General features: G+C 45.0%; 3 protein-coding genes across 4 annotated transcripts; 1 reads left to right on the top strand and 2 right to left on the bottom strand.

Moving 5' to 3' along the window:
* Window positions 1-9,458: 9,458 nt before the first annotated feature.
* LOC125514666 (formin-like protein 16) lies at window positions 9,459-13,591 on the top strand. Its single transcript, XM_048680008.1, has 2 exons — window positions 9,459-11,094; window positions 12,004-13,591. Exons 1-2 carry the CDS (start codon window positions 9,854-9,856, stop codon window positions 13,463-13,465), a joined length of 2,703 nt encoding a protein of 900 aa, XP_048535965.1. The 5' UTR covers window positions 9,459-9,853; the 3' UTR covers window positions 13,466-13,591.
* A 13-nt stretch (window positions 13,592-13,604) lies between these two features.
* Window positions 13,605-25,136, bottom strand: LOC125514665 (DExH-box ATP-dependent RNA helicase DExH15 chloroplastic-like). Its single transcript, XM_048680007.1, has 16 exons — window positions 24,581-25,136; window positions 23,072-23,247; window positions 22,580-22,693; window positions 22,193-22,301; window positions 22,026-22,112; window positions 21,544-21,662; window positions 20,087-20,264; window positions 19,349-19,948; window positions 18,988-19,266; window positions 17,246-17,452; window positions 16,600-16,944; window positions 15,735-15,971; window positions 15,030-15,250; window positions 14,339-14,438; window positions 14,102-14,248; window positions 13,605-13,877 (listed from the first exon to the last, which is right to left on the bottom strand). Exons 1-16 carry the CDS (start codon window positions 25,085-25,087, stop codon window positions 13,779-13,781), a joined length of 3,525 nt encoding a protein of 1,174 aa, XP_048535964.1. The 5' UTR covers window positions 25,088-25,136; the 3' UTR covers window positions 13,605-13,778.
* A 2,274-nt stretch (window positions 25,137-27,410) lies between these two features.
* Window positions 27,411-29,034, bottom strand: LOC125514664 (glycine cleavage system H protein, mitochondrial). Of its 2 annotated transcripts, XM_048680006.1 has the most exons (4): window positions 28,744-29,033; window positions 28,184-28,272; window positions 27,939-28,109; window positions 27,411-27,827 (listed from the first exon to the last, which is right to left on the bottom strand). In XM_048680006.1, the coding sequence occupies exons 1-4, from the start codon at window positions 28,850-28,852 to the stop codon at window positions 27,702-27,704; spliced, it is 495 nt and encodes a 164-aa protein (XP_048535963.1). In that variant the 5' UTR covers window positions 28,853-29,033; the 3' UTR covers window positions 27,411-27,701. The 2 variants fall into 2 exon arrangements, with proteins under 2 accessions (XP_048535963.1, XP_048535962.1); XM_048680005.1 differs by having other exon boundaries at window positions 27,411-28,109; window positions 28,744-29,034.
* Window positions 29,035-62,257: the final 33,223 nt, after the last annotated feature.

Genomic DNA, 62,257 nt, shown 5'->3' with positions numbered 1-62,257 from the left:
ATCATGGTGTCATGCTGGTGACAACGATGATCATGGAGCCCCAAAGATGGAGATCAAAAGGAGCAAAATGATATTGGCCATATCATGTCACTATTTGATTGCATGTGATGTTTATCATGTTTTACATCTTATTTGCTTAAAACGACGGTAGCTTAAATAAGATGATCTCTCACTAAAATTTCAAGAAAGGTGTTCCCCCTAACTGTGCACCGTTGCGAAGGTTCGTTGTTTCGAAGCACCACGTGATGATCGGGTGTGATAGATTCTAACGTTCGAATACAACGGGTGTAAGCCAGATTTACCCAGCAAAAACACTTAGGTTGACTTGACGAGCCTAGCATGTACAGACATGGCCTCGGAACATGGAAGACCGAAAGGTCGAGCATGAGTCGTATAGAAGATACGATCAACATGAAGATGTTCACCGATGTTGACTAGTCCGTCTCACGTGATGATCGGACACGGCCTAGTTGACTCAGATCATGTTTCACTTAGATGACTAGAGGGATGTCTATCTGAGTGGGAGTTCATTAAATGAACTCAATTATCATGAACATAGTCTAAATTGTCTTTGCAAATATGTTGTAGATAAATAGCTCACGTTGTAGCTCCCTGTTTCAATACGTTCCTAGAGAAAGACCAAGTTGATGAGATCACCATCGCGCGCTCCATCTGCCTTCGGGATTAGTATTGAACCTAGATAAATGTTATCAGGTGTCTACGTTGAGCATGAATATGATTAGATCATGTTCATTGCAATACGGTCATTCATTTAAGTTAGAGAATAATGGTTATTCTGTTTACATGAATGATACCTTTCATGGTCATGCACCCTATGTGAATGGTTCATTGAATCTCGGTCGTGGTAATACACATGTTCACGCCAAAAGATGTAGAGTTAATAATGATAGTACCACTTTCTCGTGGCACTGCCGCTTAAGTCATATTGGTGTAAGATGCATGAAGAAACTCCATGTCGATGGATGTTTGGAGTCACTTGATTTTGAATCGCTTGACACATGCGAGCCATGCCTCATGGGCAGGATGACTAAGACCCCGTTTTCAGGTACAATGAAGCGGGCAAGTGACTTGTTGGAGATCATGCATGCTGATGCGTGTGATCCAATGAGAATTGAAGCGTGCAGTGGATATCGCTATTTTCTCATCTTCACTGACGATTTGAGTAGATATAGGTATATCTACTTAATGAAGCACAAGTCTGAAACGTTTGAAAAGTTCAAGCGATTTCAGAGTGAAGTTAAGAATCATCATAACAATAAGATCATGTTCCTACGATCTGATCAAAAGGGGATTTTCTGAGTTATGAGTTTGGCAATCACTTAAGACATTGTGGAATTGTTTCACAGTTGAAGCCACCTGGAACACCACAAGGTAATGGTGTATCCGGACGTCGTAATCGAACACTATGAGATATGGTGCGATCTATGATGTCTCTTACCAATCTACCGTTTTCATTTTGAGGTTATGCGTTAGAGACAGCTGCATTCACTTTAGATAGGACACCATCTAAGTCCGTTGAGACGATGTCGTATGAACATTGGTTTGGCAAGAAACCAAAGTTGTTCTTTCTTAATGTTTGGGGCTGCGATGCTTAAGGCTTCAGCCAGAGAAGCTCGAACCCAAAGCGGACAAACACATCTTCATAGGATACCCAAAGGTGACAGCAGGGTATACCTTCTATCTCAGATCCGAGGGCAAATTGTTTGTCACTAAGAACGGGTCCTTTCTCGAGAAGGAGTTTCTCTTGAAAGAATTGAGTGGGAGGAAGATAGAACTTGATGAGGTTGTCGAACCTTTATTTCAACCAGAGAGTGATGCAACACAGAAAGATGTTTTCTGTGGAGCCTACGTCTGTTGAATAGGAAGTTAATGATAGTGATCATGAAGCTTCGGATCAAGTTGCTATCGAACCTCGTAGGTCGACAAGGATATGTACTACTCCTAAGTGGTACGGTAATCCTGTCTTAGATATCATGTTGTTAGACAACAATGAACCTACGAGCTATGGAGAAGCGATGGTGGGCCCGTATTCCGACAAATGGTTAGAAGCCATGAAATCCGAAATAGGATCCATATATCAGAACAAAGTATGGACTTTGGTGGACTTGCCCGATGATCGGCAAGCCATTGAGATAAATGGATCTTTAAGAAGAAGACGGACGTGGGCGGTAATGTTACCGTCTATGAAGCTCGACTTGTGGGAAAGAGTCTTTTCACAAGTTCAAGGAGTTGACTACGATGAGAATTTCTCACCCGTAGCGATGCTTAAGTCCGTCGGAATCATGTTAGCATTAGCTGTATTTTTCGATTATGAAATCTTACAAATGGATGTCAAAACAAGTTTTCTTACCAGTTTTCATAAGAAAAGTTGTATGTGATACAATAAAAGGTTTTGAAGATCCTAAGGATGCTAAAAGGCATGCTGGCTCCAACGATCCTTCTATGGACTAGAGCAAGCATCTTGGAATCGGAATATATGCTTTGATGGAGTGATCAAAGCTTTTAGGTTTATACAATGTTTGCTAGAAACTTGTATTTACAAGAAAGTGAGTGGGAGCACTACAATATTTCTGATAAGTATATGTGGATGACATATTGTTGATCTGAAATAATGTAGAATTTCTGGAAAGCATAAACGGTTGTTTGAAGAGTGATTTTCAAAGGAAGACCTGGATAAAGCTGCTTACATATTGGGCATCAAGATCTATAGAAATAGATCAAGACACCTGATGATACTTTCAAAGAACGCACACCTTGACATGTTTTTGAAAGAGTTCAAAATAGATCAGTCAAAGAAGGGGTTCTCACCTGAGTTGTAAGGTGTGAAGTTGAGTAAGACTCAAAGATTGACCACGGCAGAAGAAAGAGGAAGGACGAAGGTCGTCCCCTATGCTCTTGTCATAGGCTCTATACGGTATGCCATGCTGAGTACCGCACCTGATGTGTGCCTTGACACATGTCTGGCAAGAGGGTACAAAGGTGATCTAGGAGTAGATCACCAGATAGCGGTCAAAATTATCCTTAGAGGAATAAGGAAATGTTTCTCGGTTATGGAGGTGATAAAGAGTTCGACATAAAGAGTTACGTCGATGCAAGCTTAACACCTATCCGGATAGCTCCGAGTAGAGATACCGAATACGTATAATGGAGCAACAATTTGGAATAGCTCCAAGTGGAACGTGGTAGTAGCATCTACGATATGACATAAAGTTTTGCGAAATACATAGGGATCTGAATATGGCAAGACCCGTTGACTACAACCTCTCTCACAAGCATAACATGATCAAACCCAGAACTCTTTGAGTGTTAATCACATAGTGATGTGAACTAGATCATTGAGTCTAGTAGACTCTTGGATGTTGGTCACATGGCGATGTGACCTGTGAGTGTTAATCACATGGCGATGTGAACTAGATTATTGACTCTAGTGCAAGTGGGAGACTGTTGGAAATATGCCCTAGAGGCAATAATAAATTGGTTATTATTATATTTCCTTGTTCATGATAATCGTTTATTATCCATGCTAGAATTGTATTGATAGGAAACTCAGATACATGTGTGGATACATAGACAACACCATGTCCCTAGTAAGCCTCTAGTTGACTAGCTCGTTGATCAATAGATGGTTACGGTTTCCTGACCATGGACATTGGATGTCGTTGATAACGGGATCACATCATTAGGAGAATGATGTGATGGACAAGACCCAATCCTAAGCGTAGCACAAGATCGTGTAGTTCGTTTGCTAAAGCTTTTCTAATGTCAAGTATCATTTCCTTAGACTATGAGATTGTGCAACTCCTGGATACCGTAGGAGTGCTTTGGGTGTGCCAAACGTCACAACGTAACTGGGTGGCTATAAAGGTACACTACAGGTATCTCCGAAAGTATCTGTTGGATTGGCACGAATCGAGACTGGGATTTGTCACTCCGTGTAAACGGAGAGGTATCTCTGGGCCCACTCGGTAGGACATCATCATAATGTGCACAATGTGATCAAGGAGTTGATCACGGAATGATGTGTTACGGAACGAGTAAAGAGACTTGCCGGTAACGAGATTGAACAAGGTATTGGGATACCGACGATCGAATCTCGGGCAAGTATCGTACCGCTAGACAAAGGGAATTGAATATGGGATTGATTGAATCCTCGACATCGTGGTTCATCCGATGAGATCATCGTGGAGCATGTGGGAGCCAACATGGGTATCCAGATCCCGCTGTTGGTTATTGACCGGAGAGTTGTCTCGGTCATGTCTGCATGACTCCCGAACCCGTAGGGTCTACACACTTAAGGTTTGATGACGCTAGGGTTATAGGGAATAGATATACGTGGTTACCGAATGTTGTTCGGAGTCCCGTATGAGATCCCGGACGTCACGAGGAGTTCCAGAATGGTCCGGAGGTAAAGATTTATATATGGGAAGTCCTGTTTTGGTCACCGGAAAAGTTTCGAGTGCTATCGGTAACGTACCGGGACCACCGGGAGGGTCCCGGGGGTCCACCAGGTGGGGCTACCTGCCCCAGAGGGTTGTGTGGGCCAAGTGTGAGAGAGGACCAGCCCCAGGTGGGCTGGTGCGCCCCCCACCAGGGCCCAAGGCGAAGAGAGAAGGGAAAAGGGGGAAACCCTAGGCTCAGATGGGCCTAAGGCCCACCTAGTGGTGCGCCCCCCTCTCTCCCCCCTTGCCCCCCCCTAGATGGGATCTAGGGCTGGCCGCCACCCGTAGGGGTGGAAATCTAGGTGGGGGCGCAGCCCCTCCCTTTCCCCTATATATAGTGGGGTTTTGGGCTGTCATACACACGAGAACATCTCCTTCTTGGCGCAGCCCTACCCCTCTCCCTCCTCGTCTCTTGCAGTGCTTGGCGAAGCCCTGCTGGAGTACCACGCTCCTCCACCACCACCACGCCGTCGTGCTGCTGCTGGATGGAGTCTTCCCCAACCTCTCCTTCTCCCCTTGCTGGATCAAGGCGTAGGAGACGTCACCGGGCTGTACGTGTGTTGAACACGGAGGTGCCGTCCGTTCGGCACTAGGATCATCGGTGATTTGGATCACGACGAGTACGACTCCATCAACCCCGTTCACTTGAACTCTTCCGCTTAGCGATCTACAAGGGTATGTAGATGCACTCTCCTTCCCCTCGTTGCTAGATTACTCCATAGATTGATCTTGGTGATGCGTAGAAAATTTTGAATTTCTGCTACGATCCCCAACATATATGACTTGTATTATAAGGCAAGTGTAGTTAGTCACCGGGTCGGACACGTTATAACATAGCCATGATGAGGGGTGGCGAACTCTATATGAGCTGCCCCGTAGCGCTAAGACAAAGGTTCGCATCCTTTGTAATCTTTAGACACCAGAGAAACATAGCCCCTGGGCTCGAGGCGTAGGGTTATTACCTCTCCGTGAGGGGCCTGGACTCATAAAATCCGAGTGTCGCACCTGCGTCGTGATACGTCTCCAACATATCTATAATTTTTTATTGTTGCATGCTATTATATTATCTGTTTTGGATGTTTTATATGCATTAATATGCTATTTTATATTATTTTTAGGACTAACTTACTAACCCAGAGCCCAGTGCCAGTTTTTTTCCCTTGTTTTCGAATTTTACAGAAAAGGAATATCAAACGGAGTCCAAACGGAATAAAACTTTCACGATGATTTTTCTTGGACCAGAATACACAAGTAGGACTTAGAGATGAAGTCAGAGGAGTCCGGAGGCGGCCACAAGCCTCAGGGGTACGCCTTAGGGGGGCGCCCTGAGGGCTTGTGGTCCCCTTGGAGCTCCTCCAACCCTAATCTTTGGCCTATAAATTCTCAAATATTCCCAAACGACCAGAAGTGTCCACCAAAATACTTTTTCACCGCCGTAACCTTCTGTACCCGTGAGATCCCATCTTGGGGCCTTTTCCGGCACCCTGACGGAGGGGGATTCGATCACGCAGGGCTTCTACATCAACTCTATTACCCTTCCAATGAAGCGTGAGCAGTTTACCAAAGACCTACGGGTCCATAGCTAGTAGCTAGACGGCTTCTTCTCTCTCTTTGATCCTCAATACAATGTTCTCCTCGATGTTCTTGGAGATCTATCTGATGTAATATTCTTTTGCGGTGTGGTTGTCGAGATCCGATGAATTGTGGATTTATGATAAGTTTATCTATGAATATTATTTGAATCTTCTCTGAATTCTTATATGCATGATTTGATATCTTTGTATTTCTCTTCGAATTATCGGTTTGGTTTGGCCAACTAGATTGGTTCTTCTTGCAATGGGAGAGGTGCTTAGTTTTGGGTTCAATTTTGCGATGATCTCACCCAGTGACAAAGTAGGGGTAGCGAGACACGTATTGTATTGTCGCCATCAAGGATAAAAAGATGGATTTTTCATCATATTGCTTGAGTTTATCCCTCTACATCATGTCATCTTACTTAAGGCGTTACTCCGTTCTTATGAACTTAATACTCTAGATGCATGTTGGATAGCGGTCGATGTGTGGAATAATAGTAGTAGATGCAGGCAGGAGTCGGTCTACTTGACACAGACATGATGCCTATATTCATAATCATTGCCTTGGATATCGTCATAAATTTACGCTTTTCTATCAATTGCTCGATAGTAATTTGTTCAACCACCGTATTATTTTCCTTCAAGACAGAAGCCTCTAGTGAAACCTATGGCCCCGGGTCTATTTTCCATCATATATTTTCAGATCTATAAAACAAAAAACAAAAAATACCTCGCTGCAATTTATTTGTTTTTACTTTGTTTTACGTTTTAGTAATATTTTATATCTATCTCTATCAGATCTCATCCTTACAAGTGACCGTGAAGGAATTGACAACCCCTTTATCGCGTTGGGTGCAAGTGTTTGATTGTTTGTGCAGGTGCATAGATTGGAGACTTGCGTGTATCTCCTACTGGATTGATACATTGGTTCTCAAAACTGAGGGAAATACTTATCTCTACTTTGCTGCACCACCCTTTCCTCTTCAAGGGAAAAATCAACACAAGCTCAAGAAGTAGCACGTCGTAGCTAGGATCAGCCCTCGTTCATACCCCTAGTACTCATTTTCAGGTTCGTTGCCTCGACAGCGGCAGCCCCCAAGATTGGATCTAGTATCAGGGCGTGTTTGCCTGGATGGATGACGTTCTCTGGGTGGTCTCTGATGTCGAAGGTCACCATTTCCTTGGACCATGCGAGCCGCTTGCTGGTCGCCTTTTTCGCCATATAGATCGCTCATCGCGCGAGCTTCTAGTTTCGGCGTGTGTCCCCCGTTGTGAATATCATGTTCACAGAGGTCTCGTGGGCAAGCTGGCGGTTTGGCGAAGCCCTAGCCTTCTCCTGTCGAGCGGTGCTCCGCTCATATTCCCATGCGATGTGGTTCGGGCCGAGGTAGGTTCCCACGGCCTTTCCTTGCTCATTGTAAACGAACTCGATCGTCCTAAAACGCATGTAGTCGATGAAGGGTGGGGGCGAGACGTCGAAGAGTCGTCCCGAACTGTCAACGACCAGCTCGAAGGAGCCGAACGTGAAGGTTTGGCCCCTCAAGAACTTGTCGACTTATTTTTGACTCTCCGCACCGGGTTAGGTCTCCGACCAACGTCACCCGTGCCTGGCGCGCTAGCTGACGGAGTGAAATGCCGTCAGATCCCTCGATAGGGTTCATGACGAGGTCGGAAGTATCAGGATGGAGTCTGCACACAGTTTACCCAAGTTCGGGCCTCCAAAAATTAATACCCTACATCCTGCTTATTCTTGTTATTCATGGTGAGGGGATACCTCGTGCAGAGGATTAACATGGTGTATGAGATTGCTACCGAGAGTTTCTGGATCTAAGATTGGATGATTTAGAGGATACCTAGATCTCCCTTTATATAGACAGGGAGGTCTAGGGTTTATAGGGTCGCCCGATGCGATCTTCGTCGCCGCCGCCCTTGCCTTGGAGAACAAACAGTGGCAAGGTCGGTTGCTTCTGCCGTCTGGGCCCTGGCCGCCGACCCATGTCCTTGTCTAGTCCGGCCAAGTCAGGTACCCCTGAGTCGTGGCCCCGTCAGTCGTCCCCGCGGCGTCGGGCGCCGAAACGGAGGCCATTTGCGCCTCCGTGGTGAGACATGAATCCAAACAGGAGGGGCGGCGTGCTTGCCGCGTGAGGCTTCAGGTGCGGCTTCAAGCGGAGGTGGTTGCCGCAGCCCTCGCGACGAAGACGGACACGACAGACCGCGACGCAGAGGAGGCTTCGGCAGCCCGCGAGGCGACATTGGAGGAATCCCTCTGTGCTTGCATAGCCGAGAAGCAGTGGGGGAGGGCGTTCAAGGAGATGGCAAAAGACCAAAGCCTGGCGATCCGCGCCATGGCCGGACTGCCCCCCCTACCCCCTCCCCCCTCCCCCCCCCCAAGGAGGAGAAAGACGAGGACGGTGACGGATCGGACAGCTCCGTCTCCATCCGTTTTGCGTCTTCGACCGCTACTGCTGCAAGGACGACACGAAGGGCAAGGCTGGCCGTGATAAACTTCTCCGGTCATCGTTTTGTTCGTAGTTTGTAAGGCATGTCAATTTTTGATAGTCCGATGACATGTGTTTAGCTACGTACGTGTTGCATGAGCTGATATGGATTCGAGCATTCAGTTTAGATGCATCCGGTGATAGAGGAGAAATTTTGTGTGGTGTCCGAAATTTGATACTTGTGTTTATAGATGGTATATAATATAACAATTTCTTTTTCCCAAATACTAGGGAAATCTTGCTGCCGAAATACGTGGTCGCCGCGCTAGCCGAAAACCTAAAGAGGCGAGGGGCAGCAGTCCGCAGATTGAGACCGCTACCATCCCCACGAGCAATGCCACCGCGCGTCACCGTCAGTCAGCGCTAGACCGCGGGCAAATGGCATGCATACGCAGCACCTACGGCGCGCCCAAAGCGCCGGAACACGGCGAAGCAAGGGCTCTCCAAAAACAGCCTCTTCCGCGTGACTCTCCTAAAACCTCCTGGGGTGATTACGGTCACGAAGCCAACGTTTCGGCCTGCAGGACAGGTTTTTGGACGTTTGGCGTCGTTGCGGCACTGGCCACTGGGCGACGACGATCCGCCAGCTCACTGCGGCTGGCGTCGTCTCGTCTGCCAGCCAAATTCCATATCGCGATCTCGGGTTTCGGGAATCCCGCCCGGCCGTCCATCAACCACGCGCGTCCAAACCAAACCCCACCCCACCCCACCACTCGCGCAGATGGTTGAGTTGAGCCAAGCACAGCACCGCAGTGCGTTCATACCGGGCACAAAGTATAGTGCATTTGGAGCGCGTGGGGGTGGTGGTCCGGTCCGCTAGCTCTGTTGGCCGGTGGCCGCGTGCGGTCAACCGTCCGGAATGAATCACGGAGCCCGCTGCGTCCGTTCCGCGTCCGAGCAAACAGCCAACGAAACAAAAGGAGGGGTAGTAGATCAGCAGCGCAGCGCATGCAGCGCAACGGCGACGGCGGCCTCACCCGACGCGGCGCCCGCGCGGTTTGTTTTTGGCTCCTCCCCTTCCCTTCCTTCCTCGCGACGCCAGGCAACGCGTCTTGGCTTCGGTTCCCGGACCCGAGCGCCCAACCATCGTGCCGCTCGGCCGGACCCAGTAAACAAACAAAACCCAACCAAACCCAACCCGAACAAGTCAAAACGCACCACCACCAAGTCCCAACCCAGCACAACAATAACGCAGCCGCCGGCAAGGCAGGCAGCACAACTGCGGCACCAGCCAGCCAGAGCAGAATATCGATTCCGCAAGTCAATCCTCACCTCCGTCCGTCGCGTTTCCATCCTCCCCTCCCCGCCCCTGGCCACGGCGATGGCTCCGTCCCCTCTCCTCCCCGTCCTCATCCTCCTCGCCGCCGTCCTCTGCCCCCTGGCCACCGGGCAGCCGCCGACGCAGCGCAACGTCCAGACCCGCTTCCCCTCCACGCGCACCCCGGCCGTCGCCGCCCCGCCTCCGCCGATCGTGCCCCCGTCGCCGTCCCCCACCAGCCCGGCCGTCCTGCCCCCGCAGTCCGCCTCCTCGTCCTCCTCCTCCTCCACGAAGCGCAGCGACATCGCCGTGGCCGTGGTGAGCACGGCGCTGAGCAGCTTCGCGCTCTGCGGCCTCGCCTTCTTCCTCTTCCTCCGCCACGGCAAGAAGAAGGAGCTGACGCACGCCACCGGCGGGAACGGTCACTCCAACCGGCCCCAGGACGCCGCCCTCGCCGGGAAGCTGCCGGAGAGGGCGCCGAAGCGGCCGCCCCGCGGCGGCATGGTGGACGAGAACGGCCTCGACGCGATATACTGGCGGGAGTTCGAGAAGGAGGGCGAGGGCGGCGGCGGCAGGGGGAGGAAGCCCGCGGGGGGCTGGCGCCCGCCGCAGCCGCCGCCCCGGCAGAGCCGCGCGGAGAGGTGGCCGGAGGCGCAGGGGTCGCCGGCTCCCTCCCCGCCGCGGCCGAGGAAGGGCAAGATAGATCAGGAACCGCTCATACCCAGGGGCTCCCTGGACTCCGCCTCCGCGGTGTTCGACGAGTCGCCGCGCCCGCCCAGCGCCAGCTCCAGCTCGTCCTTCTCCGTGGCTGCCCCCGAGGCCTACGCGCGGCCGCCGCCGCCGGCGATCGCCGTCAGCTCTATCCCCCGCCCGTCCCCGCCACCAGCCCCTGCCGCCCCACCAAGCGCATCGGCATCGCTGGCGCGCCCGCCAGGAAGAGGAAGCCCGCCACCACCACCACCACCAATGGCCACCACGTCGCCACCACCAGCGCCTAAGGGTCCACCTCCTCCACCAGCACCCAAAGGCCCGCCGCCGCCACCAGCACCCAGAGGCCCGCCTCCGCCACCGCCGCCCGGAGGAAAGAAGGGAGGGCCGCCACCGCCCCCGCCCCCCGGTGGAAAGAAGGGAGGGCCTCCTCCGCCGCCTGCCTGGGCGTCGTCCTCGAGGCCACCGGCGGCCCCGGGCGGGCCATCCGGCGCAGACGACCTGGCGAAGCTGAAGCCGCTGCATTGGGACAAGGTCAACGTGGCGGCCACCGACCACTCCATGGTGTGGGACAAGCTCACCGGCGGCTCATTCAAGTAAGCAGCTCCTGAATTAAACGCCCCCGCTTCTCATTTCAGTTCACCATTGCCGTAGCCCGTATACAGACGTTTAATTCTCTCTGTGCTTCTCGTGCATTACTACTGGGTACAGTACCGGTCATTACTGATTGCATAGGAATGTAGTGCTAGCTACAGCACGAACAGTGAGTCATGCATGGATGGAACCCTGAACCTTGACGAAAGCAGGACCATCAGGCAGGCATGAACCGAGAAAATCCCACTAGCATTACGTTCTCTGAAACATCGCTCGATTAGCACCCTAGCTGAGTTACTTGCAGCATAATGGTAGCTGTAGTGTGCAGAAACTGAAGATGACGCGCGTAGTGAGAACTGAAAAGGCCCTGAATGCGCAAAAAAGGGGCCCTTTTCGCTGGCATGGCAGCCATGATCGTCGGCGGATTCTCCGATGGGATCAGGAACCCAGGATGTCGTGGAACGGGTATACGAGTTGGCGCGGCGTGCTTTTCGTTGAACGAGCATGAAATTCAATTCACATTTGCTTTGCTATCTACCTTGACAGAATCAACCGTATACTTATGATTTTGTGCTATTGTTTAGCTTGTTTGATCGCGTAAAGAATCTGGATGGGGACGGGTCGCTGTAGCCCCAGTTCCAAAGCAATGATGGGAGGATTTAGGAGCAGGATGTGGACGCCTTGAACCCGGTCAAGATGTCACCCACTTTTCTCCGTCAGCTTGCGCTGGACATTATTAGCTCTGCCACGTCACCCATCCAGTCATAAGAGAATCATACCTAGTGACCGATTGGATACATGATTGGAAACTATACTAAGCTAGTGTTCAGAAACTGGGGTTTTTTGTTTTCCAGCTTTGTGTGATCGATTCAGAACGTTCTAACGGTGTTGTTACTCTGACGTGTTTGCAGCTTGGATGAAGGCACCATCGAGGCGCTGTTCGGCACCGCGGCGGTGAACCGCAAGACGAAATCCGCGGACGCCAAGGACGCGTCGAGCGGCCTCGGGCGCTCGACCTCGGAAGAGCAGATATTCCTGATTGAGCCACGCAAGTCGCACAACATCTCCATCATCCTCCGGTCCCTCACCGTGGGGCGGGACGAGATCATCGACGCGCTGCGTGATGGCAACAACACCGAGCTCGGCACGGACGTCCTCGAGAAGCTGTCCCGGCTCAGCATCTCCAAGGAGGAAGAGGCCACCATCCTGAAGTTCTCTGGGAACCCCGACAGGCTTGCCCCCGCAGTGGCCTTCCTTCTCCGGCTCCTGCTCGACGTGCCCAACCCGTTTGCCCGTGTCAATGCACTGCTATTCAAGGTAAACTACGGTTCTGAGATTGCTGTGCTCAAGCAATCGCTCCAGACCTTGGAGATGGCGAGCCAGGAATTGAGGACAAAGGGGCTGTTCTTTAAACTCCTCGAGGCGGTGCTCAAGGCGGGCAACCGGATGAATGCCGGCACGGCGCGGGGGAACGCGCAGGCCTTCAACCTCACAGCACTGCGCAAGCTCAATGACGTGAAGAGCACTGATGGAGGCACCACGCTGCTCCACTTTGTCATCGAGGAGGTTGTGCGCGCAGAGGGGAAACGCCTTGCTGTCAACCGCAACTACAGCGTCCGCCGCTCTGGTAGCCTCTCCAAGAGCAGCATTGTTGGCGGAATTTCAGCAGCTGGCTCCGCTGGCCAGGGGCCATCACGCGAGGACAGGCAGAACGAGTACTTGAACCTAGGATTGCCCATTGTTGGAGGTCTCAGCAGTGAGTTCGCCAATGTGAAGAAGGCTGCGACTGTGGACTACGATGTGACTGCCAATGAATGCGCAATCTTAGGCAACCGACTCGTGGGCATCAAGAAGCTCCTGGAGACCTGCGGGGACGATGGATTCTCAAGAGGGTTGAGAGGCTTTGTCAATGCTGCGGAGCAAGAGCTGAAGGCACTGAGTGGAGTGCAGGAGAAGGTCCTTGATCTGGTTCAGCGGACAACGGAGTACTACCATGCAGGTGCTACCAAGGACAGGAATGCTCATCCCCTCCAGTTGTTCGTCATTGTGAGGGACTTCCTGGGGATGGTGGACCAGGCATGTGTGGACATCAAGAGAAGACTGCAGCAGCAAAAGAAGCCAACACCCCCATCATCACAGCAAACAACAGCGGCGGCCTCGACGGCCGCTAAGGGGCCAGCTGAAGCCGCTAAGGGGGCAGCTGATGGTGCTAAGGCGGTGGCTGGTGGTGCGGCGGCAGCACCACCGGCTCACAAACCGCCACCAGAAGAAGCAGATAGCAAAAGGAAGAGGGTCATGCCAAGATTCCCAAACTTGCCAGCGCACTTTATGAAGGACGGCGCAGACTCAGATTCAAGCAGTGATGAGGAATAGAATGTATGGAGAGGTGTAAATGGAGATTGTTTGCATTGGCTTGAATTGGTTGTTTTGGAGGTTTAGGTTAGCTGCAGACTGTACATAAGGAAATTGTTTATGTTGGTTCTTTTCTCCAGTTCTTTACATGAGATCCATGTCGGCAACAGTAGATACAATTACATATATCCAGAAATTGAATTTGATGTGCAGATATCAACAAACCATAAAAAAAATGATATTTTAGCTAACTGGTAACCATTTGTCCATGGTACAACAAAGAATTGCCTACCTACAACAAATGACCAATGCGGTACTTACAATTTACAGGCTTTCAGCCAGCAAGCTCACTTAGCGGTACTCGATCCATGACGCTGCAAGCAATTTGTGCATTTTTCTGGAGAACCGGATCTATATCTGGCAATTTTGGAATCTGGAATATAACACAGCGAGTATTATGCAATGTAATGCAGATCATAGTATAGTATAATCGAGCTTAAGGACTGTAAGGTTGCCCAGAAAAGTAAAAAAGGAACAGTATTAACATATCATCGAACTTAAGGAACAAAACAAATCAAGTACATATTACCATGAAAATTGACAACAAAATTAACAACACGTTGGAGATATACAGAATCTGCACACCCAATAACATACCTGAGCTAGTAAATCCATCGTTCGTCTCAGCAGACGGGCTAAATCTCCATCATCCATTGCAGAGTCCATCATTATCTCCCTCCATGTCAACCCTGACGCCCAGGCTTCAACCATTCCAGCAAACTGGGTATCTATTTCGCAAGGTATCTGTACGCCAAGAAGCAAGTGGATGAGAAAAGTAACAAGGGCAACTATTGATTTAAAGACACAGGAGAATAGGAACATCATGTGCCAAACCTTTACGCCATGTTTCTCTTGGAGATCGAGGAGTGAGTTTCTCTGCTCTTCTAAATAGTTTATGACACCAACAACAACTGAAGATGGTTCATACACAAAACTGCAAAATTTTAAACAATCACCATGGTGCCTAAGAAAACACATGAGGAAGTATTTTTATTCAAAAACGTTGACAATTTTTGGGCTGGAGATTGAATACACTGGAGTTCTCACTTTAAGTAAATGATAACAGAAACTATTACTGGCTGCACCTTCTATGGTATCACTTTAAGTAAATGATAACACAAAATATTACTGGCTGCACCTTCTATGGTATGAACATATTTGTCACTCAATAGGCCACGGCAATATATGGTGACAACTGATTGGATAAACATTTTTTATTGATGATGAAGCATATTGATCAACCATTGGAGAGTTCAGTTCATGTACTCGTGTAAATATTAACTGCATCAATACAAAGCTTATTTGGGGCAGCAAATATGCTGGTCCGCAATTTAGCACAGCACGTGGGATTGATGGTCCAATTGATTTATATTATATGCCAGTGTATTTCCACAGATTCGGGCCACAACATGAAGGATAGGGACAGCTGTACAGGTATAAACATGACATAACAGGAGGCTTTACAAGCCAATAGCCATAGCAAGTTGTAAGCATGAGAAATAGGTGCCGTTGTTGAAATGTGTACCTGCTATTCTTCCAAGGACGAAGTTTGATCCCTTCTGACACTAAGCTTCCACACACTGCTGCCAGTTGAGATGGCTTCAGATCCAAAAGGACCTTGTTCCTAAGAACCATAGCAAGCCAGAGTTCGTTTTCCCCTCGTATGGCTGCGGCCGTTTCACCCAAAGGATAGATTACTTGGGTGTTGATATCTAACACTCTAGCCTCTTGTATGACTTTGCTAATCTGGTAAACATCCATTGAGAGAATCAAAAATTAATGTCTGAGAAACTACTTACCGAGGACAAGCATAAGGCTGTAACTTAGTATTGTGCAATCATACTGGTTATCCACAAGATCCTGAATGCTTTCACCAAATCATGGCATTTTATAGAGAAACAGCATATATTTTCAACAAAATATTACACATGAGATGGTTCAGAGGGAGTGTTTAATTAGTGTAGTGGAAGAATGAAAGGTGGTCAAGGAGCACTGGCTGGGGCTGAATGGGGGCACGATAGGAAGCAACAGGACATGCTACAATGACTTCAATATATTTTCGGTCTCATGTGGTTCAGTTACGTAGTTAATTAATGCATGAAGTGGAAGTAACTAACTCAATGTACTCTATACATATAATGATACGATACAAAAAGTACCAGAGTGCTTTCAACAACTATATAGTTCAATTAGATAGGTTCATCAAACATATAAAAGCATACATGGTTACCTGCAAAAATTCTTTCCAACCAGTTGGTTCAATTTGCATTATGCGTCTAGTCAAACGACGGGATCTAGCTTCCAAACGCTCAATCTTTTCTTTTGTAAAGTTTCTCATGTCGATGATCTTTTGAAATTCTCTAAAACCCTTAGTACTTCTGATTGTTTTCTTCAATTGTGAAACCTTCCTCCTCTGTTGCTTGTGAGATTCTACAGCGGCCTGATGTTCCTGGGAGAATCGTTCCACCTGTGAAGAAAGAGTAACAAAAAAAAGTTCAATGCTAACAGAAATGCAAGTTGCAAGTTCAATGCCAAAACGTCAACAGAACTGCAAGTTGCTAGTTCAACGCCAAAACGTCAACAGAACTGCATGCTAAAACGTCAACAGAACTGCAAGTTGCAAATGATAATGCATAACTTCATACCAGACATGATTTGAATAGCATTAAATGATAATATATGAAATGAGGATGTGCATGTTACGTTGGTTATCTATTAACATTAGAAGGAACTGTCAGTACTCAGTAGCAGTGTATTACTGGTCTGACGACATGATTGACCAACCTATTAGAAGACACAAATGAAAAGAACTGGCAGTACTACGGTATATTACTCCTAGAGTCATATGGTCCGACCACTATGATTAAACAACCTATTACAAGACACAGATGGGAGAAATGAACACTTAGTGAATCTTGTGAGAAATCAATATCTTTTAAAGATAGTACTCCCTCCAATCCAAAATAAGTGTCGCAGTTTTGAACTGGGGTTAGTTCAAAACTGCGACACTTATTATGGATCGGAGGTAGTAACAGATAACTCTAATTTACAATAAAAGCACGAAATATTGGGAAAGCCAAGGAGTAAGTGCAAACCTTGTCGTCTTCTGAGAGGCTATTAAGCACAGGAACATTTAGACTCCACGACCATGTGTCTAGGGATCCGTCCATGCATAACAAAAAACCATGTTCTGATTTTGCGATTTTATCCCAGATCATGTCTTCACGCAAAAGGAGCTGCTTCAGGGTTTCTCTAGGGAGTGGCCCACCCTCCACTGAAGGAACAGCAGGTAGACCTGTCTGGTAAACAGTTTTTATCCATTTTTCTGTGAATAGATACCATGAATTATCTGAACTCAAAGCAACATAGTATGATGGGCAAAGAAGTTGTCCCTCGTTATCAAATTCCTGCTTGCCTGGACCAATAGAATCATCTTCCAGCTGCAATAGTTATTTTCATAAGAACACACGAGGAGGACACTAGGACAGAAATCACAAAGACAAAGTGGTAGAGAAAAACTTCAATAATTCATATCTTGGGGCATGTCTAACAAAAATGTAGATATACAAACAGCAAAGGATGTAAACTACTGCGGTTCAGAACTTTCATTTTTGCAGTATCCGATAATTAATGCTTGTCATTTGACAAGAACGTGCACAACAAGAGACGTAAACAATCCCAAAGTGAAACCATGAAGCTTTTCCCTCTACAACTCTCATGCAATGAAACTTACTCACTCACCATGCTGGCAATCTTTTGATCATCAAACGAGCTGAGGCTTCCAATAAAAACAGCAGGAATCGTGTGGTGAACTGAATCTTTATCTTTATACTGCAAGCACATGAAAGGGAGGTGACCACTTTCAAACTCTTCTAATTGAGTTTTCCATGCAGCCATTCTCTCTAGTTCCATCCTCTTTTTCAGTTCATTTCGTATCTTCTTCTCTTCCTGAGGAACAAGTGCATAGAACATATAAGGTCTAATAATACATCATAAGCAGTACCTCGGTCAACAAGTTATGAAAAAAAAACTTTAATTATGTAATACCTTCTACTCGAATTCTTGGAAGTGTCCATGAGTTAAAAGAGACTGGGTTTTGAAGTTGATGGATCATTTTAGGTTTTAAATTTTAACATTTATAGGCAAAGCCATATGTCAATATTAGCATGCTAGGTAAATTCAAGTGCCCACATGGTGGGGGTTTTCTAGAGCACGAAGGATGGCTTCACATGTTTGCATTAAGATAGAAAGGGTTTCAGTGTGTCGTTTTGGTTTGTTGTAAACAAAACAAAAAATACTCCTCAATTGCCAATGAGATGAATTGCCCGGCAAAAGATCACCAACCTAATCCTAAACTAAGCCCTGAAAGAAATAGAAGTTGATAGAGACACTGAAACAAGAGGACTGCTCAAAACAAAAGGGGGCACACGTATACCTTAAGGAGAAAATTCCTTATTTGACACTATCTTAAAATCTGCTTCCTTATTTGACACTGGAAAAGTTTTTCTTCCCTATTTGACACAAGTTCTAAATTTTATTCCCTATATGACATTTCCGTCCATTTTGAGCCTAAATGACACCTGAAAAGACTCTTTTGCCCCTCATGTGGTATGTGTGTGGGGGGCAATAGCGCACACACGCAGCATCAGTGCGAGGGCAGGAGAACACACGCAGCAACACATACACATGCACCAACACACACGCACGCGCACACACACGCAACAACATGCACGCGCACGTGCACACACACACGCAACAACACGCACGCGCACGTGCACACACACACACACGCAGCAACACACATGCACGCGCACACACACGCAGCAACACACACGCACGCAGCACACACACACATACACACACACGCAGCAGCAGCACACACGCAGGCAGCACATAGGCACGCAACAGCACACACACACGCGCACGTACACACGCAGTAGCAAACACACACTGCAGCACACATGCACACACACATGCAGCGGCAGCACACATGTGCGTGAGCACCCACACACGCAACAGCACACACGCGCGCACACACACATACCGCACTAATTTAGGACTAGTGTCAAATAGGGAAGAAAAACGTTTCCAGTGTCAAATAAGGAACCAGATTTTAAGACAGTGTCAAATAAGGAATTTTCTCTTACTTAAGACCGTCTTGATTTTAACGTGTTTCCTAATATGTCGTAAACTGCGAAGGCATATAATTATTTTTGTAAACATGAAATGAAGTAATGATACAAAGAAGAGCTACATGCACTATATCCAATTCTTAAAGAACCATGGTAGTGTGTCAGCCCAAAAAATCGATGGAGATCATGTTTATCTGTCATTAATAGAAAAAAGGCAGCCCGGTGTCATTAATACATTGACACAAATAATTGAGCATTTATAAGTGGAACTGTAAGAATTTCAGATACGTTAGATGGATTTCCATGTTACTGAATTACTATACATAAACCAGATCAAGCAATGAACATTACCTTTAACTTGTTTTGTAGAAGAGAAATCTCAGCATAGTCTTCCTCGGATAATTCCTTCCTGCATTTCCTGTCAATGAATTCATCTGTAATTTCTGAAGAGAGGTGTTGTATTTCTTTCTGAATTCTCTCAAGCTCTTCTTTAGCAGCAACCATTACATTGCTCCCAACATAATTCCCAAAGCTTTGCTCCACTAACTTCCGAGCTTCTTCCAATGTTCTTCCAGAACGTTTAGCCTTAACATCACCTGATTCTTTCTGCTTATGAGTAACTTTCGAACCCTGAACGGCACATTCCAATCCATCAGATAAGGAATACGAGAAAACAAGAAAATATGCAGATACATTACAGCAAGATACATACAGCAAGGAGATTCAAAACCATCCCGTATGATGCGGTAAATTGTGAAACAAGTGGCTCAAGTCCAGCGAAGATAACATCACAACATTCTTCAGGCCCTTCATTAGTAGTCTGAACAAGAACAGAATGCCCAACTGTGTCGATCCCTCTCCTTCCAGCACGACCTGCCATCTGGAATAGGTTATTTGGGGTTAAGAGCTGGCGTCCGGCATCAATTCTTTTGCTGAGAGAAGAAATCACAGCTGTCCTAGCAGGCATGTTGATCCCAGCAGCAAGGGTTTCTGTTGCAAAGACTACTTTAACAAGGCCACGTTGAAACAGTTCTTCAATAAAGGACTTCCACAGTGGCAAGCAACCAGCATGATGAGCAGCAACTCCTCGCAAGAGTCCTTTCACAGCGTTTTCCCGGACAGCATCAGGATATTGCATCCTGAACCTCCTAAGTTCCAGTTCAACTTCACTAGCCTCACAATCATGCAGAAGTCTACAATCCTCAATATATTCAACGGCTGCATCACATCCTCTTCTACTAAAGATAAACCAAATAGCGGGAAGCATGTCGTTTTCCCAAAGCTGTGACAATGTCTCACGTATTAGTGGAACCTGCATAGTGATGTAATCAAGAAATGACACCCATTAGTCATAGCACACTTTAATCTGACATGGTCTCACAAAAAAAACATGAGCAGCTTAAAGTCATTATGCGAAAATGCATGTCATAAAAGTGAGTCTAGTCCATGCCTGGGAACGGCGCATATTGGTGACCTCGTGCTTGGACAATTGAACCTGTTTTGATATGTCCAATGGGCTTCTATTACCTTGCTCATTTTTATTTGTTCTAACCTTCCTCTTTCCTTTCACGTAATAGAATTCACTTTTTGGAGAAGATATGTTCTGGACGTGAGACATTCTCAACTTCCTGTATGGGTAGAACAAAAATGAAAAATACATGACTTAGCTTTGGTACAAACATAAATAATGTGCATGAGGCAATACTGGAATGCGCAAGAGATATCCTAGAATGTTTCTTAAAATGCCATCCAGTGTCATATAAACCACAAAGGTAGCATAACCAGCTAATGGTATGGATGTCAAAGAATTATCAGTTTTCATAAGGAATGAATAAGTATACAACATAAGCAACCAGATGGACTTTGAAGAAATCATGTATGCCCTTGATACTTCCAATAAAACAAAACTCGACCAACAGGCTCTAGCACCGGCGGCATGTTTAATAACAGGTTAGGCCTCGAACGAGGGTAGGCTGGGAGCTCGCCCGCCTCTAGCCCACCGAACGGCGTTCGGTTTTCATACTACCAGTAATAACAAAATATGAAATAAGATTGGTCATGACTATCAAAGCAAACTTTGTCAGAATCAGCATCCAAGACAGTGGTAAGTAAGCAAATACTTGTTTTCTTTATTTGCAGGCATTTGACCCTTCACACAAAAGGGTATAAAGTATATGATAGAAATTAGATAAACAGCCAAGTACATTTCCAGGAACACTTCTGATAATCTAAAAAATATTAACCCGCATGGACATAGCTAATGGTATAAGCAAGGCAGACCTAAGTAGGCCCTACTAGGTTCAGATAAACCCTCTTATTTAGCAGCTGAACATACTGTACTTAGAGCACACCTGTTTCCATTTAAGCTGCCTTAAGGTGCAGCTATGTCATCGCCAGATGATCATGGGGTTAATATGTTTTGGGCTTCATGACTAAATGATTACTACTCCCTCTGTCCCAGAATATAAGAACGTTTTTGACACTATGCTAGTGTTAAAAACGTTCTTATATTTTGGGACGGAGGGAGTAATAGACATTAAAGTGCCCTTTATACGTCTTGTACCGGACTAATCTTGGTAACCGTTTAGTAAACTGCCGACTTGACTACTGGACAATTGGTAATCACGCGTGCACGCGCACGCACGCACCTAGAGAGAGGTATAGAGGAGTTAAATTTTCAGTGAAGAATATATGGTTAACTTTTTGGCAGATATGATGCAACTATTTAGATCAATCAATGGAAGTTGCCCACATTCTGATGGGATGGTCCAATTTATCAAAGGGGGTGAACATGGTTAAAACAAACAAACGAGCTGGTTGCATATCGTTATTAAGAGTACTTCTTTATATGCATGTTGATTTGGAAAGTAAGCCAGTTTATGGTGCCAACAAGAACAAGGTGACAACCTATTCATTTTCTTTCCCTTTCCATCAAGAAGTGGTAGAAGTGCAAATTTCTTCGAGAAGTGCCAAGTTAGTGGAACGGGGCGTTTGCTCGATGTCACCAGCTCCGTTTTCCCATGGATCTACAAAAAGACAGGCATAAGAACTGATTTCGCAAGTACAAAATCATGTGGTGCCAGAGCAGAAATAAAGGAAAACTACAATGTGTGGGCAGCATTTGCACAAGCATGAGAATGCTAATGATCACAGTAAACCAAAAATATATACCCGCATGTGCTTGTGCATGTATTTTCTTTCAACGAACTGTGCAAGTATTTCTGGTGCTTCATATACAATCATTACAATAGGAAGTGGAAAAACTATTACACCTATGATGCTACTGCAAAATGGGGAGCGAGGACAATACGATTAATCCACTAATCATGTACCATCAATGCAATAGAAAATCAATACAGCAAAATATGAGAAGTGAAAGCTACAGTTACCTGACCAATCCAGCCAGCTAATTCATCAGGATTTGCAACAGTGGCAGACAAGCATATAAGCTGGACTTCCTTTGGACAATATATCACCTAAGATGTGGCGAAAATAGTAAGTCAAATGACCAATATAAACTCATGAAGACGAACAAGAGAGTAATAAAGTAGCATACTGTTTCTTCCCAAACAGTTCCGCGTGAGATATCACTTAAGTAATGGACTTCATCCAAAACAATGACATCAACTTCAAATAATCTACCATCGGATGCTGACATACCAACACTGCAGTCCAAATAAAGATGGCGGGATTCTTTCAGAAACAGGACAAGCAACATCAGTTACAACCAATAATTAACTACCGCTAAAGCCTAATCTCCCCGCACCCCAACCCCAAAAACATGAGTAGCTAGAAAATAAATCATGCTATTCTCAAATGCGAAACACTGAACATATATATACTTGTTCGTGCATCTGCAATATTTGCTTCCAATGGTGGAAGTGGAAAATTATTAAACTAGTAACAGTATGCTACAGATGAATACTTGTTCATGCATAAATACCTTTGATACAGCATATTACGCAGAATCTCTGTCGTCATTATTAGGATCTGAGCATCTTTATTGATAGCAGAATCTCCTGTAAGAAGACCAACATTATGATCACCAAATGTATTCCTGAAATTATTGTACAATGGCAATGTGTCAAAATAAATGCATTACTCAAGAGTCTGACCATCTAGGAAAATTATATAACAGTCTCAGCCTTGCACTAATCAAATAAATACTCCAACATCTGAGCTGATGGAATTTTCCAACAGTCATAAATGTTCTCCAGTCAATCATGTGGATGAGTGAGCTGACACGAGTTTCAACTTACACCTAAACTGATAATTTGCAAGGCTCGCTGTCAGTTAGGACTTGGGAGCATGAGGATGTCACTAAGATGATAACTCTAGGCATGTCCCAACTAACACAAGATAAAAGGTAGTTCTTGCAGGTTTCAGTCATAAATCTGTAAAACAAATGGCATGAATCATGAAAGTGGAATTTTACCGGAACTCGCGGAACTTCTGATTTGACAAGGCCTTCAACGGTGTCGTATAGAAGAGCCGCCTTCCTCTGGCAACTGTTGCCACAGCTGCAGCTTCAGCGATTAGTGTCTTCCCGCTACTTGTAGGTGCAGAAACTACTACGGACGAGCCTCTTAGAAATGCTTGTATAGCCAGGCGCTAAAAGAAGATAGGAAACAGTGTAAAAAAACATGTTATATCACTCCAAAGAATAATCAGGAAGGAGTGTTCACTGTCTCATCTCTATGTGTAAAACAATATTAGCATCAAGCTTTAATACTTTTTCTATTGCCGAAGGGGAAGAGGTGGATTTGTTTGAAGAAAACCAAAGCAATAATTTTACCCCCTAACTATTTCAGCCAGTTAGCTTGAAATGGACTCAACATTACAATTTCAACACAAGTAAGCTAGCTTTTTATCAAGACATGACAGCCTTAGTGCTGCTCATTACGCAAAACAACTTGAAAGTAGCTCATCAACTAACAATGCCATCTGAAATAAATAAAATAGATGGTATAAATTGCAGTGCTTAATATGAACCAGACAAGATGGCCCCATCTTAAGGTAAATTGATGATATAATTGCAGTGTGACTATATGACCCATCCAAGATGATCCCATCTTAGTAAGCTCCCTAAGAAGAGAATATCTCCAACATCATCCTATAGCACAAATTACTGGAAGATATCTACCATGAGAAAACACAGTAGAAAAGCAAGAACTCCGTGCTTATCACAGTCATTTACTGGTCAGGCAACTAAGTTTTTTTGCATAACGAGAACATGATATTATTTGTGAGCTCCATGATGCCAAAAGTTAGGAAGTGTATTGCAGTAGACAACACAAGAGATGTCCCCCGTGTAATCACATGTATCTAACTAGCAGATTGGCCCGCACAATTGCATGGTTTACTGTGTTGCAGTACCGGTACAAAACTTTCTTTGCGATTTGATTTCTGAAAATTATATTCGCAAACAAAATACAGCTGCGGTATCTGATCATATGTTTAAAGCATGATTTCTTTATTTGGAGATATCTGTCCCGTTATGTGAATGAGCGGATTGAGTTATAACTTATAAGCAGTGCTACCACCTCTTTTTTATTTCCCATTTTCTGATCACTGCGTTTCTAGGCCAGCCATCGAATCTAAGTTTTTAAAATTTAGGTTCAACTAATTCAATGCTAGATGTTTCCCAAATTATTATGTAGCATCTCGCCCTTCAAATTGGGGTCCACAAAAATTAAGGGTTAGATGGTTTAAATAAATTTTTCGCATGCTGATCTCTTTTTAAGAGGATTTAAATCAGCTGTCGACCTTTTATTAGCAAGTAAGATGGATGGATTCGACAAACTAGATGAAACTTAAAATACTGGCACTGCTAGAGCTCCAAATGCCAACCATTTCGGTACTCCAAAATCGATAAACTCCCACCAAAACACATACGGCTTCAGTGTGTAGAACCAGAATTAGCTCGTCCGCGCGAGTCAGGTACCTGAAACTTGTCGATGGGGAAGTCGTAGATCCCGGCGAGCTCATTGTAGTCGATGATATCGTCGCCGAACTCCCGCACCTCGGCGACGAGCTTGGCCACCTGCTGCGACTTGTACTGCTCCGACCGCTGCCTCCGCTCCGCGGTCTCCTGCCGCGAATCCTCCGCCGCCGCAACCCCCTCCTCCTCGTCCTCGCCGCCACTCTCCTCCTCCAGCTCCTCGTCGCCCTCCCCGTCATCGTCCTCGTCGTAGTCCGCGTCGCGGATGTCTAGCCCGTCGTCATCCTCCTCCTCCTCGTCGGCCTCCTCGTCGTCGTCCTCGTCGGACACCGGCGCGGCGGCGCGGGAGCGGGAGCGCGCGGAGGGGCGGTGGAGCGGGGCGGCGTGGGCTTGGGCTTGGGCTGGGCGGCAGGGCAGGAGGAGAGCGGGCGGTGGGGTCTGGGGTGGCGCGTGGCGGGGCGCGGTGGGGAGCGGGAGGAGGAGCAGGAAGTGGGGGGCGAGGCAGTGCATGGCGGGAGGGTGTGGTGAACGGGTGATTCGGCCGCAAGAGGCGGGGGAAGACGAGATAATGCTAGGATTTTAATCTTCGGTCTTGCACATGGTAGCCGGAAATGCGCCAACGGCCTGGGTTTACGCCATGCGAACGGGTTTACGGTTTTGGGGTGATGGAGGCCATGGGCGGGAGAAATTGTTGAGACGTTACTTGACCTTTGAAAATGTTGACAAATAATCCATTATCCACACAAATAATCAAATAACAAACTCCCGTCGGTAAAGAAGAGATCTTGTTAATGATTATTTGGATGGATAATTGCATGTCTTTAATATTTTTATTATTTTCTGATGTTTGTCGTGTTATCATGATTGAAGATGAATAGATTGAAAGTTTTCCGCCAAAAAAATAAAAACACATGCCTTTACATAAAAGTGTTTTTTCAAGAATAACTTTCATTCTATTCATCTTCAATCATGGTAGTACAACGAACACCAGAAATAATAATAAATACATCTAGATTCATAGACCACCTAACGACGACTACAAGCACTAAAGCGAGCCGAAGGCACGCCGCTGTCATCACCCCTTTTACATAAGTGTTTTTTCCCCTTGAGAAGGAATGAGGAACATGTTTTCGTCCATATTAATAGCTAGATTTGTCTTCGACGATTTTCACATTTTACATGAAGTGTTGGGGGCACGCTTCTTTGCATCGTTGGTGTTGTTGAATTTCATAATGAATTTTTTTGTTTGCCCTGTGTGGAAGATGACGAGGTGTGTTTTCTTTTTATAACTATAGGTGATTTCCCTACGCGTTGCTGCGGATTTTAAAAATTAATTTTGGATAAATTTTGTATGAACTAAGTGACCTAAATCAAAAGCTATTATTTTCAGTAATTGTGTGTGAACAAAGAGTATGCATGTAAGCTGGATCATTGAAGATGAAACAATTAAAATGAGATATGCATGTGCTACAAAATAGTTTCAGTGGATGTTGATGTGGCACATTTGATGATGTGGAGAGTTGCATGGTGAGAGAATTAAAGTTAGTGGGGACCAACTATCTAGGTAGATATGGTTTTTGGTGGGCCCTTCTTAACAACGTGATATTGTGTTATCTACTAATCAACTTACACATACATAGATAAGTTTCTTACGTTGTTGGTCGTATGTACTATATTGATGCTGCAATGTCATGTTGGTGATTTTTCCTTGCGGGTGCGTAAGAAACTTGGCATGACATAGGGCTTTTACCTAGGGAGTCTAAACCTAGGTACAACATTGTGTCTCGTATCGTCTCAACCTCAGAGTTCCATTAGCGCGATCCTTGTATCGCCTCCTCCCCATCATTTTTGACTAGGTATACCCCTATATGCACAATGAACACAAATCTGCGAGCAACAACTAGCGCAAACCGTGGGGCGGTACATTGATCTCGTCTGGGTGGGATCATCAAGATCCCTCTCGATTCGACTCAACTTCCTCTCAAGAAGATGGTGTTCATGAATTTTCACGGAACAAGGCCTCAATAATGACCTCAACATCCCCACCATGATCGGTCCCATGCAATTGGGCCTATCCCTAACATGTTTTCTCCTCGTCAAGCATCTTCAACCACCTCAACAACCATAAGACTGGTGTGCTCCCAGAAGTCAAGGTGGGCATGTTCCACTCGTCCCATATATCATTTAGTCCGATCATCACGCGTATTCGATGTGTTGATCAAGAAGTGGCTTGCAGGGAGAGAGCGGTCTAAAGCTCATTCTCCATGGGCCAAGAGGAACAAGAAGAAGGGTGACAAGCGTGAGCTGGAAGGGGTGTTGACTCGCCATCATTGGGGAGAGTCTCTTATGAGGTGTATCTTAACCTAACCGCTAAGGTTGTGGACTCCCTAACCTTTGGTCTCCGATATTTGTAGGATCGAGTAATCGAGTATAGGGACATATGTCTCTTGCACCCAAACTAACCACCACGATGTACTTAAATCTACCGACGCCAACTTGGGCAGAAAAGGCGGGGGGAGGTGCCGCGCCGGGGGGGGGGGGGGGCGTGATTGCAACCGCAACCCTTCTAGAAAAGAGAAAATCAGCTTATCCGTCTCTGCCACACGCATCTGCCCGATGAGACCTTTGTTATTAAATGGCTCAAATTAATCTACACATCCAACAAAAAAACTAGGCATTCTTTTCCATGGCTAAAATAATTTGTGTTTCATCATCTAGGACATCTCCAATGATTGTCAAATTTTTTCACCTAGGATTTTTTTTATGATGTGACAGATGATATGCGGGAAGAGGAGGTAATATGTACGTAAAACAGCAATCTTGGCACAAGCTCTAAGGGTAAAAAAAGGGCAAACTTAGATAAACCATATTAGAGTAGTTACATGATGATCTGTTGGTGGATGATAATGTCTGTTTTTACCAACAAACTAACATACAAACTCTTCCCCATATATCTGATGTCACGGTCACTGAAATGGTATAACAAACTGCTGGACGCCATGTACACCGACAAAAGAAAACTGGAACCGATGAACTGAACGCATGGTGAAGCTGGTTTAATTATTGTAGACAAGAGTAGTCGACATGGTTGCAACAAAAAGGAACAATAATCGAGCAAGGAGCACTAGTGGGCGTCCTCCTCCTCGCAGTGCTTGGTGTACTTGGCCGAGTCCAGCAGGCCCTCCAGCTCCGCCGGGCTGCTCGGCTTCACCTTGATCATCCACCCCTCCTCGTACGGGCTCGAGTTGATCTGCCAGGCCACGGCGCAATCGCAACAACACAGTTCATTAGGATCGCTACACGGACGTGAAAGACTGAAAGGATTGCTAATCGACGGAGGCGAGGTGTTTGCTGTGCGCACCAGGCCGGGGGTCTCGGACAGCTTTGAGTTGACCTCGACGACCTCGCCGGAGATGGGCGAGTTGACGTCGCTGGTGGCCTTCACACTCTCCACGTTGCCGAAGGCTCCGCCCTGGCTCACCTTCGTGCCGGCCTCCGGCAGCTCCACGAACACCACCTCCCCGAGATGGCCCTGCACCCAGCGATTATTATTGACGCAGGATTGACATATGGAAAGCATGCATGTAGGGAGTGCCGTTGGTTCACCTGGGCGTGGTCACTGATGCCAATCGTGGCCACGGAGCCGTCGTTCTTGACCCACTCGTGGGAGGAAGTGTACTTCAAGCCATCAATAACTGCAAACTCACATCAAAACCATTCAAAAAACTTTCTCTAAACAACGAGCTCCCTCGTCGATTTTCATTGAAGAAACTGCCAGTTTTTACAAACTTAAAATGCTCAGACATCAACGGAGAAAAGCCATCCATTCAAACACGACCATAGCTTTACCGGCTCTGCACATCGTGTGCTGCTGAAGCTGAAACTATTTTGCTTGCAGAACAACTATTCCCATCTCTAGAAGAAGTACCCCTCCTTCTATTCTAATTGAAGATTTTTTTCCACCTTTCCTTTTTCGGATAACAACAAAGGACCAGCCCACATAAGATACAGGTAAAAAAACCACAATGTGTTGAGTGCAAAGAGTTGGCCTGCAAAGAATGCACAAGAACATTGCACACTACATGCACTCTCTACCAAAAAAGGAGAAACATCTTGCCGAATCCTACTTGAGACAACTTCAGTTAGCATGAATAGCAAAACTGTACCAGTGGAGAAGTATCTGGAGATCGAATAGGCCGGGGCAGCAGCCCTGGCGCCGCTGCTTGAAATCTTGAGGGCATTGGCAGCTGAGCTCGCCCACAGCCTCAGAGCCATTGTAGCCTAATTTAGGTGTTGCAACCTGAAGCAACAAAGTGAATGTGTGTTCTCTGCCCTCCCTTGTAGGGGATGGTGGCTCGGTGGTAGTAGTGGAAAGAGGCCGTGGGAGGATAGGGAAAGGGAAATTGTTTGGCTCAGGAAGAGGGGGAGGAAATAAGAGGGGTAGGCAGGATAGGATTTCTATGGCTGATGGGTGCTCATAGCCTCATCCTTGCTTTAGAGCAGAGCCATTAAGGGCCCCCCTCAGCTTGGTCCAAATTCGATGGATTAATGTTAAACAAATTTGAGACCTGAAAATTGTCCTATTCGTATGTACTAGGAGTGATTGGACTATAGATCGGTCTATTTCAATCTACCGTGTCCTCCGCGTGGGCAAATTCTCATTAGTCAGCCGTGTCCTCAGTGTACAGCCCTCTAGTAGAGAGAATTTGTATCTGCATTCGAGGAGTGCACGTAAATATATTTTTAATGTGCGAACATTCTTCTTCAAAACATGAACATCTATTCGACATACATGAACATTTATCTTTATATACAAAAATTGTTAAAATATATAAATGAGTTCTAAAAAATACACGAACATTTTTTTCCATATGTATGAACATTTTTTCTTGCAACATGCAACCATTTGTCTCATACAGAAAACATTTAAAAAAAATAGATGAACAGTTTTTAAAAAGACACTGATATACTTATATATGTGGGTTCTTTTTTTTTTTGCAACACATGGTCATTTTTTTCTGACCCTTAAATGGGTTTATATAAAAGGTAAAATAAATATATTTTAAAAATTTATAACAAATAAAAAAACAATGCTTGTTAGTGGGTCGCACTGGTTAAAAGAGTTTTAAAATATTACAGAAAACCTAAAGTATGCGCATTTTACATAGTGCGAAAAAGAATGTTCACAAACCTGTCAATAGAAATATTTATCGTGCAACATAAAGCGTCTCTTAGTTGAACAATATCCATTTCCTATATACCCATAAAATGTTTCATGCATCAAGAAGTTTGTGTATTTTTTTTACAAAAAGTTCATGGATTTGAAAAAGTTGTTTGGGCATGTCTAGATATATGTCCAAGCACTTACAAAATTGTTAGCATATTTTCCAAAAAAAGGTAAAACACCAAAAAAGTAAATCAAACATAAATGTAGATAGTTCCCTTTCTCCCTGGAGTGACCCTAAGTTATCAAACTCAGGGGAAGTCATGCCTCAGTAAGATGATTTCCGCAAGACTTTTTTTAGAACAAGAGTAGAACACTACTCAAGCAGGAGAAGGATATTCGCCTAGCATCAGTGGTCGCAGTCTCTCCGGCACCCCTTCGATCCACTTCTGATCTTCACTTCTCCTAGTTTCGGCTGCCAGTTCATGGGCGAGAACATTCCCACTGCGTCTGGTACACGAGATGTTGCATGCTTCAAACGCAGATATGGCATGCTTGATGTCCATGATCGACCCATAATTAGGGGACCGAGTGCGGGCCTGCTCTGTAAGTTCCTTAGTAATTGCTTGGCAGTCCAGTTCCAGCACGGTTGGTCCATTGTACACATTTGCCAGAGCCTGCACGCCTGCCAAAGCTGCCCTTGCTTCTGCCTCTTCTGCACTCCCGCATGCCGGCAACCTTTGGTAGATGGAGACAAGGATATGGCCTTGATAATCACGGGCTACAACAACAGCCACACTCCAACCATTCTTGGCCAAGAATGACGCATCACGATTTATCTTGACAGTACCTCGTACTGGTGGCGTCCACTGCAAGTTCAGTTTAACTAGCGGTGTTGGTTGGATTTCTACCATGTCCTCTGCGTACTTCCCAAATACTGAATCTCTTGCCATACTATTGTGTTTCAGTTCATCTGCACATTTTGTTAGGAATTAAACAGAACCCGAGATGGATTCTTGTCCATTGTGGCAGACATAGTCTTCCTGTAGGTGCCAAGATCTCCACAGCAGTAATAGGATTTTTGCCCGGCATTCTTCCGACTCTAAATCAAGCAGGACCTAGAGCCAGTCCTCACCTGTACATCTGAACTTGATCTCCACCAGCAGTGTCCATTTTTCTCTAAGGGCAAACCTCAACGCCCTGCTTTTAGTACATGCCACCACCTCATGGAATTCATCCTCCTCTCCCTGACCACATATGCTACAGGCAACATCTACCTCTAGAGTTCTTTTCCACTTGTTCTTCTTTGTAGCCAGAGTACTTGTCGCTGCCCTCCAACTAAAGATACGCACCTTGCCGGGGACTTTCTCCTTCCAAATGAAATCCCAGATGCTACGATCATTCGCATCATTGGAGGAACTGGAGGGACAAGGTGTGTGGCTCGCCTTTGCTCCCATAGCTAATCTGTATGCGCTTCTGACAGAGAAAACTCCATTCTTCTCGTAATGCCATGCAATCCGGTCTGTCATGTTTGCCTCTGGGATGGGCAACTTACATATTTCATCAGCATCAAAAGGGAAAAAGATCTGCCTAATAAGCCCCTCGTTCCATTCTTTTCTGTCGGGGAGAATGAGCTGGTTGACCCACTGAATTCTTGATCTCCTAATAAAAGCTGCCGTCATGAGCCCTTCCTTCCTGGGTATCCACTGGTCATGTTGGATTTGAATGCTTTTGCCATCTCCCACTCTCCAAATCAGTCCCTTCTTGAGAAGTTGTAGCCCGAACTCAATAGCTTTCCAGACAGGGGATGCGTCCGATGCAAAAATTGTATCCAGGATGCTCCCGTTCGGGTAGTACTTTGCTTTTAGGACTCTCGCACATAAGTTGTCCGGGTTTTGGATGAGTCTCCATCCCTGTTTTGCAAGCAAAGCTTGGTTAAAGAGATGCATATCTCTGAACCCAATACCACCACCTCTTTTGGGTTTAGTCATTTTCTCCCAGGACATCCAATGCATCTTCCTATGGTCGTCCTCCTCTCCCCGCCAGAACTCTCTAATCATACGTTCGTACTTCTCGCAGAAGCCTTTGGACAGCATGAAAACACTCATGGTAAATACAGGAAGGGCTTGTATCACGGATTTGACATGGACCTCCTTAACCGCGTAGGACATAAACTTTTCTGACCAATCGTTGCATCTCTTCCCAAATCTGTCCATAATTGGCTGAAATTTTTCATCCTTCATTCTTCCCTCAAGACTTTGTTACAAAACAATTCCAGTTCTGACCAAATCACACATATTGAAGTGGGAATAATAATAAATAAATAGGTCAGGATTAGAGGTTCACTTGCAATCATACACGCATGCTTGAGATTCTATCTAGATAATCAACATGGCTTTGGGTCAATTGTTTTGCTGTTTTGGGGGCTTTGAGAATAAGTTGCCCTCTACCCAGTTTATTCTATAAGCCCAACCAAAATCTTCCTTTTGGAAGCCTAATAGTCAAGTCTTAACTACTAGGCTTCTTAAAAAATAAATTTGGTTGGGCTTCTAGAATAACCCGGGTAAGGGGCATCTTATTCTAGAAGCAAGCAAAAGAACCGGCCTTGATAAAAGACGGTTACTTATTTGTTTTCAACGTGTTGTTTGTGGGAGATGTGTCCAACTGACACCATGACCGACTACCGCCGTGTCGAGATTCTTTTGTTCAACCAAGGCCCTTACCTTCTCGTGGGGTAATCTTAGTTATTAAGGAATTAACCTGACCAATGCATTGGACTTAATGACAGCACTTTATGTACCCCTAGAGAATAGGTTCTAGCTACCTTACTAATCTTACTTTCACCGATGTTTGGCATAGCCTTCTGTTTCTCTCTGCACTTAATCTCTCGATCTTCAATATCTTGTGTACTTGCGAGGCCTTGGAAGTTAGAACGAGGTAGAGATAAGAGGCGAAAACCGTCGTGTAACACATCAAATAACATTATCCTTAAAGTAAACCAACAACCACTTAGCGCGCATACATGCGGTTGCGAGGCTAGGCCTCAACCCTTGGCCCAAGGGGACTACTCGCACATCGCACAAGAATGACCAATAAGATACATTGTGAAACTGATACTTGAAGATGAATGGTTATAAGTCTTACAATGTATGTCGATTAGTGATGTGTTCCCTATTACAAGTATTATGGCAAACGGAGATGGGGATAACAGAGATGGAGATGACTACGGAAATGGCGGCTACTATTGTAGATGGGAATGGTGACAATGGTTGTAAAGGGATGACTTGATGGATGAGTGACTCCTTTCACCAAGGGTTTTCTCTCCTTTATAAGTATATTGCAAGTGGGCGGAATAGGGTTTCAGGGTGCCTCTGATACGAATTGACACTAGGCGCCTTCATGGAAGATGCCAGGGATGATGTCATAGAGGCGGCAGGCAGTATGACCGTTGGTATGAGCGCTCACCGGCGTACTACGCGTCTTCTTCTCCTATGGACTTAGTTGTGTGCCTTCTATTAATTGGGTTTGATTACTCTGCTTATTATCTTCCATATATGGCTTGATTTTGCACCAAATATAGTTCATTCATGCAAGGAACAAAATAAACAAAGAGATTTACAATATTTTGCATTCATTAATTATTAGTGACAAATCAAAGTGATTATCTCAGAAAATCCAAGATTATCTAGTTTAAACACACGTAGAAATTAGCGCAAAATTACACTCATCAACCTCCCTAAGCTTAAACGATACCGTAAGGAAATCAATGTTTAAGCTTAAATAAAGAAAGGTTTTGGTTCACTTACGCTCGTGTATGCCTAGATAGCTAGCCACTTTCTTCATCTGAAGACTTAGCATAGTTGTAGTGGTGATAAAGGTTATTATGCAAGCTTGTTAGGCCAAGACGGTTAAAACGAAAAAATATGAACTTGGACAAAGTAGCTACTTAGTAATTATTTTATTTTGTCTAGGTAGCACTTGCCTGCTGGTAACACTTTTGCAACGAAAACATAATCAGACGCGAGAAGCATATGTTAAAGAAAATATGGTGCTAGAGTAACTTATCAACACCCACAAGTATTGCCTGATCAAGGAGCAATAGTGCTCCTTTCATTATTTGTCGGAACTTTTTCTTTAGTAGAGAGATCTTACAAAAAAGTGATACATGCGAGTCGAGTTATTGTTCTGGGGGAAGTCAGGCACTCATGACCGATACTAGGTTTTATCCCATACGCATGTGATCATTGGACAGAGGAGTACCCATCTTTTCACAGAAACACATCCCCTCGCGAAAGCCAAAATTTTAATTGTTATAACATTTCTGTTACAAATGTTAGCCAACTCAGTAGCCAAAACCTGAGTTGAAACTCAAGTAGATCGTTCATAGGCCAACAGAGTTGTAAGATTTCTCAAGAGGCGAGACAATGATTCATAAGAAATGCATAGCAATATCTTATAGAATCACACAAGTTTTGGCATGTAATAATCACAATTACCTCCAACTTGGTTCCTCTAGACAACTCTTTCTACAAGAACTATCGAGTCTATTAAATTAAATACCAGTTTCTTCAAACATAATCTCTCTCGACACCCAAGTCTTTCAAAGACATCCTCTCATTATATGATTATCTTGTTAGCATCACTTCATGCAAAACTAGTCCCACAACAAGTCTTGGTTGACCACATGAAATGGAATAATAGCTACTTAACTAATCTAGCAAAGTGAACAAAAACTTTATAATAACTATCAAGACCTACTCCCACTTGGATATATCACACATGCACACTACTACAGCTAGAATCGGTATTTCAAGTTCATAAAGCGGGAGTAGTAGGACATACCTCGCATCCACGGATGTTCACGCTTTTCTTCCTTAAGACGTATTCCTTATTGCTCGATGTAGATCAACTTCGCTGTAAAAATAGAAAGGCCAAAATATTCAAGAAAAATCCGCATTGAGAACAAGAGCAAAATAAATATTTTTGTATTTTAAAAAACTACCTTCAAAGAAAGACAAATAAAAACAACGATCAAAGGAAGGCTTCAAAAAATGTACTAATGAAAAAGTAAAGCAAGGTATTGGGACAAGCTCGATGATAAGTTCATTTTTCACCGCTATTTCCTAATATAATTTATCATATTTCAATGATATATTTCACATTATGATGCAGTTATAATACCCTTCCTCTCTTAAAATGCAAGGTAAACATAGTGAGGGAAATTGTCGGACATCTGAAAATTTGAACCAAAATTACAACAGAAGGAAAACAATTTTCTGGAGCTCCAAAAACACTAGGGATTTTACTAAATTATTTCCAAAAATATGAAGACCGGGGACCGAATATGGGCCAAAGGGGACCCACCAGGGCGCCACACGACCACCCCACGCGGGTAAGTCCTAGGGCGCGCCACCTGGCCGCATGGGCCCCTGGTGTGGCTCCTCTCCCGACTTTTGCCATAAATTCACAATTGACCTACAGAAATCACAGAAAATCCTCAGGACTTTCCACCTCCATCTCGAAGGTGGAACCTAGGCAGAGCACTTTTGCTCTCTGCTGGAGTGATTCTGCCAGGGAAACTAGCCTCCTGGAGGGGGAAATCGAATCGTCATCAGCAACACTCCGTTCATCGTTAGGAACATTATCTTCATCAATATCTTAACCAGCACCATCCCATATGCAAACCCTAGTTTATCCCTTTTGTTCGATCTTTGTATCCAATCTCAGATTGGTTATTGGGAGTATTTGCATGTGTTGATTACACCTTCTAGTTGATGCATAGGAGATTTATTAGTGAAATATTGTTATGTTTAGATTGGTCTTCATATATTTATACCTACTGATCATGATCCATAGGATGTCTTGTGAGTAGATCCATTAGTTCTTGAGGACATGGCAGAAGTCTTGTTGCTAGTAATCATGTGAAGTTGATTACCATTTAATATTTTGATGATATTTTGTGTTGTTCTTCCTCTAGTGATGTTATGTGAATGTCGACTACATGATGCTTCACCATCTTTGGGACCAGGGAAAGACATTATGGAATTAGTTTGTAGATGATGGGTTACATGAGTGATAGAAACCCAAACCCCAATTTAGAATTGTTCTGTGAGAGGATGTTTTGAATCCCATTGTTTAATACTATGGTTTGATTTATCTTAATTACTTCTTTGTATTTTTGTAGATGCTTGCGTGGAGGGTATATTCATAGGTAGGTATTTGCTCAAGTAAGGACAATACCTTAGTTCCGGTCCACTAGCACAACACTTATTGAATCGATGAATGGTAACTTAATGAATCGTGGTGAAAGTAACTCAATGAAATCCCGTGTGTCCTCAAGAGCACTTTAGCTATTATAAGAAATACCTGTTGGGGAACATAGTAGAAAAGCTCTACGATCACCCAGGAACAATATGAAGATGCACATAGGGTTTGGATCAATGATCATTACCGACTCCGGAGTGCAGTGGAAGTAGAAGAGTCCGTGTAGATCATACTTGGAGCCCTCAAACGGTTGATAATGATCCCGCGAACCACCCTCGAACGATCCCTCGAATAGAAGACCGAAAGCACGACCTTTCTACTTGGTTGCAAGCATACAACCTTGACGATCTTGCAGTGCTTCGCCATCCAGAGCTAATCGTCGCCGGAAAATTAGAGAGAGGAGATTAGAACCACACTGGCTTCTAATTATGTATATTAGAGGATCTAGGTCAAGCTCTAATCGATCAACTAGGATCAACTAGAACTAGAACTAGAGGAACCAGAGGAGGCTCCAAAACTTGTATGTATAGAAGAGCTCAATACCTCGAAGTATATATAGGTTGGGAGGGGAGGAGGGGGTGCCACACAAGGGTAAGGATTCCCCTCCCATTGCGCCAACCCTAGGGGGAGGAGGAATCCTCCCCTTGTCCAATTCGGCCTCCCCACATTAGAAAAGGGGGCGCCTCCTACCCTAGGGCATGCCGGGCAGGCTTGTGGCCACCAGTAAGTCAGTTGGAGGTGTACTTCGGTGGCAAGGATGCTATTATGCAGATAAAAACCGTGTTAAAATTTCAGCCCAATCGAGTTACGGATCTCCCGGAATATAAGAAATGGTTTTCGGCCAGAAACAGGACGCAAAACAGAGAGAGATCCAATCTCAGAGGGGCTCCTGCCCTCCGGGAGCCATCGCGGCCATGGAATAGAGCGGAAACACTCGTCCGATCTAGGGGGGGGGTCCAAGCAAGAAGAAGAAGGAGGGGTGCTACTTGTGAGCTGCGTTGAGATTTCCTCGAAGAGGAGAGGATGATGCAGTGCAGTATAGGTAAATACTTCCCTCAGTTAAGAACAAAGGTTATAAATCCATTAGGAGAATCACACAAAGCCTCATGAACAACACCTTCACACACAAAAGCAAATACTTGCACACAACGCAAACAAGTTGGTTGTCAATCCCCTTGGCGGTTACTTGCAAGGATTAAATCTTGTAGTGGTAGATAGATAAATTGCAAATATAAAATAAAATAAAATAGAAAATTGCATCAAGGTATTTTGTGTCTATATATATGATAAAAGTAGACCCCGGGGCCATAGTTTTCACTAGAGGCTTCTCTCTCGAGCACATAGCATATGGTGGGTTGATAGTCTCCAACGTATCTATAATTTTTGATTGTTCCAGGCTATTATATTATCTGTTTTGGATGTTTTATATGTATTAATATGCCATTTTGTATTATTTTTGGAACTAACCTATTAACATAGAGCCCTATTTTTCCTTGTTTTTGGGCTTCGCACAAAAGGAATACCAAACGGAGTCCAAACGGAATAAAACTTTTGCGATGATTTTTATTGGACTAGAAGAAACCCAGGAGACTTGGAGTGCAAGTCATAAGAGCCACGAGGCGGCCACAAGGGTGGAGGGCACCCCCAGGGGGTAGGGCGTGCCCCCTAGCTACCTTGTGGGCCCCTCAGTGACCCCCTGACCTAGATCTTCCTCCTATATATTCACATATATTCCCATATATTCCCAAACCACCAGAAGCATCCACAAAAACACTTTTCCACTGCCGCAACCTTCTGTCCCCGTATGATCCCATCTTGGAGCCTTTTCCGGCATCCTGCCGGAGGGGGATTCGATCACTGAGGGCTTCTACATCAACTCTATTGCCCTTCCGATGTAGCGTGAGTAGTTTACCTCAGACCTACGGGTCCATAGCTAGTAGCTAGATGGCTTCTTCTCTCTCTTTGATTCTCAATACCATGTTCTCCTCGATGTTCTTGGAGATCTATCCGATGTAATCTTGTTTTGCGGTGTGTTTGTCGAGATCTGATGACTTGTTGATTTATGATCAGCTTATCTATGAATATTATTTGAATCTTCTCTGAATTCTTTTATGCGTGATTTGATATCTTTGTAATTCTCTTCGAACTATCATTTTGGTTTGGCCAACTAGATTGGTTTTTCTTGAAATGGGAGAAGTGCTTAGCTTTGGGTTCAATCTTGCAGTGTCCTTTCCCAGTGACAGTAGGGGCATCAAGGCACGTATTGTATTGTTGCCATCAAGGATAAAAAGATGGGGTTTACATCATATTTCTTGAGTTTATTCCTCTACATCATGTCATCTTACTTAATGCATTCCTCTGTTCTTCATGAACTTAATACTCTAGATGCAGACAGGAGTCGGTCGATGTGTGGAGTAATAGTAGTAGATGGAGAATCGTTTCGGTCTACTTGACACAGACGTGATGCCTATATTTCATAATCATTGCCTTAGATATCGTCATAACACTACGCTTTTCTATCAATTGCTTGACAGTAATTTGTTCACCCACCATATTATTTGCTATCTTAAGATAAGCCTCTAGTGAAACCTATGGCCCCTGGGTCTATTTTCCATCATATAAATTTTCGATCTACTATTTTGCAATCTTTTACTTTCCGATCTATAAACCAAAAAACCCCAAAAATATTTACTTTATCTCTTGTTTAGTTTTATCTATCTCTATCAGATCTCACTTTTGCAAGTGATCGTGAAGGGATTGAAAACCCCTTTAACACGTTGGGTGGAAGTTGTTTGATTGTTTGTGCAGGTATTGGTGATTTGTGCGTTGTCTCCTACTGGATTGATACCTTGGTTCTCTAACTAAGGGAAATACTTATCTCTACTTTGCTGCATCACCCTTTCCTCTTCAAGGGAAAAACCAACGCAAGCTCAAGAAGTAGGAGGAAGAATTTCTGGTGCCGTTGCCGGGGATATCTACACCAAGTCAAGACATACCAAATATCCATCATAAAACTCTCATCTCTTGCATTACATTATTCACCATTTGTCCCTCATTTTCCTCTCCCCACTTCTAAAACGATTTTCGAAAAGTTTTGCCTTTTTCTTCGCCCCTCTTCTGTTTGTCTTCTTTGTTTACTTTCGGTTTGCTCGTTTGCTAGATTGGTTGTTGCTACCATGTCTGAAATTGGGGAGGTTATCGCTGAAAAAGATGGTAGTAACAATGGGGTAAAATTTGATTCTTTTGCTAATACTAATCCTCATGAAGAATCTACTATCTTGCACACTGGAAAACTTCACATAGCTAGTGGCAATATTATTGGAAAAGGGGTTATTCAAGATTTCTTTACTTGTGTCAGTGCACTACCCACGTTAGGTGGATCTATACTCCATAAAACTAATAGTCTTGCGGATGCTATATCTTTTCTCATAGTTGAACTTGAAAGACAATTTGTTCATACGCATCCATCCATACAAAGGTTTTTTCTAGAGTTTTATAATATTGAGCATTCTTCTGTTAAGCGCGCCACCGCTATATTTCTAGCCCATGAGTTTAGATTTATTATGAAAGAAGCCAGTGAAATTTTTGCGCATTATAAAGTAGATGGTGGTCGTCCTCCCATAGAGGTAATTCTCTTTAACCAAGAGGACATAATGCGTTTACGATCTCTAGATCATGTTGCTTATAATGAAAATTTAAGAAAGATGGTCCCTATGATGTTTTAGTTGATAAGATTTCTAAACTTAATGATAATTTTTCTATACAAAACAATGGATTGGGTTTCTCTCTTGGACACAAGCTCATGACTTTTTGCCAAAAGAACGCTTACAATGATGAGTTGGTCATACAATATGAGGGGTCGAAGGAAGAACCAATTCTCCCCGAGCTTGATCTTGGGGATCCTTATCCCATTAAATTTAGCCCTTTTGATTATTTTTGCTTACCACAAATAAAACTTGCTGCTGAACGAAGGGAGTATGAGATGATTTTCCGAAATTTGCCTTATCATTACTACGATTATACCTAGATCTATTCGTGTTTTATTCCTAGCTAAGGGTGTTAAACAATAGCACTTGTTGGGAGGCAATCCAATTCATCTATCATCTGGTTAGATGTGGTTTTGTGTTTTAATTAGTGTTTGTGCCAAGTAAGACCTTTGGGATGGCTTACGGTGATAGTTGATTTGATCTTGCTGAAAACAGAAACTTTGGCGCTCAGGAAAACAATTCTCATTTTTAACAGAAGCGTGATAAAATAGTGATTCTTTTCACAGAAGATTAATAAAAAAATTCTAGGTTTCCTAATTTTTCATAATTTTTTGAGTTACAGAAGTATTCGATAGTTACAGATTACTACATACTATTTTGTTTTTGACAGATTCTGTTTTCTATGTGTTGTTTGCTTATTTTGATGAATCTATGGATAGTACCGGGGGGTATGAACAATGGAAAAGTTGGAATATGTCAGATATTACACCAATATAAATAAAGAATGAGTTCACAATAGTACCAAAAGTGGTGATTTATTTTGTTATACTAATGGAGCTTATGAGATTTTCTGTTGAGTTTTGTGTTGTGAAGTTTTCAAGTTTTGGGTAAGGATTTGATGGACTATGGAATAAGGAGTGGCAAGAGCCTAAGCTTGGGGATGCCCAAGGCACCCCAAGGTAATATTCAAGGACAACCAAGAGCCTAAGCTTGGGGATACCCCAGAAGGCATCCCCTCTTTCTTCTTCGTCTATCGGTAACTTTACTTGATGCTATATTTTTATTCACCACATGATATGTGTTTTGCTTGGAGCGTCTTGTATGATATGAGTCTTTAATTTTTAGGTTGACACAATCATCCTTGCTGTACACACCTTTTGAGAGGGACACGCATGAATCATGATTTATTAGAATAGTCTATGTGCTTCACTTATATCTTTTGAGCTAGGCAATTTTGCTCTAGTGCTTCACTTATATCTTTTTGGAGCACGGCGGTGGCTTTATTTTGTAGAAATTATTAAACTCTCATTCTTCACTTACATTATTTTGAGAGTCTCTAAACAGCATGGTATTTTGCTTTGGTTATGAATTTAGTCCTAATATGATACACATCCAAGAGGGATATAATAAGAACTTTCATATAAAGTGCATTGAATACTATGAGAAGTTTGATTCCTTATGATTGTTTTGACATATAGAGATGGTGATATTAGAGTCATGCTAGTGAGCAATTGTGAATTTGATAAGTACTTGTGTTAAGGTTTGCGAGTCCCGTAGCATGCACGTATGGTGAACCGTTATGTAACGAAGTTGGAGCATGAGGTATTTTCTGATTGTCTTCCTTATGAGTGGCGGTCGGGGACGAGCGATGGTCTTTTCCTACCAATCTATCCCCCTAGGAGCATGCACGTAGTACTTTGTTTTGATGACTAATAGATTTTTGCAATAAGTATGTGAGTTCTTTATGACTAATGTTGAGTCCATGGATTATACGCACTCTCACCCTTCCACCATTGCTAGCCTCTCTAGTATCGCAACTTTCGCTGGTACCATACACCCACCATATACCTTCCTCAAAACAGCCACCATACCTACTTATTATGGCATTTCCATAGCCATTCCGAGATATATTTCCATGCAAATTTCCACCATTATGTTTTATTATGACACGTTCCATCACTGTCATATTGCTTTGCATGATCATGTAGTTGACATCGTATTTGTGGCAAAGCCACTGTTCATAATTCTTTCATACATGTCGCTCTTGAGTCATTGCACATCCCGGTACATTGCCGGAGGCAGTCATATAGAGTCATATTTTGTTCTAAGTATCGAGTTGTAATTCTTGAGTTGTAAGTAAATAAAAGTGTGATGACCTTCATAGAGTATTGTCCCATGTGAGGAAAAAAATAAAAGGGAGGCCAAAGAAGGCAAACAAAAAAGAGAAAAAAGAGAGAAGGGGCAATGTTACTATCCTTTTCCACACTTGTGCTTCAAAGTAGCACCATGATATTCATGATAGAGAGTCTCCTATGTTGTCACTTTCATATACTAGTTGAAATTTTTGATTATATAACTTGGCTTGTATATTCCAATGATGGGCTTCCTAAAATTGCTCTAGGTCTTCATGAGCAAGCAAGTTGGATGCACACCCACTTAGTTTTCTTTTTGAGCTTTCAGAAACTTATAGCTCTAGTGCACCCGTTGCATGGCAATCCCTACTCACTCACATTGATATCTATTGATGGGCATCTCCATAGCCCGTTGATACACCTAGTTGATGTGAGACTATCTCCTTTTGTGTCTTCTCCACAAACACCATATTCTATTCCACCTATAGTGTTATGTCCATGGCTCACGCTCATGTATTGCGTGAAAGTTGAAAAGGTTTGGGAACACCAAAAGTATGAAACAATTGATTGGCTTGTCATCGGGGTTGTGCATGATTTGAATATTTTGTGTGATGAAGATGGAGCATAGCCAGACTCTATGATTTTGTAGGGATAAGCTTTCTTTGGCCATGTCATTTTGAGAAGACATAATTTCCTTGTTAGTATGCTTGAAGTATTATTGTTTTTATGTCAATATTAAACTTTTATTTTGAATCTTATGGATCTGAACATTCATGCCGCAATAAAGAAAAATCACATGAATAAATACGTTAGGTAGCATTCCACATCAAAAATTCTGTTTTTATCATTTACCTACTCGAGGACGAGCAGGAATTAAGCTTGGGGATGCTTGATACGTCTCCAATGTATCTATAATTTTTGATTATTCCATGCTATTATATTATCTGTTTTGGATGTTTTATATGCATTAATATGCTATTTATATTATTTTTGGGACTAACCTATTGACCTAGAGCCCAGTGCCAGTTTCTATTTTTTCGTATTTTTTAGCTTCATAGAAAAGGAATACCAAATGGAGTCCAAACAGAATAAAACCTTCGCAATGATTTTTCTTGGACCAGAAGACTTGGAGTGCAAGTCAGAAGAGCCACAAGGCGGTCACAAGGGTGTAGGGCGCGCCCCCTACCTTGTGGACCCCTCGGTGACCCCCTGACCTAGACCTTCCTCCTATATATTCACATATATTCCCAAACCATCAGAAGCATCCAAGAAAACACTTTTCCATCGCCTTAACCTTATGTTCCCGTGAGATCCCATTTTGGGGCCTTTTCAAGCATCCGGCCGGAGGGGGATTCGATCACGGAGGGCTTCTACATCAACTCTATTGCCCTTCCAATGAAGCGTGAGTAGTTTACCTCAGACCTACGGGTCCATAGCTAGTAGTCAGATGGCTTCTTCTCTCTCTTTGATTCTCAATACTATGTTCTCCTCGATGTTCTTGGAGATCTATCCGATGTAATCTTCTTTTGCGGTGTGTTTGTCGAGATCCAATGAATTGTGGATTTATGATCACTTATGTATGAATATTATTTGAATCTTCTTTGAATTCTTTTATGCATGATTTGATATCTTTGTAATTCTCTTCGAACTATCGGTCTGGTTTGGACAACTAGATTGGGTTTTCTTGCAATGGGAGAAGTGCTTAGCTTTGGGTTCAATCTAGCAGTGTCCTTTCCCAGTGACAGTAGGGGCAGTAGGCACATATTGTTGTTGCCATCGAGGATAAAAAGATGGGGTTTACATCACATTGCTTGATTTTATTCCTCTACATCATGTCATCTTGCTTAATGCATTAGTCTGTTCTTCATGAACTTAATACTCTAGATGTAGGCAGGAGTCGGTCGATGTGTGGAGTAATAGTAGTAGATGCAGAATTGTTTCGGTCTATTTGACATGGACGTGATGCCTATATTTCATAATCATTGCCTTAGATATCATCATAACTTTGTGCTTTTCTATCAATTGCTTGACAGTAATTTGTTCACCCACCATATTATTTGTTATCTTGAGAGAAGCCTCTAGTGAAACCTATGCCCCCGGGTCTATTTTCCATCATATAAGTTTCTGATCTACTATTTTGCAATCTTTTACTTCTTGATCTATAAACCAAAAAACCCCAAAAAATTACTTTATCTCTTGTTTGGTGTTTATCTATCTCTATCAGATCTCACTTTTGCAAGTGACCTTGAAGGGATTGACAACCCCTTTATCGCGTTGGCTGCAAGTTGTTTGATTGTTTGTGCATGTATTGGTGATTTGTGCGTTGTCTCCTATTGGATTGATATCATGGTTCTCTAACTGAGGGAAATACTTATCTCTACTTTGCTGCATCACCCTTTCCTCATCAAGGGAAAAACCAACGCAAGCTTAAGAAGTAGCATGGGTGAACAAATTATTGTTGGGCAATTGATAGAAAAGTGCATAGTTATGATGATATTCAAGGCAATGATCATTTATATAGGCATCATGTCCAAGACAAGTAGACCGACTCCTGCCTGCATCTACTACTATTACTCCACCAATCGACCACTTTCCAGCATGCATCTATGGTACTCCCTCCATTTTTATATAGAAGGCCACTATGGAATATACGTTTTACATCAATACAAGGCCACCAACAGTAATCGAGAAAAGAATTAATGATATTTCCTCGTACTAGTAACCTGTTTAATACTTGCATGTATGCAGTCATAGTGACACTAGCTACTTCCTCCACTCAGTTTCCTTGCATGCATGTTGAGTATTAATGATCCTGATAAACATAAATAAAAGTTGGCTTGTCAAGTATGCATTAAATTTTATCTTGGTACCTGTAATTTGAGTTTGTGGCCTTGTATATAAAAATGGAGTGAGTGTCGGTGTCAAAACCGGCGGATCTCGGGTAGGGGGTCCCGAACTGTGCGTCTAAGGCGGATGGTAACAGGAGGCAGGGGACACGATGTTTTACCTAGGTTCGGGCCCTTTTGATGGAGGTAAAACCCTATGTCCTGCTTGATTTATTCTTGATGATATGAGTATTACAAGAGTTGATCTACCACGAGATCGGAGAGGCTAAACCCTAGAAGCTAGCCTATGGTATGATTGTATGTTGTCCTACGGACTAAACCCTCCGGTTTATATAGACACCGGAAAGGGCTAGGGTTACACAAGGTTGGTTACAAAGGAGGAAATATCCATATCCGTATTGCCTAGCTTGCCTTCCACGCCAAGTAGAGTCCCATCCGGACACGATACGAAGTCTTCAATATTGTATCTTCATAGTCCAACAGTCCGGCCAAAGGAAATAGTCCGGCTGTCCGGAGACCCCCTAATCCAGGACTCCCTCAGTAGCCCCTGAACCAGGCTTCAATGACGATGAGTCCGGCGCGCAGTGTTGTCTTCGGCATTGCAAGGCGGGTTCCTCCTCCGAATACATCACAGAAGAATTTGAATATAAGGATAGTGTCCGACCCTGCAAAATAAGTTCCACATTCCACCGTAGAGAGAATAATATTTCCACAAATCTAATCTGCTGACACGTTTTGGCAACATGACATTATGCCATGGCCCGGTAATTATTCGAACCGTTTCCTTTAACTAGCCCTACACGTAATGCGAGGCAGTTTTTTGACACGTCTTGTCAAAGCAGAGATCATGTCCCCCTTATTACGGGATTCTCATCAATACGGGCATGGGTAACCCAACCGTGCCATCGATTACGACGCTTGGGGGATAAGGCGAGTTTTACCAGGCTAGTGGTGGCGCATAGTTTCGGCCGCCCATATAAAGGGACAAGGATTCACCTTTTCATCCACACCTTCTTCCTCCTTTGCTCATCCATTTTCGCACACTCGAGCTCCAACGCCCAAGTCCACATTTCCCACCTCAACCTTCTCCAACCATGTCCGGAGCGGGAGGCAGGTGGATGGTATCCTCCGTCACGGAGGGACACATCAAGAAGCTGAGGAGAGCCGGATACCTGCCCGACGACATCGCGCACCGGCTCCCAGATGAGGGGCAGCTCATCCCCACCCCCAGGCCCCACGAGAGGGTAGTGTTCCTTACCCATTTCCTCTGCGGACTGGGATTCCCTCTCCACCCATTCGCCCGGGGGCTCATGTTCTACTACAGCCTGGATTTCCACGATCTGGCCCCGAACTTCATCCTCAACATCTCGGCGTTTATCGTCATGTGCGAGGCCTTCCTCTGCATCAAGCCCCACTTCGGCTTATGGCTGAAGACCTTCAATGTCAAGTCGAAGGTTGTGAGCGGCCGCCAGGCGGAGTGCGGAGGCGCCATGGTGGGCAAGATGCCCAACGTCACATGGCTCGAGGGCTCCTTCGTGGAGACCATAAAGGGGTGGCAATCGGGGTGGTTCTACATCACCGAGCCGCGTGACCCTGCATGGGCAGCGGCCCCTGAGTTCCGATCTGGCATCCCCACGCGGCTCACCTCCTGGCAAGAGAAGGGCCTATCCTGGGGTAGTTCGGGGGAGCTGACCGGACTCCAAACATGTATCCAAAACATGGTGAGCAAGAAGCTCAAACTCGTCAACGTAGTCCAGGTCATGCTCATCCGCCGGATCCTCCCGTGTCAACAATGGGCTTCCAACTTGTGGGAGTTCGACCCGGCCCAGCACCAAACTCTGAACAGGCTCTTCGACACAACACACAAGGATGCCTGGAAGGTGCTATTCAAGGGCGCCGAGGTTCCCCCTCCCACTACCGAGGATCGCGGATTCTGCGCGAAGCGCCAAGCCAGCGCGGTAAGCTGTTTTACCTCTTACAGGGTACTTGTTTTTCATAGTTTGACTCTATGCGGGATCTAAGCTCCCGTACCTTTGACAGGACTGGCAGGAGACGGCCGACAGATCGACTGTCCGGCTCCTTTGCCCGAAGGCCCAGCAGACGCTCTCCTGACGAAGATGCTGACTCCGGCTCCTTACAAGGTGCCGGAGAAGACCAAGAAGGCCAAGGGAACCCGAAAGAGTTCCCGACGCCAGGCGTCATCGGACTCATCGTCCGATAACTCTGCGACACACTCCTCCCCCGAAGACGAGGAGGAAGAAGAAGATGCTCCCCCTTCAGTTGGGGGAGACAAGAAAAGGAAGGCCGCCCCAACCGGGGGGGCGAAGGGTCCAAGAAGGGAAGGACTCTCCTTCCGGACTACTCCACCGCCGCCGAAGGCGAAGACGAGTGGCTGCTCAGGGCCAAGCCCCTGGGGAGTCGTAAGTATTCGGATACCAGAGTAACTCATAGCATTCCTTTGTCGCACTGCTTCTCCTAACGCCGAATTATGACTATGCAGACCGCCACGAGCCCGTATCGACGTATCGTCGGACGGCTCCCTGGGCTCGTCGGATATGGATAGCGATCCACTTTCGACCGCCACCTCCCCTTGCCCTACGAACAATGCCGAGGTATTATCTCAAGAGGCACCGGGTCGGGGGGAGACGGTCCCGGAGGCGCCTCAAGGCGACCTTCCGGACTCCGGGAGCAGAGGGGACAAGGCCCCTGAGGGCTCCAAGTTCGGCCCTCCGCCGAACACCGCGCCGGAACCTCCAGCGGTTCCGGATTCGGGCAGGCGGCCTCCTTCCAAGAGGGGCAAGACGCCTGTGCCGGTGACCTCTGTCCATCCAGAGGTACCGGGCAATCTGTTGGGAGCGCTTCGCAGCGCTTCCATCGACGAGGAGCACTGCACTATTATGAGTGCGGTGGTCCAGAAGGTTCAGTCCGCCAAGAGCGGATTGACTGAAGCCTGTGCCAGCCTTTTAATAGGCTTTGAGGTAAGTGTTTGAAATATAGGAAAGATATTACCGCATAGACAATAGCCCCTGATGCTCTGTTCAGTGTTCTAAAAGAAAAGCCGAACGGAGGATCAAACAATATCGCAAGAGTCTAACATAAGTATGTCTATATGCGTATGCAGGCTTCGCTGCTGGCCTCAGCCGCACTGACTGCGGAGGTCGCCACACTGAAGCAGGACCTCGAGGGGTCCAAGAAAGAGCTCGGCCTTGCCAAGAGGCAGCTCGAGGAGAACAAGGGTAAGTAGTCTATAAATATGTATATATAAAATAAGACGCGATTGCAAAATGACAGGATCATCTTATATTTGCCAGGGGCCACGATCGAGGTGGCGACCCTAAAGCAAGCGCTATCCCAGGCTGAAGACAAAGTGGCCAAGGAGCGCACCGAGCGAGGAAGGCAAGAGGCACGGGTGGGCGAGGTGCCGCAAGAGCTCCAAGCTCTCGTGTCGAAGCATGAGGCGTTGGAGCGTGACTCGAAGACGCGAGAGTCTGAGCTTGCCGCGGCCCTCGAAAGCGCGAAAAATGCCAAGGCTGAAGCCCAGAAGGCCCTTCAGGAGATTTATGCGATGAGGAAGATAGCGGCGGGTAAGGCATTCTATATGCAAAGCAAGCATGTGAAAGTAAATTACCTGTTACTTACCCGAATCTGGAGCTCTCCAGGAGCATTCGCAGATTTGCCCCGCAGCATGTCAGGTGCCGCACAGTTTTACCAGGCTGAGGAGGGAAGCTCAACGGAGAAGCTGTTCTGATCTCAGTATATTGGGACCGAACACCCGGTGCCTATGAGCGACCAGCTGAAGCAGCTGGTCGAGCTGCAAAAGGCGGCCGAACAGGCCATGAAGGGCTTTATAGTCCGGCTGTGGCCTGGCGACGCCCTTCCGAACAGCTACTTCGGCCTGGTGAGGCGGCTTGTGGATGCCTGCCCACGTCTGGAAGTCGTCAAGCGGTCCGTCTACATCGAAGGTGCACGCCGGGCTTTCACCCGTGTGAAGGTGCAATGGGCCAAGCTAGACGCCGTGAAGCTGATCAAGGAAGGACCGCCGTAGGGCAAGGAGCATCGCACCCCCGAAATTTATTATGAGGGTGTCCTGAAGGGTGCCTGTCTTGTAGCGGACGAATGTCCAAAGGATGTAATATTTGAGTAAACTTGTTCGTGTGATCCTGTGTGATGAAAACTTGTTTCATATGCGCTATGCAATGCTTGTTTGAATTTAAAATATTACCTTCTGTTTGGCTATTTATCCAATCTGAGAGATGGCTAGTCCTCGGCTTCTGCCCCCATGCCGCGAGTGCTGGGGTGTTCGGGATAAACCTGAGCACTCTTGTTCCCATTTTTGGGTCCTTCGAGGGAGGTGCTCAGCACAGCGAACAAGGCAACCGGACTAATAATGCTTTATCACTCTCACTTAGCCATATAATTCTATAATTTTAAATTTCGGTGAAGCCCCTGGTATTCGGAAGGCCGAATTCAGGGCGCGATACACGCCTTTAAGCCGGACAGGACCGGCTCCTCGCTCTAAGCGGCATAAGTCTTTAGGGACTAGAAACCTCGCCGAACAGTGACCAGTCTCTCGCCTTATCATGACAGTCAGTTTTAGCTTTCTCTACTGAGGTGCTTAGCCCAGCAGAACCGGGGCACAATCGCAGTAGTTCTCCTAGTGCTACCTTAGCCGATAGAGCAGAACGTAAGGTACCAAAACATAGGAGCCGGGCAAACCCAACATTTGACCAAAGACATGATTCGGAGCTGATGCATATAATGCTATAAGTTTGGGGTGCCGCACTTGTGAAAGTGTTCGGACTTCTCACACCATATTGTGGGGTACTTAAGCCCCTGGTGTATTGGCCGTACCAAAGTGTACGGTTGCAAGGCATCATTAATGAACACATAAATATAAAACAAGAATGCAATAATAGTCGTAATGTTATGCATTGTTTATTCAAAAAGGTGCATTAAAGCAGAATGATACAGATAGTGCGATAAGCAAAAAGTAGGACTATGTCCCTTCCAAGGGCAAGCTGAGGAATAGTATTAATGAAAATATTTCACTCGTTATCGTAATCCACCTGGGAGTTCCGTGGTGTGACGTAGCTTTCTGCCTCCTTGGTTGCTACATCATGTGTTCGGCAATCATGCTGCGGACGGGGTTTCCAGAGATTAAAGTCCCGCAAGAGAAAAATAACACAGCGGGAAGCCCCTAGTGCGGTTTAAGCCGCGTATTGGGGTGTGCCGTAGTTGTGCCCCCTCCCCGCCTGTGCCCATGGTATGTTTAATGCGTAATTATGTACGCGTGGCACGAATTTCGCCGTTTGGCTTGGGCCGGGGTGGGGGCCGCATTGCTACGCGAGCTCAGATCATGCCGGTCTAGTTGCCGATTACTCCGAGCATGCTTGAAGGTGTCCGGGTCTTGAAACGCCGAACTGGTGGATTGCCTTGAGAGGCTGCTTTGCGCTTCTGCTGAGAGGGCCGTAGTGTGCTCCTCTGTGCGGAGAGAGCGCTCTGTGTTTCCATTAACTGTGATGACCCCCCGAGGTCCTGGCATCTTGAGCTTGAGGTATGCATAATGCGGTACCGCATTGAATCTTGCAAATGCGGTTTGCCTGAGCAGTGCATGATAGCCACTGCGGAACGGGACTATATCAAAGATTAATTCTTTGCTTCGGAAGTTATCCGGAGATCCGAAGACCACTTCCAGTGTAATTGAGCCTGTACAATGGGCCTCTACACCTGGAATGACGCCCTTAAAGGTCGTTTTTGTGGGTTTGATCCTTGAGGGGTCTATACCCATTTTGCACACTGTGTCCTGGTAAAGCAGGTTCAGGCTGCTGCCGCCATCCATAAGGACTCGAGTGAGGTGAAATCTGTCGATGATCGGGTCTAGGACTAGTGCGGCGAATCCGCCATGACGGATACTAGTGGGATGGTCCCTGCGATCAAAGGTGATCGGACAGGAGGACCATGGGTTGAACTTTGGGGCGACTGGCTCCAACGCATATACGTCCCCAAGCGCACGCTTCCGCTCCCTCTTGGGGATGTGGGCTGCGTATATCATGTTGACCGTCTGCACTTGTGGGGGGAACCTCTTCTGTCCTTCGGTGTTCGGCTGCCGGGGCTCCTCTTCGTCATCGCTGTGTGACCCCTTATCTTTGTCTTCGGCAATTAACTTGCCGGCCTGCTTGAACACCCAACAATCCCTGTTGGTGTGGTTGGCTGGCTTGTCGGGGGTACCATGTATTTGACACGAGCGGTCGAGTATACGGTCCAAACTAAACGGGCCCGGGGTGCTTCTTTTGAATGGCTTTTTTCGTTGACCGGGTTTAGAGCCTTTGAATTAGGCATTGACTGCCATATCCTCGGTATTGTCGCTGTTAATGCAGCGCTTATGTTTGTTGCAACGTGACCTGCTATTGCTGTCCTTGGTATCCGAAGTACCATGGTTCTTTGATATGTTATTACTGCGAGCCAGCCAGCTGTCTTCTCCCGCACAAAAGCGGGTCATGAGTGTCGTGAGGGCTGCCATAGATTTCGGCTTTTCCTGACCAAGGTGCCGGGCTAGCCATTCGTCACGGATGTTGTGTTTGAAAGCTGCTAGGGCCTCTGCATCCGGATAGTCGACGATTTATTTTTCTTTGTTAGGAACCGAGTCCAGAATTGCCTGGTCGATTCTTCTGGCTACTGAATTATGTGGCTCAAGTCATCGGCATCTGGTGGTCGCACATAAGTGCCCTGAAAGTTGTCGAGGAATGCGGCCTCCAGATCTTCCCAACAGCTAATGGACTCTGCTGGCAAGCTGTTAAGCCAATGCCGCGCTGGACCTTTGAGCTTCAGTGGGAGGTATTTGATGGCGTGTAAGTCATCACCGTGGGCCATGTGGATGTGGAGGAGGAAGTCCTCGATCCATACCGCAGGATCTGTTGTTCCGTCGTATGATTCAATATTTACGGGTTTGAAACCCTCTGGGATTTGATGATCCATTACTCCGTCTGTGAAGCATAGGGGGTGTGCGGCGCCTATGTATTGGGCTATATCGCGACGCAGCTCGAATGGGTCTTGCCCGCTGTGTTCGGCCCGGCCGGATTTACTTTTACTGTATCCGGTGTGATGTTTATCGTCTCGCATAGCGGCGCGCCCTCGTGATCCGTATATCGATCTTGCATGTTTTGCTTTGTCCTCCAATACGTCTCATAGGTCTAGCGTACTTCCCCATGCCTTTTTATTTGAATGGCGTCGGGGTGCATGCTGAGCTTTTGGCTGGAATGCCTCTCTATCACGGCCACGAGGTGGCCGATCAGCCGCGTCATACGCTTCTTCCTCCAGTCGAGGTAGCAACCTGCATTTTGGGTAACTCTTGGAGGGGCGTTTGAGTTTATATTCCTCGGCCGCAAGGACTTCAGTCCATCTGTCAGCTAGCAGATCTTGATCAGCTTGAAGCTACTGCTGCTTCTTCTTAAGGCTATTTGCCATGGCTATAAGCCTGCACTTGAAGCGCTCTTGTTCGACGGGATCCTCTGGCACGACGAATTCGTCATCGTCGAGGCTTGCCTCGTCTTCGGAGGGGGGCATGTAATTATCGTCCTCCGCCTCTCTATCTACCGCTCTCTCTGGAGGGCTGGCCTCTCCATCCTCCGGTCCTAGATCGTGCTGGAGGGGATTGTTGCCATCTTCGGCACTATTCGGAGTGTTATTATCTCCTGTGCTGGTATCACCACTTTTGCTTTGGCGGGACTTAGAGCGGCGCCGCTGACATTGGCGCTTGGGTTGCTTCTTGGAGGGGTCATCCTCCGCTGTCTCTTTGCCATTGCCTTCTTTGGGTGTGTCCACCATGTATATATCGTATGATGAGGTGGATGTCCAGTGCCCTGTGGGCAGTGGTTCCTCTTCGTCTCTCGCATCGTCGTCCATACCGTCGATGTCCTCAGAGTCGAAGTCGAGCATGTCGGTTAAGTCATCGACAGTGGCTACTAAGTGGGTGGTGGGTGGGCAGCGAATTTCTTCGTCGTCCGTATCCCAATCCTGTCGGACATAGTTCGGCCAGGATCCTCCTGACAAGGAGAGAGACCTTAATGAGTTCAGTAAGTCGCCAAAGGGCGAGTGCTGAAAAATATCTGCGGAGGTAAACTCCATGATCGGCACCCAATCGGATTCGCTAGGAACGGGCGCAGGTGGTTCGGAGTCCATGGCCGGAGAAGGATTCGACTGTATGACAACACGGCTCTTGCACAGGGTAAGGTCGATGTTCGGCTCGGTCGCCGCTGAGGGTAAGGCCTCCGTGGCGGGGTATATCCACCCGTCCATGGACGGCGCAACTGGCTCCGAATTGAGGGTCGGAGCGGCTGCCGGCGCGATCTCTTGAACACTGTCTGATGGTAGAGCTAAATCGTACTCATCGTGACCGCGTGATGCACAGGGCAGAGGCTCGAATCCTTCGAAGATCAAGTCTCCGCGGATATCGGTCGTGTAGTTTAAGCTTCCAAACCTGACCTGGTGGCCAGGGGTGTAACTTTTGATCTGCTCCAGATGGCCAAGCGAGTTGGCCCGCAGTGCGAAGCCGCCGAATACAAAAATCTGTCCGGGGAGAAAAGTCTCACCCTGGACTGCATCGCTAACGATGATCGAAGGAGCCATCAAGCCTAACGGCGACAACACAGAGGAACTCTCAATGAAAGCACCAATGTCGGTGTCAAAACCGGTGGATCTCGGGTAGGGGGTCCCGAACTGTGCGTCTAAGGCGGATGGTAACAGGAGGCAGGGGACACGATGTTTTACCCAGGTTCGGGCCCTCTTGATGGAGGTAAAACCCTACGTTCTGCTTGATTTATTCTTGATGATATGAGTATTACAAGAGTTGATCTACCATGAGATCGGAGAGGCTAAACCCTAGAAGCTAGCCTATGGTATGATTGTATGTTGTCCTACAGACTAAACCCTCCGGTTTATATAGACACCGGAAAGGGCTAGGGTACACAAGGTCGGTTACAAAGGAGGAAATATCCATATCCGTATTGCCTAGCTTGCCTTCCACGCCAAGTAGAGTCCCATCCGGACACGAGACGAAGTCTTCAATCTTGTATCTTCATAGTCCAACAGTCCGGCCAAAGGAAATAGTCCGGCTGTCCGGAGACCCCCTAATCCAGGACTCCCTCAGTGAGTATAAAGTATAAAACAGAGTAACGCCTTAAGCAAGATGACATGGTGTAGATAAAGTAAACTCAATCAATTTGAATAAACACCAATAGCGGAACCTGGATGCCCATATTGGCTCCCACATATTCTATGAAGATCTTTATCAGTCGACCCGTTATGACAACATATGTAATTCCCTTTGTCTATCGGTATGTTACTTGCCCGAGATTCGATCGTCGGTATCTTCATACCTAGTTCAATCTAGTTATCGGCAAGTCTCTTTACTCGTTGCGTAATCCATCATCTCATAACTAACTCATTAGTCATTTGCTTGCAAGGCTTCTTATGATGTGTATTATCGAGAGGGCCTAGAGATACCTCTCCAAAACTCGGAGTGACAAATCCCAATCTTGATCCATGCCAACTCAACAAACACCTTCGGAGATACATATAGAGCATATTTATAATCACCCAGTTACGTTGTGACGTTTGATAGCACACAAGGTATTCCTCTGGTATCCGAGAGTTGCATGATCTCATGGTCGAGGGAACATGTATTTGACATGCAAGAAAGTAGTAGCAATAAACTGAACGATAACATGCTAAGCTAATGGATGGGTCTTGTCCATCACATCATTCTACTAATGATGTGACCCTGTTATCAAATGACAACACATGTCTATGGTTAGGAAATCTTAACCATCTTTGATCAACGAGCTAGTCTAGTGGAGGCTTACTAGGGACACGATATTTGTTTATGTATTCACACATGTATTTAAGTTTCCAATCAATACAATTATAGCATGAATAATAAACATTTATCATGAATAAGGAAATACAATATAAAATAAAAACTTTATTATTGCCTCTAGGGCATATTTCCTTCACCACTCCCAAAGCTTCTAGGGTCTCTCTTGTCCAGAAAAAAGAGAAAAATGTTTCATAGCATTTGGACTTTGTTTGGTACTAATTTCCCGAGAAATCAAAAACAAGCAAAGAAACAGCAACTGGCACAAGGCACTGGGTTAATAGGTTACTCCCAGAAAATGATATAAAATAGCATATAATTGCATATAAAACATCCAAGATTGATACTACAATAGCATGCAACGATCAAAAATTATAGATACGTTGGAGACGTATCAAGCATCCCCAAACTTAATTCTTTCTCGTCCTCGGGTAGGTGAATGATAAATACAAATTTTTGATGCGGAATGCTACCTAACATGTTTATAAGGCAATCTTGTAGTATCAATATTCAGGCATACTGATATGTCTCCAGCGTATCTATAATTTTTGATTGTTCCATGCTATTATAGTATCAGTCTTGGATGTTTTATATGCAACTATATATCTTTTTTTGGGACTAACCTATTAACTTAGTGCCAAGTGCCAAGTGTCGTTTTTTGCTTGTTTTTGGTTTTCCAGGAAATTAGTACCAAAGGAAGTCCAAATGCGTTGGGCGGCGACGACGGCGGCTCTCCGGTGGTTGTTAGCGTCGGTGGAGCGGACGAGGCGATGCTGCTACTTCTTGAGCTTGCATTGGTTTTTCCCTTGAAGAGGAAAGAGTGATGCAGCAAAGTAGAGATAAGTATTTCCCTCAATTGAGAACCAACGTATCAATCCAGTAGGAGGAACACATAAGTCTCCAATAATTGCACCTACACAAACAAATAAATACTTGCACCCAACGCGATAAAGGGGTTGTAAATCCCTTCATGGTTACTTGCAAGGATCAGATTAGATAGTGATAGATATAAAAGATAAGTAAAAGTGCCAAATAAAATAAATGTAAATAAATTGCAGCAATGTATTTTTGTGTTTTTGATTTTATAGATCTGAAAATAACATGATAAAAGATATACCCCGGGGCCATAATTTTCACTAGAGGCTTCTCTCTTGAAAGAAAGCATATGGTGGGTAAACAAATTATTGTTGAGCAATTGATAAAAAGCGCATAGTTATGACGATATCTAGGGCAATGATCATGTATATAGGCATCACGTCCATGACAAGTAGACCGACTCCTGCCCGCATCTACTACTATTACTCCATACATCAACCGCTATCCAGCATGCATCTAGTGTATTAAGTTAACAAAAAGGGAGTAATGCCTTATGCAATATGACATGATGTAGAAGGATAGGTCCAACCAATATGAACAAACCCCATCTTTTTATCCTTAGTGGAAATGATACAAATATGTTTCATGTCCCCTTCTGTCACTGGGAATAAGCACCGCAAGATTGAACCTGTTACAAAGCACCTCTCTCATTGCAAGAAAAATCAATCTAGTTGGCCAAACCAAATCATGTTGGGGAACGTTGCATGGAAAACAAAACAAAAATATCTACGCACACGCAAGATCTATCCATGGAGATGCATGATACGTGTCCAACATATCTATAATTTTTGATTGTTCGATGCTATTATATTATCTATTTTGGATGTTTTATATGCATTAATATGCTATTTTATATTATTTTTGGGACTAACTGATAATCCCCAAAATGCAAGGAATCATCATAGCAATTTCCGAAGGTGGAAATGATAAGTATGGAGTGTCAAACCCACAAGGAGCTAAAGGTAGGATCAATATTATCTCAAGTCCTATCTGCCACTGATATGACTCTACATACAGAGAACGTTTGCTTCCATCTAGAAACGAGAAATAAAACTATGTTATGGGTATGAAGAGGGTAACTTTGCATGATATCAGAGAGCTAAAATATAAAAATAGGTGCTATTAACATAAAGTTAGAATATATTACTATATATTATAAATAGCGAGTGTGGAATAATGATGGATCGGTGTGTGAAATTATCTTAGGCAATTGGTAACAAGATCGGTGGTCGTTATTGCAATTTCATATGAGGGAGAGGCATAAGCTAACATACTTTCTCTTCTTGGATCATATGCACTTATGATTGGAACTCTAGCAAGCATCTGCAACTACTAAAGATCATTAAGGTAAAACCCAACCATAGCATTAAAGTATCAAGTCCCCTTTATCCCATATGCAACAACCCCCTTACTTGGGTTTAAGCTTCTATCAGTCTAGCAACCCACTATAAGCGAATCATGAACGTATTGCAACACCCTACAGCGGGATCCTTCACGTGTGCGCGGCATGGAAGGCACCGTAGGAAATCACCAAAATAAAACATACAACTCAAACCAATCTAGATCATCAATCAACCCAAAAGACAAAAGAAATCTACTCAAAACATCATAGGATGGCAACACATCATTGGATCATAATATGTGGCATAAAGCACCATGTTCAAGTAGGGGATTACAGCAGGGTGCGGGAGAGTGGACCGCTTAAAAGAGATGAGGAAGGTGATGAAGATGGTGATGTTGATGAAGATGATCACCGCGGCGATGGTTCCCCCGACGACACTCTGGCGCCACCGAGAGAGAGGGGGAGAGGGTTTCCCCATTGTGCTTCGTCCTCCATGCCCCCTAGATGGGGACAGGTTCTTCCTCTGGTCCTTGGCCTCCATGGTGGTGATGGCCCCCTCCGGCTTCCTCCTCCATGGCCTCCGGTGATGATGGCCCCCTCTGGCAAGGTACCGGAGAGGGCCTAGGTTGATTTTTCGTGGCTACAGAGGCTTGCGGTGGCGGAACTTCCGATGTAGGGTTCTTTTCTGAGGTTTGGGTATTCATAAGAATTTTTGGCGCCGGTCTCACGTCAAGGGGGTGCCAGAGGGCCCCACAAGCCCGGAGCACCCTCCTTGGGGCATAGGGCGTGCCTAGAGGGCTTATTGCCTCCTCGTCCACTTCTTGGCCCAACTCTTGTGCTTTGGGGTCTCTTTTGGTCCATAAAAAATCACCGTAAATTTTCAACCCATTCCGAGAACTTTTATTTCTGCACAAAAAACGACACCACGATAGTTGTGCTGAAAACAACGTCAGTCTGGGTTAGTTCTAATCAAATCATACCAAAACCATATAGAATTGTTGTAAACATGACATGAATACTTCATAAATTATAGATACGTTGGAGACGTATCACTAACCTATTAACCTAGAGCCCAGTGTCAGTTTCTGTTTTTTCCTTGTTTTTAACTTTTACAGAAAAGGAATACCAAACGGAGTCCAGACGGAATAAACTTTACAATGATTTTTCTTGGACTAGAAGACACCCAGAAGACTTGGAGAGAGGGCCACAAGAGTCCCGAGGAGGCCACAAACCCTCAGGGCGCGCCCCAGGGGGGCCTTGGCTTGTGGGCCCCTCGGGAGTCCCCTAACCCTTAATTCGAGCTCTATATATTCTCAAATATTCCCCAAACATTAGAAGCGTCCACCAAAATACTTTCCTCCGTCGCAAGCCTCTGTTCCTATGAGAACGCATCTTGGGGCCTTTTCTGGCACTCTGCCGGAGGGGGATTCGATCACGGAGGGTCTCTACTGTTGGGGAACGTAGTAATTTCAAAAATTTCCTACACACATACAAGATCATGGTGATGCATAGCAACGAGAGGAGAGAGTGTTGTCCACGTACCCTCGTAGACCGAAAGCGGAAGCGTTAGCACAACGCGGTTGATGTAGTCGTACGTCTTCACGATCCGACCGATCAAGTACCAAATGCACGGCACCTCCGAGTTCTGCGCACGTTCAGCCCGATGACATCCCTCGAACTCCGATCCAGCCGAGTGTTGAGGGAGAGTTTCGTCAGCATGACGGCGTGGTGACGATGTTGATGTTCTACTGACGCAGGGCTTCGCCTAAGCACCGCTACAGTATTATTGAGGTGGATTATGGTGGAGGGGGGCAACGCACACGGCTATGAGATCAATGATCAATTGCTGTGTTTGGGGTGCCCCCTGCCCCCGTATATAAAGGAGTGGAGGAGGGGGAGGGACGGCCCTCTCTATGGCGCGCCCTAGGGGAGTCCTACTCCCACCGGGAGTGGGATTCTCCCTTTCCTAGTAGAACTAGGAGCCCTTCCAAGTAGTAGGAGTAGGAGGGAAGGAAAGGGAAGAGAAAAGGAGAAGGAAGGAAGGGGGAGCCCCCCTCCCTAGTCCAATTCGGACCAGCCCATGGGGAGGGGTGCGGCCACCCTTTGAGGCCTTTCTCTTCTGTCCCGTATGGCCCATTAAGGCCCAATACGAATTCCGGTAACTCCTGGTACTCCCGAAAATACCCGAATCACTCGGAACCTTTCCGATGTCAATATATCGATCTTTACGTCTCGACCATTTCGAGACTCCTCGTCATGTCCCCGATCTCATCCGGGACTCCGAACTCCTTAGGTACATCAAAACACATAAACTCATAATATAACTGTCATCGAAACCTTAAGCGTGCGGACCCTACGGGTTCGAGAACAATGTAGACATGACCGAGACACGTCTCCGGTCAATAACCAATAGCGGAACCTGGATGCTCATATTGGCTCCCACATATTCTACGAAGATCTTTATCGGTCAGATCGCATAACAACATACGTTGTTCCCTTTGTCATCGGTATGTTACTTGCCCGATATTCGATCGTCGGTATCTCAATACCTAGTTCAATCTCGTTACCGGCAAGTCTCTTTACTCGTTCCGTAATACATCATCCTACAACTAACTCATTAGTTGCAATGCTTGCAAGGCTTAAGTGATGTGCATTACCGAGAGGGCCCAGAGATACCTCTCCGACAATCGGAGTGACAAATCCTAATCTCGAAATACGCCAACCCAACAAGTACCTTTGGATACACCTGTAGAGCACCTTTATAATCAAATGACAACTCATGTCTATGGTTAGGAAACATAACCATCTTTGATCAACGAGCTAGTCAAGTAGAGGCATACTAGTGACACTCTGTTTGTCTATGTATTCACACATGTATTATGTTTCCGGTTAATACAATTCTAGCATGAATAATAAACATTTATCATGATATAAGGAAATAATAATAACTTTATTATTGCCTCTAGGGCATATTTCCTTCAGTCTCCCACTTGCACTAGAGTCAATAATCTAGTTCACATCGCCATGTGATTTAATACCAATAGTTCACATCACCATGTGATTAACACCCATAGTTCACATCGACATGTGACCAACACCCAAAGGGTTTACTAGAGTCAATAATCTAGTTCACATCGCTATGTGATTAACACCCAAAGAGTACTGAGGTGTGATCGTGTTTTGCTTGTGAGAGAAGTTTAGTCAACGGGTTTGCGATATTCAGATCCGTAAGTATTTTGCAAATTTCTATGTCAACAATGCTTTGCACAGAGCTACTCTAGCTAATTGCTCCCACTTTCAATATGTATCCAGATTGAGATTTAGAGTCATCTGGATCAGTGTCAAAATTTGCATAGACGTAACCCTTTACGACGAACCTTTTGTCAATTCCATAACCGAGAAACATATCCTTATTCCACTAAGGATAATTTTGACCAATGTCCAGTGATCTACTCCTAGATCACTACTGTACTCCCTTGCCAAAAACAGTGTAGGGTATACAATAGATCTGGTACACAGCATGACATATTTTATAGAACCTATGGCCAAGGCATAGGGAATGACTTTCATTCTCTTTCTATCTTCTGTCGTGGTCAGGCTTTGAGTCTTACTCAGTTTCACACCTTGTAACACAGGCAATAACTCTTTCTTTGACTGTTCCATTTTGAACTACTTCAAAATCTTGTCAAGGTATGTACTCATTGAAAAACTTATCAAGCGTCTTGATCTATCTCTATAGATCTTGATGCTTAATATGTAGGATATACAATAGATCTGGTACACAGCATGACATATTTTATAGAACCTATGGCCAAGGCATAGGGAATGACTTTCATTCTCTTTCTATCTTCTGTCGTGGTCAGGCTTTGAGTCTTACTCAGTTTCACACCTTGTAACACAGGCAATAACTCTTTCTTTGACTGTTCCATTTTGAACTACTTCAAAATCTTGTCAAGGTATGTACTCATTGAAAAACTTATCAAGCGTCTTGATCTATCTCTATAGATCTTGATGCTTAATATGTAAGCAGCTTCACCGAGGTCTTTCTTTGAAAAACTCCTTTCAAACACTCCTTTATGATTTGTAGAATAATTCTACATTATCTCCGATCAACAATTCACATATACTTATCAGAAATGATGCAGTGCTCCCACTCACTTTCTTGTAAATACAGACTTCACCGCAAGTCTGTATAAATCTATATGCTTTGATCAACTTATCAAAGCGTATATTCCAACTCTGAGATGCTTGCACCAGTCCATAGATGGATCGCTGGAGCTTGCATATTTTGTTAGCACCTTTAGGATTGACAAAACATTCTGGTTGCATCATATACAACTCTTCTTTAATAAATCTATTAAGGAATGTAGTTTTGTTTATCCATTTGCCAGATTTCATAAAATGTGGCAATTGCTAACATGATTCGGGCAGACTTAAGCATAGATACGAGTGAGAAATTCTCATCATGGTCAACACCTTGAACTTGTCAAAAACCTTTTGCGACAATTCTAGCTTTGCAGATAGTAACACTACTATCAACGTCCGTCTTCCTCTTGAAGATCCATTTAATCTCAATGGCTCGCCGATCTTTGGGCAAGTCAATCAAAGTCCATACTTTGTTCTTATACATGGATCTCATCTCAGATTTCATGGCCTCAAGCCATTTCATGGAATCTGGGCTCATCATCGCTTCCTCATAGTTCATAGGTTCGTCATGGTCAAGTAACATGACCTCTAGAACATGATTACCGTACCACTCTGGTGCGGATCTCACTCTGGTTTACCTACGAGGTTCGGTAGTAACTTGATTCTAAAGTTACATGATCATCATCATTAGCTTCCTCACTAATTGGTGTAGTAGTCACAGGAACAGATTTCTGTGATGAACTACTTTCCAATAAGGGAGCAGGTACAGTTACCTCATCAAGTTCTACTTTCCTCCCACTCACTTCTTTCGAGAGAAACTCCTTGTCTAGAAAGGATCCATTCTCAGCAATGAATAACTTTCCTTTGGATCTGTGATAGAAGGTGTACCCAACATTTTCTTTTGGGTATCCTATGAAGACGCACTTCTCCGATTTGGGTTTGAGCTTATCAGGTTGAAACTTTTCCACATAAGCACTGCAACCTCAAACTTTAAGAAACGTCAACTTTGGTTTCTTGCCAAACCACAGTTCATATGGTGTCGCCTCAACGGATTTAGATTGTGCCATTTTTAACGTGAATGCAGCTGTCTCTAATGCATAACCCCAAAACTATAGTGATTAATCGGTAAGAAACATCATATATTGCACTATATCCAATAATAGTACGTTTATGATGTTCGGACACACCATTATGCTGTGGTGTTCTAGGTGGCATGATTTTGTGAAAATATTCCACATTGTTTTAATTGAAGACCAAACTCGTAACTCAAATATTTTACTTCTACGATCATATCGTAGAAACTTTTATTTTTGTTACGATGATTCTCCACTT

Source organism: Triticum urartu, chromosome 6 (genome assembly GCF_003073215.2).
Source record: "Triticum urartu cultivar G1812 chromosome 6, Tu2.1, whole genome shotgun sequence".
NCBI lineage: Eukaryota > Viridiplantae > Streptophyta > Magnoliopsida > Poales > Poaceae > Triticum > Triticum urartu.
The sequence above is the reverse complement of the archived record's forward strand: the minus strand, read 5'-3'. Positions and strand labels throughout refer to the sequence as shown.

Bases quoted from the DNA above. Each gene is read 5' to 3' on its own strand.
- LOC125514666 (XM_048680008.1), top strand. From the start codon at position 9,854: ATGGCTCCGTCCCCTCTCCTCCCCGTCCTCATCCTCCTCGCCGCCGTC. The intron at 11,095-12,003 runs GTAAGCAGCTCC...ACGTGTTTGCAG, and splicing joins CTCACCGGCGGCTCATTCAA to CTTGGATGAAGGCACCATCG.
- LOC125514665 (XM_048680007.1), bottom strand. From the start codon at position 25,087: ATGCACTGCCTCGCCCCCCACTTCCTGCTCCTCCTCCCGCTCCCCACC. The intron at 22,694-23,071 runs GTAAAATTCCAC...CAATAATTTCAG, and splicing joins CAGAAGTTCCGCGAGTTCCG to GAATACATTTGGTGATCATA. The intron at 14,249-14,338 runs GTTTGGCACATG...CTTGGCGTACAG, and splicing joins AAGAGAAACATGGCGTAAAG to ATACCTTGCGAAATAGATAC.
- LOC125514664 (XM_048680005.1), bottom strand. From the start codon at position 28,852: ATGGCTCTGAGGCTGTGGGCGAGCTCAGCTGCCAATGCCCTCAAGATT. The intron at 28,273-28,743 runs GTACAGTTTTGC...GTGAGTTTGCAG, and splicing joins CTCCAGATACTTCTCCACTG to TTATTGATGGCTTGAAGTAC. The intron at 28,110-28,183 runs GTGAACCAACGG...CGCTGGGTGCAG, and splicing joins GCATCAGTGACCACGCCCAG to GGCCATCTCGGGGAGGTGGT.